Source organism: Zingiber officinale, chromosome 2A (assembly GCF_018446385.1).
Source record: "Zingiber officinale cultivar Zhangliang chromosome 2A, Zo_v1.1, whole genome shotgun sequence".
NCBI lineage: Eukaryota > Viridiplantae > Streptophyta > Magnoliopsida > Zingiberales > Zingiberaceae > Zingiber > Zingiber officinale.
This window is the reverse complement of record NC_055988.1, coordinates 153,517,209-153,589,297: the sequence shown is the minus strand read 5'-3', so window position 1 is coordinate 153,589,297 and position 72,089 is coordinate 153,517,209. Positions and strand designations below refer to the sequence as shown.

Sequence of the window (72,089 nt, the reverse complement as noted above, 5' to 3'; positions counted from 1 at the left end):
AATGCTGTCTTGACATCCACTTGCTAAATAGATAAAAGAATCCGGATAGACTTAAGCATGACTAACAGTGAAAAAAGTTTCCTTTTTTATCAAGCATTGCTTTGAAAGTTTCCACATTCCTGTCTATCCATCTTTTCCTATTGTAGACATATTTTCACCCAATGGCTTTTACACCATCTGGTGGTTTTACAAGCTTCCAGATTTGATACATATATTCTAATTCTGTATTCATTGCTCTTTGCCAAGATGCTGCATCTTTATTTTAGAGTGCTTCATTATATTTCCGGGATCAGACTCATGTTTATTTGGGATCAAGTCCAAAAACTTTCCCAAAACATGAATCCTTTTGGTTGTTTGACAACCCTCCTACTACGATGATGTACTGTCTATAATTATGTATCAATTGTGATACGTGTTGCAGTTTCTTGTGATATTTTATCTTGTACAGTTGGTACTAGATTAGACATGTCCTTTATAATTTCTTTAAGAACAAATTTACTTATGGGCTTGTGGTTTATTACATAGTCCTTTTCTAAAAATCGATCATTGATGCTAACAATGACCTTCTGATTTTTAAGACTATAAACCTACTTTCATTTCTCTAGGATAACTTACAAACAAGTGAATTCCTATCCAGCTTATCATTGTCTCTCTTCAGCATATGTGCTGGACTACCCGAATCCGAATATGCTTCAAAATAGGTTTATGCCTATTTAGCAATTCTATATGAGTAGAGAGTTCTGACTTTTGAAGGTACTATGTTCACTTCCGTTTCCAGAGTATATCCTTAAAATGAATTTGGTAATAACTCATCATCAATCTTCTTATTTCCATAAGAGTCCTATACCTTCCTTTTTCTACTACACCATTCTGTTGGGGTGTACTAGGTGCAGTTAGTTGGGATTGAGTCCCGACTTCTGATAAGTGACTCCTAAATTGTCCCAAGAGGTACTTGCCACTACAATCTTACCATAGTGACTTGATACTTTTACTTTAACATTTCTCCGCATCAGCCTTGTACTCTTTGAACTAATCAAAGCACTTAGTCTTGCGGCACATCAAGTAAATGTATTTGTATCTTGAATAGTTGTCTATAAAATAGATGAAATATTCGATACTACCTCTTGTCTGGATAGTCATAGGATCACACAAATCAGAATCAGAATGAAATATATCTTTGGCTCCATACCCCTTAGACTTAAAAGCTTCTTGGTTATTTTTCCTTCCAAGTAAGACTCGCAGGTTGGAAAAATTTCCTCTACTAATGAACCCAAAAGTTCATCAGCTACCAATGAATCCTACTCAAGTTAATATAACCTAGCCTTAGATGCCAAAGATATAAATGGTTCATTTCCGAAGGTTGCTTTCTCTTAAAATTAGAAGATATGTTACTAATTTCCATTTGTTGCATCGTGGGATTTATAAATTGCCAACCAACGTACCAGAATAGATATTTTTCCTATTTTCTCGATAACAACTTTGTTATCAAAATAGACACAATATTTATTCTTTAGAAACTGAAATAAATTTCTTTCTAAACTTGGTACTTAAAAGCAATTTCTTAAAATCCATGTTTTATTCCTATCAAAGGATAAACATCTCCCACTGCAACAGCTGCTACTTTATAGCAATACCCATGTGAACGGTGATTTATTTTCATTTAGTTGTCAGGTTTCCTGGAACCCTGCAATGAATTGCAGACATGATTAATGACATCTGTATCTACACTCCAGGTTCTGGTAGATAACACCACTAAACATGTTTCAACTAATGAATTAAATACACCTATATTGTTCTTAGTTCTAAGAAGACAGACTACCTTAATGTCCAAGTCCTATTTCCAATCATTACAATTGAGACTACTAAGTCTTTTCTATGGTATAACAACTAGGGGATTGACAAACATTCTAAATCCTAAGAATCACAAAAATATTTGGTCAAGATCAATTCCTTAAATCCCCATGAATTTTGTATGCCATGATAGTGTGGACGTATACAAAAAGAAAGAGGAGATTTTATCCATTAATTTTATTATCTCGTCAACTTTACTTTATGACGAATAAAATTAACAGTTGATCTGTCTTTGATCAAATATTTGGTCAAAACTTTTGAATTTAAAATAACATTGATTCCTCAAACAATATTATTTAAATTCACCAACACCTCAAACACCGTGAATTTTGCATGCCACGATAGTGTGGACGTATACAAAATTTAAACATTTGTAAGAGGAGGGTTTTACCCATTAATTATCTTGTCAATAAGTCTTTATGACAAAATAAAATTACCTCAAACACCGTGAATTTTGTATGCCACGATAGTGTGGACGTATACAAAATCAAACATTTGTAAGAGGAGTTTTTATTATCTTGTCAACTTATTTATTTGACAAATTAATAGTTGGTTTTCTTCGGTCACACAAATAATAGCAGTGACTCCGATGGGGTGGATACTATTAGACGTGCCTAAGTGTATACCATTACTTAACACTAAGTCCATTAATAAGATTGTGCCCCTTCCGATGGGGAAGATCACACGCTCTTAATTAACTTCCTATAGTCATCCAAAATGGAAGTTTAAGCTAGTGATCCGCAAACAAGCTCATCCGATATGGAGGAAGGCACTCAGAGACAACGCACAAGCTTGTTGCATCACTTATAAACCAGTAATGGAGACCGTGGAATTTATTTAAAAATAAATCTCCCTCCCACTTAGTTATTTAAAGTGAGAAATTTGACTATGCTAGCCTACTTAGCATGCATACTAACAAGCACACACAACACAGCATAAAAAGCAATAAATATAAAAACTAATTTTCAACTATTATGGCTTTTATCTATTGCTGTCCTCCGTGTGTCGCCAACCCTAGCTGCTGCCATCTTTGGCCACCGCCACCGGGTCTAGTTGTCGCATCCATCTTGCTCCTTATTCCGCTGCGCCTCTGGTCCTCAAAAGGTTAATCCACGCCTTGCAAGATTCGATCCGCGACATAAATAGAATTTTACATTTTTCGATCCTATATTCCTTGAAGGAATGTACATGTAAACTAGATCGAACATAAAATAAAATTTACATCCATCGATCCTATATTCCATAAAAGGAATGTACATGTAACTAGATCAAAAAATAAAATCCTAATAAAACTAAATACAGCTCCTGCTATATTTTATAATACAACTCCTGCTGTATTTTATAAAATACAATCATACACACATAATAAAATGCCCTTGACATGTCCAAGGGTCCAATCACACACATAATAACTATAAGCCATAATAGTTGGATCCTGCATCCACAAAGTTAGCACATCCTACTATTATCCTACCTAAATTATGTATGACATGTGCATAATTAAACTAATACCAAATACACAGAGGCAAAACCCTAGCTCTGATACCATTATTGGTTGCTACTCGGAAAACCTAATGGTTCCATTGTACAAAATTTTTGTACAAAGGTCTGAACCTTTTCCTAGCTACCATGTGTTCTTTTAAATTAAACTTGGATCGCCTGCGGAACTTAACACGTTTGATCCAAAGTTTAATTTATTTGTTCTTTTAGGTTTAGACTCGGATCTCCTGCGGAACTTAACACGTTCGATCCAAATCACCTAGGTTATTAATTTCATTAAATATTAGTTTCCAAAATTTGCTCCCAGTACTGACGTGGCGAGGCACATGGCCTTCTTGGATATGGGAACAACCATCACCGACTAGACAAAGCCTTTTAAGGAAAGTTAATATTTAATTTCCTTAAATAACTTTAGGTCAACCGAAAAGAACAATCAAATCACAAGGAAAAGAAAAAATAAAAGAACACAACATCGAAAACAAATTTGAAATACTAGAATCGTATGCCTCTTGTATTTGATATTATTTCCAAAAATAACTAGTATGATGCAGAAAGGAAAAATACTAGTTATACCTTTTAGAAAAACCTCTTGATCTTCTACCGTATTCCTCTTCTAACCTCGGACATTGTGTGGGCAACGATCTTCCGAGATGAGAAACCACCAAAGCACCTTCTTCTCCTTTCTTCAAGTTTCGGCCAAGCACAAAGCTTCCAAAAGATGAAGATCTTTTTCCACCAACCAAGCTCCAAGGGATGCAAGAAACAAGACTCCTTTCTCTCCTTTTCTCCAAGCTAGATCCGGCCACTTCTATGCCTCCAAGAGATGATGAAGTCTCGGCCACAAGAAGGAGAAGAGAGAAGGAGAAGGGGAACCTCTAGGGGCCGGCCACACCAAGGAAGAAAAGAGAGGAAGAAAAAGAATAGAGTTGTTCACCATGAAACCTCCTCTACCCCCTCTTTTATAATCCTTGGTCTTGGCAAATAAGGGAATTTAAATAAAAACTTCCTTAATTCTTTTTCCATGAAAAGGAAAATTTATTTAATTAAAAAATAATTTTCTCTTCTCCAATTTATTTGGCCGGCCACCTTTTTCCCTAAAACAAGGAGAATTTTAATTAAAACAAAAATTAAAACTTCCTAATTTGTTTCTAGAAATTTATAAAAATTTCTCCAATAATTTTAATCCCTTCATGATTGGTTAATAAAAAGAAATTTTATAAATTAAAATCTTTCTTTTAAACATGTGGATAATTTCTAAAAGGGAAAGTTATCTCTAAAAATTAAAATCTCCTTTCAATCTACAAATAAGGAAAGATATTAAATCTTTTCTTAATCTTTTGTAGAAACTAATAAAAGAGAATTTTTAATTTTTAAACTTTCTTTTAAATCATGAACATAATTAAAAGGAAAGTTTTTACCAAAATTAAAATCAACCTTTTAATCTACAAATAAGGAAAGAGATTTTAACTCTTCTTTTAATCTTTTGTAGAATCTTATAAAAGGAAAGATTCAAATTTTTAAACTCTCTTTTAAATCATGTTATCCACATAAGAAAAATTTTAAAATTAAAATTCCTTTTTATTTTAATAGGGTCGGCCACCTAAGCTTGAGTTCAAGCTAGGGCCGGCCACATTAATTCACCCATGAACCAAACCATAACCGGCCCTAGCTTGGTCTCCAAGCTAGCTTGGTCGGCCCCTATAGGATGGGTAAGAAGGTGGGTATAGGTGGGTATAGTACTCTATAATTAAGAGGCTACGATAGGGACCGAGAGGAGGAATTGGTTTTGGTCTTCTGATAAAATTAAGCATCCCGTGTTCGCCCCGAATACACAACTTAATTTTATCAATAATAATTCATTCCACTAGAAAACTATTATTGAACTACCGCACCAATCCCAAATTATATTTTGGGATCCTTCTTATTATGAGTGTGTTAGTCTCCCTGTGTTTAAGATAACAAATGTCCACTAATTAAGTAAGTTACTGACAACTCACTTAATTAATATCTAGCTCCAAGAGTAGTACTACTCAACTTCATCGTCATGTCGGACTAAGTCCACCTGCAGGGTTTAACATGACAATCCTTATGAGCTCCTCTTGGGGACATTCTTAACCTAGATCACTAGGACACAGTTTCCTTCTATAATCAACAACACACACTATAAGTGATATCATTTCCCAACTTATTAGGCTTATTGATTTATCGAAATAAATCTCACCCATTGATAAATTAAAGAAATAAATATCAAATATATGTGCTTGTTATTATATTAGGATTAAGAGCACACACTTCCATAATAACTGAGGTCTTTGTTCCTTCATAAAGTCAGTATAAAAGGAACGACCTCAAATGGTCCTACTCAATACACTCTAAGTGTACTAGTGTAATTATATAGTTAAGATAAACTAATACCTAATTACATTACGACCTTCCAATGGTTTGTTCCTTTCCATCTTGGTCGTGAGCTATTGTTTATAATTTATAAGGAACCGATAACATGATCTTCTGTGTGTGACACCTCACACCATGTTATCTACAATATAAATTAATTGAGCAACTACATTTATCGTAAATGTAGACATTTGACCAATGTGATTCTTATTTCTAGATAAATGTTTATACCAAAAGATAAGCTTTTAGTATACATCCTAACACACATCGGCTTGCCCGTAAAGGTTATGCACGTTTTGCTGATGAAATAGTAAGTATTTCTGCTTAATTCGGTAAATATGATCTAGAATCTGCCTATATTTTATTCTTACTAAATCTATTAATGTGATTTATAAAGTTGTATATATTATACATTTTGATTGTAGGGAGATGAATTATGTGATGATGAAGAGATTAATCGAGTGATTATTTGGAAGAAAGGACGGATGAATAAGAAGGGGCAATTTGAAGGCGATGATTTGAAAATGGCAATAGAAAAGATTGTAAGCAAGCTCATTATGCGTCTTTCCTACTAAATCTATTATGCCTTTATGGTTTTTATTATGCCTCTGTCCTTTATTGTCGCAACAATAATATATTGTTACATTTATGTACACTACAACATTGCAGAAAAAAATCAAAATCTGCATCAAAATCAAAATCGTTTCATCAAAATCTGCATCTGCTTCTGCATCTGCATCAAAATCATTTCATCAAAATCTGCATCTGTGCTACAGAATAAGGTGTGGCAGTAGTGTTCTCATGCTGATCATCTGTGCTTTCCCCTTTTCTTTTTCAGAAAACTCTACACAATCAGTAAAATTGTATTTGTATGCATACACAACTAGTTAAATAATTAGCAAATCACCATTGGCAATTTTAAAACAAATGTATATCCATATTAGTGTTAGTACTTAATAGGGAGTTATTTACCAGTAATTAATTTTGTACCAGTAATTATTTTGTTTTCTTTTGCATGACAGGATGATTATGTGCAACAAAAACGGGAGGGTAAGTTGCACTTAGAAGAGGCAAACACGGATATCCTTTCAAAAGCACTTTCATCTGAGGAGCATTCTGGGCGTGTGAGGGGTGTTGGAGGCCATGTCACTCCAACATTCTATTTTAATGTTGGCAGTATAGTGCAGAAACACCTTGTTGATGAGCAGTTTATCCTTCAACAAAAGGAGTTGATGGAGGCAAAGATATTAATCTCACAACAAAATGCATGCATATCAAATCAAGATGAACGCATACAGAAACTTGAAGCAATGTTCAGAAAGTGTGCATGCGACTTAGATACGGATGAAAAAGGTAGTTGCTCAGTAAAGTTGCATCCCATGAGTGACGAAAATATCAAAATTGAAAAGTGTGTCCCAAATATTGAAACTTTGGATGATGATGACATACAAATTTTGAACAATGATGATTTCTTCCAGGTATATATTTAGTTGTCATTATATTACTTAGTATTATTGAAACTATGAGTTGCATCAATTTATAACATGATTACTTATCCTCTAGGGTAAACCGGTTGCATTGACATTGGGTTCTAAGAGCAATATTGTTGCCTATGGTACAATTGTTCATGTCAATGTGGTTGGTAAATTACTTCATGGTGTTCCATTACCCATTAATTGTATGCGTGTCTCCATTGATAAGGCTGTGGATGAATTAGCACAATTGCCATGTCCAATTCCAAATCAATGTGATACAATTGGTGATGCTATTGGAACACATGTGGGATGGCCGGCTAACTTGGTAGTTATGCAAGATGAGGTAAATGTCATATTATATTTATAGTTAAATTGTCCAACAAAGATTAGTGTTGCACCTAACATGTGTACATTTGTAATTTTTAGAATCCTCAAAGGAAAAGAAGTGTTGTCCAAAGAAATAACCCAATTATTTCATCAAGTGTGCCAAGGTCATTGCATCTACTGTATTGTTATTGTAAACATGCTCTAAATGATGAAACAAATATATCAATGATTTGTGAGGAGGGTTTCTTTGACGATCAATATGAAATCCTTGTGCACCTTGAAGATATCATTCCTTTTTATCATTTGGATCCCATAACTGCAAATTGTATAGTAATTTACATGTGGTAAGTCTTCTTATTCTATTTGTTTACCATATAAATTGTATAAACTTTATTAATTTAGCATTGTAACATTCTTCATTTTGAAATGGTAGGCATCTTTATAAAAAGCTGAAAACATATAACAATGTCCACAAAATCAGATTTGTGAATCCACACATTATCCCATATGTGCCATGTGTGACTCGACTGGACAAAAACAACAAAATCGAGCACTTGAATGAAAGAGCTAGTGTTTTGGCAGATAAGCTGAGTCAAGCATCAAGAAATCAACTTATTTTGGTGCCACATAATGTTGGGTAAGTAAGACTTATAATATCAGTTTTAATTTATTGTTTCGAGAAATATGCATGCAATAATTATGTGATTTGTGCATAGTTATCATTGGATTCTCACTGTCATTGATCCATATAAGGAGACAGTTTATTTGTTGGATTCTCTTAGTCATCGCATTCGTGATGAGGATTGGAAATACGTAGTAGATATGTGAGTACATTTTTTAATTTTATTAAGCATTTTTTTAATCAATAAAACTCTCATATGTCCATTCTTATTGATGTATAAAGGAGCATAAGATTGTTTAATTCAAACAAGGCAAAAAAAGGGAAAAAACATGTTACATGGGAAGTAGTAAAGGTATGCATGTCTACTTATGATTAAATTATAAACAATTAAACATGTATATTAGACATTTACAATTTGTTTTTAACATAGGGTCCTCGCCAACCAGATGCGAAACAGTGTGGTTTTTATGTGATGAGATATATGAGAGATATTATTGAAGAATTGGAAACTATCGAGAGAGATTCACTTCGATCAATAGTAATATTTGACATTCAATTCTCAACCTTCTCAAATATTTGTGTGTTTATCATTTTGCACTTATCATCTTTTGATTGTTTTTTACTAATCCAATCTATGTCTTTGTTCACAGTTCATCAAACCCCTGTAACGTCCGAAAATTCTCAAAGCTAAATTAGAAATATTCTATGATTATTCTGGAATTTTTAGATATTTTTCCGGAATTTTTAGAGTAACGGAAGTAGCAAAAATAATTAGAAAACGGAAACGGCCTAAGCGGGGATTGAACCCGAGACCTATGGGTTGGGGATAATACTAGTAACCAGTTGAACCCAGCAGGGCCGTGCTGAAAGGAAAGGGAACCAATAAAATTTATATTGGTATTGGGCGAATTAACTCCTTAATATAAATAGGAAACTTAAGTTGGTTTGGGTTATTTCTTTTATTTGGTTCGGCAACTTCTCCCTCTCCAAACCCTCACCGACGCCAACTCCTTCTTCCTCTCTTTCTCTCGGCGCCAACACCCAAGCAAGCCTAGGGTTTCATCCCTAGGGCCATAGGGGCACTTTCCAGCGACGATTTCAGCACCAGGACGTTCCCCTCCGCGAGTAGAACACGTGGACGCGAGCGAATCGTCGAGAGGTCGTCTCCACCGGAATTTCTAGTGATTAGATTTGTAAGAAATCTAGCACACAAGGTAAGAAACCCCTCACCTGCAGTATAAGTAGTTTCCGTTTGGTTTTCTATGCATTAGTTTAGTTATATACAGATTTTTCGACATATAGGGTGTATTTAACCCTCCTCGCAGGTTTAGGGATTTAGTGAGTACCTTTAGATGGGCTGGACACGTCTTTCCCCCTTCAGTTGGAGGTTTAGATGCGGTTGGGTGCCTAAAGGTAGTCTCCCTAATAGAGAGGGGAGTTAAAGCACACTAGGTGTTCGATAAAATAGCTAGTTAAGTAAAAATACAAATTAGGCATTTTAACAGCTCAGTTGAATGCATTAGAAGCATCTAAATCAGTAAATCAGTTTATTCTAGCTTATATGGGACTACTGTCCAATGGGTGGGCTCCTACAGTCGCCTCTGGGTTCAGACAACCTAGCTCTAGGTTTAGATAACCTAGAAACAGCAATTTAGAACAGTTTAGCTATACTCAGTATTTTACTTTTCAGTTGGCACTGTACCAGATTAGATATCCATTGGGTTGGACTCCCACAGTCGTCCCTAGGTTCAGATAACCTAGTAAACCCTACTAAATTCGGGACTTGCAAACCCGAGTTTAGTTAGGGATGCGCGCACAGTAAGTACAGTTGCCGGGCCCAAACAGCAGCATGATTATGTATTTTCACATATTATGTATATAGTTTTCAAAAGTTCATAAAATAGTCATATGAATTCAGTACAATTTTAGTATCAGATCAGTAATAGTTTAGCTCAGTATCATGCTCCAGCTTAGTTTTTCCCTGTGAATATGCATGATAACTCTATGTTTAGTTCGATATACATGTTTGGATGATTGTATGCCATGCCATCTTTTACATGTTCAGCATATGTTTTAAATAGCATGTTTTAAAAGCATGAATGCATCGTATGCATGTTTTTGTGAGGTAGATGGTTTCTTACTAAGCTTTAAGCTTACAGATTCTATTTTTCCTTATACTGCAGATAAAGGTAAAGGAAAGATGGACTAGCGGAGGCTGGAGGTCAATGCACTGATGAGGATGTGTGTGGATGGAACATGGAATAAAGATCCTAGGGATCTAGCAATTTCAATTAAGCATATGAACTTTAGTATTTCTATTACTCTTTGTTTTAGTATGTTAAACGCCATGAGCTAACGAACCATACTTTAGATTGTGCTTAGAATGTTAGATACATGATGTTAGAATGTTAGTTGTCATCGTTAGAGTGTTTCCTAGCCATCTTAGAACTGGAAATGTGGTTGAGGCACGAAACAGTGTTGAAATCAGACATTTGGCACGAAATCAGTAACTCGAATCGATCAGCTGATCGATTCGAGGGTTCCCAATCGATCAGCTGATCGATTGGGCAATCTGTTCCGCGAACAGTAGGCCTCTGGATCGATCAGCCGATCGATCCAGCCATTTCCGTCGCGAACAGAGAGCTCTGGGATCGATCACTGGATCGATTGACCAGCCTGGATCGATCAGCCGATCGATCCAAATTATTGCCCCGAGCACAGTAGCGTGCTGGATCGATCACTGGATCGATCCAACTTATGTCCCGCATACAGTAGCCGTCTGGATCGATTCCTGAATCGATCCGACTATTCCAATCGATCCGTGGATCGATTGGGAGGTCTGATAACAGCTGGGAAACATATATTTCAGTTCCTTGATCATAGGGGATGTAGTATATGTTAGGTATACTTAGATTACACTCCTTAGTACATGTAGCACCAAGAAATGTTAACAGCTTAGCAAAATTTTAATTAGTACAACTTCCGCATCTAGTTTTAGTGAAGGTCAGGGAATAGTTTAGCACAGCATAATGTGACGATCAGCCTTACAGCTTAGTTAGTAGAAGGCGGGTCGTTACACCCCAGTACTCTAGAGAAGAAATTGATGAAGTGCGTTCCGAGTGGGCAGAATGCATACAAGACTATATTTATGATTAGGTATTTAAAATCATACAATGACTTGATCTATTCGGAAAATATTTGCATATAATGCAAATTACATAATCTGATCCTAACATATATGCCCCTGGAAACATCATGATTATTAAAACTTTAGTGTGTAGGACATCCAGGTAAAACATCTCTATTTTATTATTAATCTTATACTGTAATGCATGAAATGTTTTTCAACATCTTAAGATTTTGAGATGTTCAAACATATATATCATTTGCTGGTAAACACATTTCTGTAGGACTAACACACTTGTCAGATTATGATGAACTGATTAACTTTGAGCATCATGAATTGTTTCCTTTCTTAATGGACAGTTTTCTGCAGACTAGGATTTACACGTAAAGGAGGTGAGCTAGATAAATATTTTGAGCAGTTACCTGATTTATGAACATGATAATACATGGGGAAAATGCAGGAGCAAGACCAATTTAATTAATAGTATTGAGATTCTTGTTTTCTTTGGGAATGAAAATGGTTTCTCAATCAAATAAAATTGAAAATATTTGAAATTTGCAATTTGTTGGACATGATGAATGGTCGAAATGGGTTAAAGTTGGATGGAAATAACTTACACTTTGTTGAGAATCACAATGACCAAGTTCATTCACATAGTTGTTTGGACTTACTTATGGCAAACCAAACCAAACCAATTTAGCAATCACTATATGCAAGATACACCAACTATCTAGACTTACCTAGAGTTGCTCTGATCTGACTGCTTTTTGCTTCCCAATGTATTCTACCCTCCTTTATTTGCTGTTACTAGCTACAGGGATTGTTGGTTTATTCCGTGTAAGGCTTCACCTTGACTTAAGCAGGGTGGTGTTATCATATTAGATTATGTATAGCTCATGCGTACTTGGTATGTGTTGGATTCAACTTCATCTGCTTGCTAAAACGTTTTTGCCAATCCTGGTTTCAGTCCTTGTCCACTGCACACTTTTGCTCTATTTCATGCACAGGACGATTTAATTCAATTACCTTATTTCTTTAACTTATCTGCTGTACTATTTGTCCAACTTTGTACAATTAGCCTTGAACTGACAAAAGAAATGAATTTGAAGGGTTGGAACAGCCATATGAACCAGTTTCATAAACTTTTTTCGTGCTCACTTGCTTGACTACTCATGAAATTGTGAAGCGGCAATGTTTCTCGTGCTTATTTAGCCATTCTTTTTTTCTATGGCTTTAACTATATTTTATTTTCATAACAGGGAGAAATTGCTGGGTTTGCAAGCTGGGTATGCAGAAAAAGAACCAGTACGTGAAGATTGTTGCACATCCGATCCTGACTTGATTTATTCAGAAAAAGGACAAATTAATTTGCATGGTTTTGGACTTATAAACTTAATTTTGTGGTTTCATCTTTTGTGGTTGTCATGATTGAATACTACTTGTGGTCATGTTTGGATAGCTTGTAGTAATTGTATAGAATTGTTTATAAACTTAAGTGAATGTACACATGTACCGGTTTTTGGTTGAGACAAGATGTATATATAAATTAAAGACAGCTGATCGAATGTATATATGTTGAAAACTATTTTTGTGAATGTATAAATGTTGTACCAGTTTGTGTGCAATGGCCATGGTTTTAACCGTTGTGAAAAGTACATATATATAGACATGCAACTGAATGTACAAAGACAACGATTTTTTAACCGTTGTAAAAAGTATTCTAAGAAAATGGTTTTAAACTAAATTTTGAAGAAAGACAACAGTGTATATGTTGTTAAAAGTATATATGCGATCAAATTTTTGCAAAACTGGCAATTACAACGGTTTTATACTGTTGCAGAACTGTTGTCTTTGGTATTAAAAGACAACACTTTAAATCCGTTGCATGACTGTTGATCTTGTCCGAACAGCTGACTCAACGGACGCTGGGCACGTGATGCTCTCCGGTTGCTGATGTGGGTCTTCGACTGGTCGTACGAAGCTCCGGCGACCCTGCACAGAAGTCGGGCCGGGAAGGGGTTCCCGGCGGCGACCCTCCGACGCTCAAGTCAGGCAATAGCTAAGAGCCGAGCGGAAGGCCTCAGAGAAGATAACATACTACTAACAGTCCTTACGTAGTACTCGTCCGGAAGTCTCCCCAGCAGGAGGAAGGCCATGACGGGCGTGCCGCCCGACCGGCGCAGGAGAGGAAGGCCGTCCGGACGACGCTATTCGAGCCAGCCGGTCGGACAGACGTCCCGGCCGGGCGGTGGGTGAAGGACAGGAACATCTTCTGACAGCTGTCAAGTCCTATGGCTAGGCCATACTCCAAGTCTGACAACGAAGTGTTCTGTTGTCCCATCGAAGACGTGATTGGACTGTAGCAGTATGACGTCAGGTAAGCTCTCTGACAGGCATGTGCCGAGGTATGGGCTGCGGACATGTACGTGCCTCGGTGGACGTGTAGTAGCTCTTTCACCGCTCTATATAAAGAGCCGCAGACTTCGCCGGAGGTACGCATTCTACAAGCTTTGGAGCCACTTTCTTTACCACTTGCTTGCCTGACTTGAGCGTCGGAGGGTCGCCGCCGAGAACCCCTTCCCGGCCCGACTTCTGTGCAGGGTCGCCGGAGCTTCGTACGACCAGTCGAAGACCCACATCAGCAACCGGAGAGCGTCACGTGCCCAGCGTCCGTTGAGTCAGCTGTTCGGACAGGATCAATTTGGCGCCGTCTGTGGGAACGCTCCTGCATCCGAACGGAAACAATGGACGAGGCTGGACGACAACACGTGGTGACACTTTCGACGGAGGAACTCAACGCTCTGATCGAGATAAGGGCCGCCAAGCTTGTGGAGCAAAAACAGAAGGTAGCAGCCGAGCGGCCAGAGCAGCAAGCAACGTCAGCGTCTGGCGGCCGAGCGGAAGCACCACCACCTGCCACCGTCGCGGATGAAATGCCTAGACGAGATGACAGGAAGGGGAAAGCCCCCCCGAGCGGACGCATCGCCCGAGCGGATCAATCGCCAATTTTCAGAGGCTATTCTACGAGACCCTCTGCCCAAGCATTACGTGCCTTCGACGATCGGCGAGTATAATGGGACAACCGACCCAGATGATCATCTGGGTAAGTTTGATAACACGGCAACCCTCCATCAATACACAGATGGAGTAAATTGCCGAGTTTTTCTTACCACTCTCTCGGGATCGGCTCAACGGTGGTTCCGGAGGCTGCCAGACGGATCCATCACAAGCTTTAAGGACTTCCGAACGGCTTTCCTCCATCATTTTGCAAGCAGTCGGCGCTATCAAAAAACGAGCGTGAGCTTGTTCGCCATCAAGCAAGAAGCCCGGGAATCGCTTCGAGCTTACATCCAGCGGTTCAACCAAGTGGCGATGGACATTCCAACGGCCACCTCGGAGACCATGATGAATGCCTTCACACAAGGCCTAGTGGATGGGGATTTCTTCCGATCGCTCATCCGAAAGCCACCCCGAGACTATGATCACATGCTACACCGGGCGAATGAATACATCAACGTGGAAGAAGCGCAAGCGGCCCGGAAAAAAGAAACTCCAACCGAGCGGGCTCCTCCTGCCGAGCGGAAACAGCATGCCGCTCATCAGCCGCCTAGAGGACCAAGGGCCGAAGCAATCCGATCCCCCCACGCCAGGTGCTGCCGCCCGGGCCAAGCCAAAGAAGAGATGGACCCGATGTTCGCTCCTTCCACCGGACGGACACGCACAACACAAGGGATTGTCAAGTCTTCCTTCGTGGCTCATCCTGTGCCACGACGGTCTCCCTCGGTCGACAGGCGGAGAGAACTCATGAAGCCGATCGGACGCGAGCTGATAGCAGCAACAGACTCCGATCGGCATCGTTCTCCAAGGAAGGAGAATCGCCGAGCGTCCAGAGAGCCCTCGGGAAGAGGAAAATAGAAGCAATACTTCCGAGGCGAGATCAACGTTATTCTTGGCGGGCCGACCGGAGGAGACTCCAACCGAGCTAGAAAGGCGAGTGTCCGGCAGCAGTTGTCAGCTGTAGCCGAGAACGAGCAGAAGGACCCGAAATTAGTTTTGGGCCCGGGGACTTAGAAGGAGTTGAAATACCCCACGACGATGCTCTACTCATCAAAGCGGTAATAGCCAATTACACTATTCACCGCGTATTTGTTGACACAGGGAGCTCAGTCAACATCATATTCAAGAAGACGTTTGATCAGCTACAAATTGATCGAGCCGAGCTATTGCCCATGACAACTCCGCTCTACGGGTTTACGGGTAACGAAGTTCAGCCGGTCGGACAGATCCGGCTGGCTACATCGCTGGGAGAAGAGCCACTCAGGAGGACAAGGACAACAAACTTCATGGTGGTCGACTCTCCCTCTTCCTACAACGTCATTTTGGGACGATCGGCTCTCAGCGAATTCCGAGCGGTCGTCTCAACCTTCCATCAGAAGATCAAGTTCCCCGTGGAGGACAAAGTGGGAGAAGTACGGGGAGATCAACTAGCAGCTCGGCGATGCTACATCGAGATGGTCCGAGCAGAGGCCAATTCCGCTTGGAAGGCGCCCCGGATCGAGGTAAACGCCATCACCGAAAAGCCACCCTCTTTAATTTATGAAGAAAAAGAGGAAGTGCAGATTCACCCAACCCGATCGGAGGCCACAACCTTTATTGCATCCGATCTGGAGGAGAAGCAGAAAGAAGAATTGATCCACTGCCTCCAAAGAAATCATGATGTCTTCGTATGGTCGACACATGAGCTGCCCGGAATTTTGCCGAGCATAGCGCAGCACGAGCTACATGTCCGACTGGACGCACGGCCGTAAAAAGAGATTTCAGCGCCGAGCGTAATTCCATCATCCGAGCGGAGGTGGAAAAACTGGAGGCCATACGCGAGGTGCGCTCCCGAGCTGGTTGGCTAACGAGTATTAGTCTCAAGCCGCAACAAGTGGAGAGTGTGCATAGATTTTGGGATCTCAACAAAGCTTGCCCAAAGATTTTATCCTCCCCCGGATAGATCAACCGGTGGACTCTACGGCGGAATTTAGCTCGACGCCTACTGGGCTATCACCAAGTGTCGCCTCCGTGAAGATCAAGAAAAGTCACGTGATGGCCGACACTTATTGCTATAATGTGATGCTGCTTCGGATCAAGAATGCGAGCCACATATCAGCGCTTGATGAATAAAGTATTCAGAGAGCAGATCGGGCGGAATCTAGAAGTTTATGTGGACGACATTCTCATCAAATCCGTCCGAGCGGCCCATCTCTTCAAAGACATGGAGGAAACCTTCCGAACGCTGTGCAAGTATGGAGTCAAGCTAAATCCCCAGAAGTGCCTGTTCAGAGCAAAAGGAGGGCGTTTTCTGGGGTACATAGTGACCGAGCGGGGAATCGAAGCAAATCCCAGCAAGGTGAAAGCTCTACAAGATATGCCGCCTCTAAGAAATACAAGGGAAGTGCAGCGTTTTACCGGTCGGATAACCGCTCTGTCCAGGTTCATCTCCAAAACCGCCGACCGGAGCCTTCCTTTTTTCAAGATCTTACGCAAAGCTACAAAATTTCATTGGGACGAAGAATGCGACCGGGCGTTCGAAGATTTGAAGGCATATCTGAACTCTCTCCCGGTATTAGCCAAGACGACTGCGGGTGAGCCACTTCATATGTACTTGTCTTCAACCGAGCATGCGATCGGCTCAGCTTTAGTGTGGTCGAGCGGAGAAGAGCCTGTGTATTTCCTTAGTCACATTTTAAAGGATGCTGAATCTCGCTACACTGGGCTCGAGAAGCTGGCTTTCTCTCTGGTCCTCGCCGCTCGGCGCCTTCGTCCATACTTCCTGGCGCATACGATCATCGTCAAAACCAATAGCCCGCTCGGACGTGTTCTACTAAATCCCGAGGCATCCGGACGGCTCATCAAATGGACGACGGAGTTAAGTGAATTTGACATCCAATACCAACCCCACTCGGCGATCAAAGCGCAATCCTTGGCCGATTTTGTGACTGAGGTTCAAAGGCCGGAGCCGGAAGCTATGTGGAAAATATATGTGGATGGGTCGTCCACTCGGCTCGGAAGCGGGATTGGAATATTGCTGCTCTCCCCTCAAGAAGAAAAGATGCACCTATCCGTCCGGCTGGATTATAAAGCAACCAACAATGAGGCGGAGTATGAGGCCCTCATAGCCGGCTTGCAGGCAGCACGACATGTAGGAGCCGGTCGGGTAACGCTTCACTCGGATTCGCAGTTGGCCGCTCAGCAGCTTTCTGGTACCTTCGAAATCAATAGTGCTCGGCTCAAGCTCTACGCTGAAGCCTTCGAGAAGCTCAAAGCTGATTTTAGAAAAGTTATTGTCCAGAAGATACCCAGAGCAGAAAATCAAGCAGCCGATGAGTTAGCCAAACTCGCGAGCTCAATAACGCCGGTCGCCATTCAGCAGCCGATTGAAAAAGTACTGTTGGTGGCACACGTCGACCGGATGGAAGGCCTCACATTTCCAAGCGACTGTCGGACACCCATCATAGAATTCCTCCGCTCGGGCGCCACACCATCCAATGAGTATGAAGCCCAGCTGCTGAGGAGGAGAGCCGGTCGGTTCACACTCATCGGCGATCAGCTTTACAAAAAGGCTTTCTCACGCCCGTTGTTGAAATGCGTGAGCTCGGAGGACTCGACGTACATCCTCCAAGAAGTACATCAAGGATCGTGCGGAGGGCATCCGGGCGGATGATCGTTGGCCAAGAAGATCCTCCTGGCCGGGTACTTTTGGCCGACTTTACAAGCAGACGCCGCTCGGACCATGTCGACGTGCCTCTCATGTCAGAAGTACCATAACTTCAACCACCGACCGGCAGAGGAAATGAAGACATCAACAGTTTCATGTCCGTTCGATCAATGGGGAATGGATATTGTCGGTCCATTTCCGATGGCGACCGGGCAGCGAAAATTTTTGCTAGTGGCGGTCGATTATTTTTCCAAGTGGGTGGAGGCCGAGCCGCTAGCCAAGATCACCGAACAGATGGTCAAAAATTCATCTGGCAACACATCATCTGTCGGTTCGGCATCCCTCGCCGATTGGCCTCCGACAATGGGCGGCAATTCACAGGGAAGGTGCTAGAGGATTGGTGTAAAAGCTATGGCATCGAGCAACACTTCACGTCCGTGGCTTATCCCCAGAGCAACGGCCAAGCCGAAGTAGCTAATCGGGAGATTCTTCGTATTCTGCGCGCTCGGCTCGACCATTTGGGAGGAATTTGGCCGGATGAAGTGCCGGGCGTCTTGTGGGCCATCCGAACGGCGCCGAAGGAAGGGACGGGCGCCACGCCGTTCCATTTGGTGTATGGCGGCGAGGCGGTCATTCCGGTCGAAGTCGGCATTGAGTCCGTCCGGATCCAGAGTTATGATGATGGCAACGCCGAACGGAGGAACATGGAGCTGGATTTGGTCGAAGAGGAGCGAGCCAAGGCGTCCGTTCGGCTGATGGCATACCGCGTAATCCCCAGATCATTCCAGGTCGGCGATCTCTCTGGAAGAAAGTCAAGCCAGTCGGCGACGTCGGCAAGCTTGAAGCTCCTTGGGCGGGTCCCTTCAAGATTATTGAAAAACTCCGCTCAGGCGCTTACTACTTGGAGGATGAAGACGGGCGGCAGCTGGATCGACCGTGGAGCGCAAATCATCTCCAGCCTTATCGAGCGGGGTGAAAGGTGCACGAATGTAAATAATTTTTTGTATATATCAGTCGCCCATGTCCTTGTAATGCAGGAAGTAAAATTAATTCAAAGGATGGCCAATGGATCCGCCGATCGGCAGTGTCAAAATTAGCCTGGAAGGCCGTCAAGCTCAGGCGTTAAATATCGAGAGAGAGCGTGGCGTCTATAAACGTCCGAGCGGAAGACCATCAAGCTCCGACATTAAATATCGAGAGACGAGCCGGCCTATAAACGCTCGGCGGAAGACCGCCGAGCTCCGACGCGTTAAATATCGAGACGAGCGCGTCTATAAACGTCCGAAGCGGAAGACCGCCGAGCTCGCGTTAAATATCGAGAGAAGCCGGCGTCTATAAGCGTCGAGCGGAAGACCGCCGAACTGTTGCATTTCATCGAGCCGGCGTCTATAAACATCCGAGGGGAAGACCGCCGAGCTCCGGCGTTAAATATCGAGACGAGCCGGCGTTATAAACGTCCGGGCGGAAGATCGTCGAGCTCCGACGCGTTAAATATCGAGACGAGCCGGCGTCTATAAACGTCCGGCGGAAGACCGTCGAGCTCGGCGTTAAATATCAAGAGACGAGCCGGCGTCTATCCGGCGAAGACCGCCGAGCTCCGGCATTAAATATCGAGAGATGAGCCTATAAACGTCCGAACGGAAGGCTGCCGAGCTCGACGCGTTAAATATCGAGACGAGGCGTCATAAACGTCGGCGGAAGACCGCCGAGCTCGGCGTTAAATATCGAGACGAGCGCGTCATAAACATCAAGTGGAAGACCGTCGAGCTCGGCGTTAAATATCGAGAGACGGCCGGCGTCTATAAACGTCGGCGGAAGACCGTCGAGCTCGACGTTAAATATCGAGACAGCCGGCGTCTATAAACGTCCGGCGGAAGACCGCCGAGCTCGGCGTTAAATATCGAGACGAGCCGGCGTCTATAAGCGTCCGAGGGAAGACCGTCGAGCTCCGGCGTTAAATATTGAGAGACGAGCCGGCGTCTATAATCCGAGCGGAAGACCGCCGATCTCCGGCGTTAAATATCGAGAGCAGGCGGCGTCTATAAACGCGTCCGGCGGAAGACCGTTGAGCTCGGACGTTAAATATCGAGGGAGGAGCTCGTCAGCCGAAGCGGAAGACCGTCGAGCTCCGGCGTTAAATATCGAGGAGCCGGCGTCTATAAACGCTCTCAGCGGAAGACCGTTGAGCTCCGACGTTAAATATCGAGAGACGAGCCGGCGTCTATAAACGTCCGAGTGGAAGACCGTCGAGCTCCGACGTTAAATATCGAGAGACGAGCCGGCGTCTATAAACGTCCGAGCGGCTCGCATGCGAAAATCTAGCGAAAACCCCTTTGAGGTGAGGCGCGAAGCAAAAGATGGTTAATCGGAATTAAAAATGCAAGCAAGTGAACGAGCGACGTTCGCGCGCCGAGCGGCTGCTCAGTCGCATGATAAAAGACATTAAAGACAATCGACTTGTCTGGCATAGCGTGGTGCCGAGTGGAAGAGTTTTAAAGAACACTTAGTTGTGACGAGAGAAAAATTTCTTGCCAGAACAGGAGTTGAAGGAACAGAAAAGATTATCTATTATGCACTGGGTGAACCAAAAAAGTTACTACAAAGATAAGTTGGGCCGAACGGCCTGAATACAAAAAAAAAGTTCATAAAAGGAAAAAACGCTTATCAAGCGTCAAAGTCAAAAAGAGTGTCAGGGATGGCGCCCATCACGGTCGCGAGGTCCTCGGAGGGGATGGCTAGCTCAGCGGGCAGGTGGCCCTTGGTCTTCAGATAATCCACCGCCGCCTTGATCGCTTATTCGAAAGTGAGGGATATCTTGTCGGTGAACTTCTCTCCGAAATCCTCTGAGCGGAGATACGCCTTCCTCACTTCGTCAGAACGGGCCGACTCCCCCTCTTGATATTCTTTGAGCGCGGCGTGGGCAGCGTCGCTGGCGGCTTGGAGATCCTTCAAGTCTCCATCAAATCTTTGGAGATCGGCCGAGCGGCTCTCCTTCTCGGTGGCCAGCAGAGCATCCAGATCCTTGATGCGTTGCTCCAGCCCTCTGATCTCCACCTTCATCCGGTCCATATCATCGATGGCCTGGCACTTCCGGGTGGTCACCGTCTTGATCTCTTTATCTCGTTGCTTGATCATCGCCTCAAGCCGAACGACCTTGCTCGCCAGATCGGAAGCCCTTGTCCGTTCGGCTTCCAATGATTTTTTGGCCTTCTCCAGAGCGGCCGTCGATTGTTGGTTGTCCCGGGCGGCTTTAAGTTTTTTCAGTTCATCCTCCAGCTCGGCCAACCGATTGCTAATGGCGATCTGCTCCACCCAGTTCTGCAAGCAAAGGTGAATAGGTTGAAAACTTAGTTCAAATATATGAACAAAGAAAAAGAGCATACCTCGGTAGCCTGTTGGAGGTTGCTGTCGCCGAGCTGCCCGGGAGTCATCGCTTTTATGCGACGCCGAGCGTCCTCCCAAGCCTTTGCAAGAGGGCCCGTCAAGGTAATCTACTGCTCGGGGACCACTGGCCGATCAGCAGCAGCCATGTACTCCTCTGAGGGGAGGCGCAGAACGGTCTTAATCAAATTCAAGCCGCTCGGCTCGCTCTGAGAGGCATCGGCCTTACCGGTGGACGAGGAGGGAAGCTCGCCCAAATGCCTGATACGGCGCAGACTTCTAGAAGGGCTGGACGGAGGCACCTTAGAGCTGGCCCTCAGAGAGCCATGTGGGGTCGGGGTACTCTCGAGGGAAATCGTCCCGGACAACACCGGAGCATCCGCGCCCCGCTCGGGCTGTGCCTCATCGAGTGGAGTGGAGGTAGACGCAGATTCCGGTCGTCGGCGCTTCCGAGTGAGTAGCGGAATATCATCGGCCGAACGGCCCTCCACTTCGGCTTGGGTAGAGGGTTCCGTGCCGCCCGCTGCCTCGTCGTGAGAGGTAGTAGCTGCTACGGTTTCAGGGACATCCTGAGTCCCCTCACTTGCTTCGCCGGTCGGATCAGCGGATCCAAGGCCCCGCTCGGCGACCTCCCTGTTCTTCACCGCCTCAATCTGAGCGGCTTTCAGCTTGAGCTTTTCGGTTGCCTTGGCGCGCCACATGACTTCAGCTGCAGAAGCAAAAAATAAATCAGTTAGAACAAAACAAACGGGAAGATAAGGGAACTTACTCATGCTGCAGGGCAGATCGACTGTGGTAGAAGACAAGCCGAATATGTGCATTACTCCCGGAAGGAGCAGCTTGTCAATATGATAACGCTGACCAACCAGCCGTTCGGCTGCATGAAGGTAGGCCGAGTCATGCTGGCATCGCCGTCTGCCACTTGGTACGGAAAGGCGGCGGCTCGGGAAAACGTACATAGAAGAAATGCTCCTTCCAATGTTTGTTGGAGCTCGGCATGCTATCGAAGAGGACGAAACCTATCCTAGATTGAAAAACAAAAGTTCCCCACTCGGCCTGCTTGGGATAGTAGAAGTAGTGGAAAATTTTTGGGTCTAGGGGGATGTCGTTCAGTTTGAATAAAATTATCACTCCGCTCAGCAGCCTAATAGAGTTGGGAACTACCAGGCCGAGCGGAATGCGAAAATAATTGCAAACTTGTAAGAAAAATTTGTGAGGTGGAAAACGCAGTCCGACCAGAAATTGGTCTCGGAAGAAAAGAACGGTGCCGGGCGGCGGTTCATGAGGTCGATCGACCGGTGTGGCTAACACTATTTGGTGGTCGGTCGGCAGGTCATAGGTTCGAGTGAGGCGCAAGGCGTCCTCCTCGTCGAACCGGCTTTCCATGGTCGAATACCAAAGACCCGGAGCACCGCCGGTCGACTGCGAGGTACTGGCCATGATCGAAAGACAAGAATGCGGGATAAAAGGGGAAGGTTCAAGCAAGGAATGGATGGAAACCGACTGAAGGAGATGATTAACAGAAAGAAGAAAACGTTGGGAGCAAGAAAAAGGGTCTTACGAGCAAGGAAGATGGTCGGAAGAAGCTGCAAGGTCGCCGGAAAGCCGGAACGCAGGGTCGCCGGCGAAAGGAGGAGCAGCGGGATGTCTGGAAACGAAGAGGTCGAAATGCGGCGAAGAGCAGGGGTCGGGAGCTTTATATGGGCGGCCGCCATCAATTTCCACCGTCCGATCCAGGTCACCAATATCAAGGTCGTCATCCAGCCGTTCATTTCAAACGGCGGCTGTCCCATCGGAAGTGACGCCACCGCCATACGCTGACAAACGCACGATCGCCACGTGTCAGCGGGATACTGGCCGCATTTAATGAGCTCCTCTTACCGTGCGCAGCGCACGTGATGAATAGTACGGGAGATCATCGGTCATGGATTCCCAGAGATCACAAGGCACGGACCAGATATCGCCGAACGGACGAGCATCCTTAGGCCTGGCCGGGCGGCCCAATGCAGTGATCGTTGCTCAGGCAGATCGGCAGTCCAGTCAGTCGGACTTCGCCTCCTTCGACTAGACTTGAGGGGGAGGCAAGTGATCCGATGGTCAAGGCAGAGGACCCCATTGCGAGGGGTCAACGCCACGTGGAGATCAAAGGGCCGGGGGGCCCATCGGCGAAGGGTGAGCCGATCGGACTTGGGAGAAAAGACCGATCGGACCACCGATGAGCATCCAACAGTAAGAGGTGCCCGAACAGGGGCCGAGGTTCCGACGCTCAGTTGAAACAATAGCTAAGAGCCGAGCGGAAGGCCTCAGAGAAGATAACATACTACTAACAGTCCTTACGTAGTACTCGTCCGGAAGTCTCCCCAGCAGGAGGAGGGCCATGACGGGCGTGCCGCCCGGCCGGCGCAGGAGAGGAAGGCCGTCCGGACGACGCTCTTCGAGCCGGCCGGTCGGACAGACGTCCCGGCCGGGCGGTGGGTGAAGGACAGGAACATCTTCTGACAGCCGTCAAGTCCTATGGCTAGGCCATACTCCAAGTCTGACAACGAAGTGTTCTGTTGTCCCATCGAAGACGTGATTGGACTATAGCAGTATGGCGTCAGGTAAGCTCTCTGACAGGCACGTGCCGAGGTATGGGCTGCGGACATGTACACGCCTCGGTGGACGTGTAGTAGCTCTTTCACCGCTCTATATAAAGAGCCGCAGATTTCGCCGGAGGTACGCATTCTACAAGCTTTGGAGCCACTTTCTTTACCACTTGCTTGCCTGACTTGAGAGTCGGAGGGTCGCTGCCGGGAACCCCTTCCCGGCCCGACTTCTGTGCAGGGTCGCCGGAGCTTCGTACGACCAGTCGAAGACCCACATCAGTAACCGGAGAGCGTCACGTGCCCAGCGTCCGTTGAGTCAGCTGTTCGGACAGGATCAACTGTTGTCTAATGTGGTCAAAGACAATGGTTTTAAACCGTTGTCTTTTACCGAATATTTAACAACAGTGTCAATTACAACGGGTTTAAAGGGCCTATGACAACGGTTTTTAATCATTGTCTTTTAATGTTTTTGTTGTAGTGTAGACTAGCAAACTTGTGAATGCGACCGAGCGATAGTAAATCGCGACCGGGGCATTGAATAAGGCCGACCTGGATCAAAGAATACTGAGCGGATCAAAAGACGAGAGGCGAGTGGTGTCGAGTGCGCGATTGAGTGACAATAAATCATGACCGGGCGATAGAAAGATTGTTGATCCGGAAATAGAGAGAATGCCTACCGAGCCGGATAAGAACGGGTGGGTGATGTCTAGTGCATAACCGAGAAAGCCCTTAAGCGATAAGCCGATCGTCGTAAGGCGAATAGCTGAGTGGTACCAGTGAGTGGTCGAGCAAACAGGCAAGCAACAGCGATGCGCGAAACGTGAATGTCGAGTGTCGGGCAGAGCAGTGACTGAGTGGTGAGTGTCGATTGAGTTACAGCGGTGAGCGAAATGCGAACGATGAGTTCCAAGTAGAACGAGGACTGAGCCGTGAGTGCCAACCGAGCTACAGCGATGAGCGAAACGCGAACGATGAGTGTCGAGCAGAGCGGCGACTGAGCGGTGAGTGCCGACCGAGTTACAGCGGTGAGTGAAATGCAAACGATGAGTGCCGAGCAGAGCGACGATTGAGCGGTGAGTGCCAACCGAGCTACAACGGTGAGCGAAATACGAACAATGAATGCGAGCAGAGCGACGACTGAGTGGTGAGTGCCGACCGAGCTACAGCGGTGAGCGAAATGCGAACGATGAGTGCCGAGCAGAGCGGCAACTGAGCGATGAGTGCCGACCGAGCTACAGTGGTGACCGAAACGCGGATGATGAGTGCCGGGCTGCGCAGCGCGTGAAGCGAGTGTGATGAGTGTTGGGCAGAGCAGCAAGTGGGGCGAGTGTGATAAGTGATGGATAGAGCAACAAGTGAGTGATGAGTGCCGACCGAGAGGTCGTTGGGCGTGAGAGCATGCTTACTTATAACTCGCACTGGGGCGAGAGTCTGGAATCTCGACCGGGAGGTCGTTGGTCGTAAGAGCAGTGCTCACTTATAACTCGCACTGGGGCGAGAGTCTGGGACCCGACCGGGAAGGTCGTTGGGCGTGAGAGTCGTGCTCACTTATAACTCGTACTGGGGCGAGAGTCTGGGACCCGACCAAGAAGGTCTTTGGGTGTGAGAGCAGTGCTCACTTATAACTCGCATTGGGGCGAGAGTCTGGGACCCAACCGAGAAGGTCGTTGGGCGTGAGAGCAGTGCTCACTTATAACTCGCACTAGGGCGAGAGTCTGGAGGCGTGAGAGCAGTGCTCACTTATAACTCGCACTGGGACGAGAGTGTTAGAGTGTATACTAAAAGCCTAGCTTTTGGTATAAACATTTATCTAGAAATAAGAATCACATTGGTCAAATGTCTACATTTATGATAAATGTAGTTGTTCAATTAATTTATATTGTAGATAACATGGTGTGTGGTGTCACACACAGATGATCATGTTATCAGTACCTTATAAATTATAAACAGTAGCTCACGACCATAATGGAAAGGAACAAACCATTGGAAGGTCGTAGTGTAATTAGGTATCAGTTTATCTTGACTGTATAATTACACTAGTACACTCAGAGTGTATTGAGTAGGACCATTTGAGGTCGTTTCTTTTATACTGACTTTATAAAGAAACAAAGACCTCGGTTATTATGGAAGTGTGTGCTCTTAATCCTAATATAATAACAAGCACATATATTTGATATTTATTTCTTTAATTTATCAATGGGTGAGATTTAGTTCGATAAATCAATAAGCTCGATAAGTTGGGAAATGGTATCACTTATAGTGTGTGTTGTTGATTATAGAAGGAAACTGTGTCCTAGAGATACTAGGTTGATAATGTCCTCAAGAGGAGCTCATAAGGATTGTCATGTTAAACCCTGCGGTGGACTTAGTCCGACATGATAATAAGGTTGAGTGGTACTACTCTTGGACTAAGATATTAATTAAATGAGTTGTCAGTAACTCACTTAATTAATGGACATTCGATATCTTAAACACAGGGAGACTAACACACTCATAATAAGAAGGAGCCCAAAAATATAATTTGGGAATGGTGCGGTAGTTCAATAATAGTTCTCTAGTGGAATGAATTATTATTGATAAAATTAAGTTGGGGCGAACACGGGATGCTTAATTTTATCGGAGACCAAACCAATTCCTCCTCTCGGTCCCTATCGTAGCCTCTTAATTATAGAGTACTATACCCACCTATACCCACCTTCTTACCCATCCTATAGGGGCCGACCAAGCTAGCATGGGTATGTTCATGGGTGAATTCATGTGGCCGTCCCTATTAAAATAAAAGGAATTTTAATTTTAAAATTTTTCTTATGTGGATAATATAATTTAAAGAGAGTTTAAAAATTTAAATCCTTCCTTTTATAAGATTCTACAAAATATTAAGAGAATAGTTAAAATCTCTTTCCTTATTTGTAGATTAAAGGTTGATTTTAATTTTGGTAAAACTTTCCTTTTAATTATATTCATGATTTAAAAGAAAGTTTAAAAATTAAAATTCTCTTTTATTAGTTTCTACAAAAGATTAAGAAAAGATTTAATATCTTTCCTTATTTGTAGATTGAAAGGAGATTTTAATTTTAGAGATAACTTTCCTTTTGGAAATTATCCACATGTTTAAAAGAAAGATTTTAATTTATAAAATTTCTTTTATTAACCAATCATGAAGGATTAAAATTATTGGAGAAATTTTTATAAATTTCTAGAAACAAATTAGGAAGTTTTAATTTTGTTTTAATTAAAACTCTCCTTGTTTTGGGGAGAAGAGTGGCCGCCATTATAATTTGAAGAGAAAATTATTTTAATTAAATAAATTTTCCTTTTCAATGGCAAAAGAATTAAGGAAGTTTTTATTAAATTTTCCTTATTTGCCAAGATCAAGGATTATAAAAGAGGGGGTAGAGGAGGCTTCAATGCTAATGACTCTATTCTATTTTTCCTCTCTTTTCTCCTTGGGTGTGGCCGGCCCTTTCTTTCCTCTCCTCTCCTTTGTGTGGCCGAAACCTTCTCATGGTGGAGATAGCTTTGGTGGCCGGATCTAAGAAGGAGAAGAAGGAGAGAAAAGAAGCCTCTTTTCTAGCATCCCTTGGGGCATGGTGGTGGTGGCCGAACCTCTTCATCCTAGAAGAAGTTTTGATGGCCAAAACTTGTAAGGAAGAAGAAGGTGCTTGGTGGTTCTCATCTTGGAAGATCGTTGCCCACACAACATCCGAGGTTAGAAGAGGAATACGGTAGAAGATCAAGAGGTCTTTCTAAAAGGTATAACTAGTCATTTTTATTTCCGCATCATACTAGTTATTTTTGGAAATAATACCAAATACAAGAGGCTTACGATTCTAGTATTTCGAATATATTTTTCGATGATGTGTTCTTTTGTTTTATTTTTCCTTGTGATTTGATTGTTCTTTTCGGTTAACCTAAAGTTATTTTAGGAAATTAAATATTAGCTTTCCATAAAAGGTTTTGTCTAGTCGGTGGTGGTTGCTCCCATATCCAAGAAGGCCATGTGCCTTGCCACGTCAGTACTAGGAACCAATTATGGAAATTAATATTTAATGGAATTAATAATTTAAGGTGATTTGGATCGAACGTGTTAAGTTCCGCAGGAGATCCAAGTCAAAACCTAAAAGAACAAATAGCTTAAGTTTTGGATCAAACGTGTTAAGTTCCGCAGGCGATCCAAAATTTAATTTGAAATAACACATGGTAGCTAGGAAAAGGTTCAGACCTTTGTACAAAATTTTTGTACAGTGGAACCTCTAGGTTTTCCGAGTAGCAACCAACAATTGGTATCAGAGCTAGGGTTTTGCCTCTGTGTATTTGGTATTAGTTTAATTATGCACATGTCATACATAATTTAGGCAGGATAATAGTAGGATGTGCTAACTTTGTGGATGCAAGATCCAACTATTATGACTTTTAGTTATTATGTGTGTGATTGGACCCTTGGACATGTCAAGGGCATTTATATGTGTGTGCATGATTGTATTATAAAATACAGCAGGAGCTGTATTTAGTTTTATTAGGATTTTATTTTTGATCTAGATACATGTACATTCCTTTTATGGAATATAGGATCAAAAATGTAAAATTCTATTTATGTCGCGGATCGAATCTTGCAAAGCGTGGAACCTTCTAAGGACCAGAGGCGCAGCGGAACTAGAAGCAAGATGGATGCGACAGCTAGACCCGGTGGCGGTGGCCAAATATGGCAGCGGCTTGGGATGACAACACACGGAGGACAACTAGAGATAAAAGCCATAATAGTTAAAAATTAGATTTTCTATTTATTGCTTTTATATTGTGCTATGTGTGCATGTTGGTTTACATATTTAGTAGGCTAGCATAGTTAAAATTCCTCATTTATAAATAACTAAGTGGGAGAGGGATTTTTAAGTAAATCCCATGGTCTCCATTACTGGTTTGTAAGTGATGCAAACAAGCTTGCGCGTTGGCTCTGAATGCCTTCCTCCATAACGGATGAGCTTGTTTGTGGATCACTAGAACAGACTTCCATTTTTGGATGACTATAGGAAGTTAATTAAGAGCGTGTGATCTTCCCCAACGGAAGGGGCATAATCTTATTAATGGACTTAGTGTCAAGTAATGGTATACACTTAGACACATTTAATAGTATCCTCCCAACGGTCACTACTATCACTTGTGTGACCAAAGGAAACCAACTATTGATTTGTCATAAAACTAGATTGGCAATATAATAAAATTAATAAACCCCTCTTACAAATGTTTGAATTTGTATACGTCCACACTAACGTGGCATACAAGATTCATGGTGTTTGAGGTAATTTTATTTGTCAAAAGGTTATATTGACAAGATAGTCAATGGATAAAACCCTCCTCTTACAAATGATGAATTTGTATACGTCCACACTAACGTGGCATGCAAAATTCACGGTGTTTGAGGTGTTGGTGAATTTAAATAATATTGTTTGAGGAATCAATGTTATTTTAAATTCAAAGAGTTTTGACCAAATATTTGATCAAAGACAGATCAACTATTAATTTTATTCGTCATAAAGTAAAGTTAACGAGATAATAAAATTAATGAATAAAATCTCCTCTTCGATTTTGTATACACAAAATTCATGGAGATTTTAAGGAGTTGATCTTGACCAAATATTTTTGTGATTCTAAGGATGTTTGTCAATCCCTAGTAGTCATACTATAGAAAAAGACTTAGTAGTCCCAATTGTAATGATTGGAAATAGGACTTGGACATTAAGGTAGACTGTCTTCTTAGAACTAAGAACAATTTAGGTGTATTTAATTCATTAGTTGAAACATGTCCAGTGGTGTTATATACCAGAACCTGGAGTGTAGATACAAGATGCCATTAATTATGTCTGCAATTCATTGCAGGGTTCCAGGAAACCCGACAACTAAATGAAAGGTAAATCACCGTCCACATGGGCACTACTGTAAAAGTGGTAGCTGTTGCAGTGGGAGATGTTTATCCTTTGATAAGAATAAAATATGGATTTTAAGTAATTGTCTTTACGTACCAAATTTAGAAAGAACCTTATTTCAGTTTCTAAACTATTATAGATATTGTGTCTATTTTGATAACAAAGTTGTTATCAAGAAAAATAGGGAAGTTATCTATTCTGGTATGATGGTTGATAATTTATAATCCAATAACTCCCACGATGCAACAAATGGAAATTAGTAACACATCTTCTAATTTTAAGAGAAAGCAACCTTCAGAAATGAACCAATTATATCTTTGGCATCTAAAGCTAGGTTATACTTGAGTAGGATTCATTGGTAGCTGATGAACTTTTGGGTTCATTGGTAGTGGAAATCTTTCCAACCTGCGAGTCTTACTTGGAAGGAAAATAACCAAGAAGCTTTTAAGTCCAAGGGGTATGGAGTAAAAGATATATTGAAATCGGTTCATTCTGATTTGTGTGATCCTATGACTATTCAGACAAGAGGTAGTATTGAATATTTTGTCTATTTTATAGACAACTATTCAAGATACAAATAAATTTACTTAATGTACCGCAAGACTAAGTACTTTGATTAGTTCAAAGAATATAAGGTTGATGCGGAGAAATGTTAAAGTAAAAAGTCACTATGGAAGATCGTAGTGGCAAGTACCTCTTGAGAGATTTTAGGAGTCACTTATCAGAAGTTGGATTTCAATCCCAACTAACTGCATCTGGTACACCCCAACAGAATGGTGTAGTAGAAAGAAGGTAAAGGACTCTTATGGAATAATTAGATAGATGATGAGTTATTCAGAAAATTACCAAATTTGTTTTAAGGATAAACTCTGGAAACGAAAGTGAACATAGTACCTTCTAAGTTAGAACTCTCTACTCATATAGAATTGCTGAATAGGTGAAAATCTATTTTGAAGCATATTCGGATTCGGGTAATCCAACACATATGTTAAAGAGAGACAATGATAAGTTGGATAGGAGTTCACTTGTTTGTAAGTTATCCTAGATAAACAAAAGTAGATTTATAGTCTTAAAAATCAGAAGGTCATTGTTGGCATCAATGACTGATTTTTAGAAAAGGACTATATAATGAACCACGTGCTCATAAGTAAATTTGTTCTTAAGGAAATAATAAAGGACATGTCTAACCTAGTACCAACTGTACAAGATGAGATACCACAAGAAAACTGCAACACGTATCACAAATGATACACAATTGCAGAAAGTGTCTTGTCATAGTGGGAGGGTTGTTAGGCAACCTAAATAGGTTCATGTTTTGGGAGAGTTTTTGGATTCGATCCCTGGAGGACATGAACCTGATCTCCGGTCATATGATGAAGTACTCCAAGATAAAGATGCAAGCATCTTGGCAAAGAGTAATGAATAACAGAATTAGAATATATGTATTCTAATAAAATCTGGAAGCTTGTAGAATCACCAAATGGTGTAAAAGTCGTTGGGTGTAAAAAGGTCTATAATAGGAAAAGAGGGATAGACAGGAAGGTAGTAACTTTCAAAGCAAGGCTTGATGAAAAAGGAAACTTTTTCACTGGTAGCCATGCTTAAGTCTATCCGGATTCTTTTATCTATTTGGCAAGTGGATGTCAAGACAGCATTCCTTAATGGAAGTCTTGAAGAAAGCATCCATATAAAGTAACCAGAAGGGTTCATTGCAAAGGGCTAAGAGCATCTTGTGTAAAGCTCAATTAGTCTATGACTGAGGCAAAGATTCAAGGTCTTGGAACATCCGGTTTATCAAAGTAATTCAGACCTATGGATTTATTTAGTAACCGGATAAGTCTTGTGTATACAAAAGGTGTGATGGAAGCGTGGTGGTATTTCTTGTACTATATGTAGATAACATTTTTGGTAATTGGAAACAATATCAAAATGTTATCAGAAGTAAGGGTATGGTTGTCCAAACAATTCGATATAAAGGACTTGGGAGAATGAATATATTCTTGAGATCAAAGTAATAAGGGATAGCAAGAAAAGAATATTTTACTTATCTCAAGCTTCATACATCGGAAAAATCCTTGCTCGTTTTAAAGCATGGAAAACTCCAAGAAAGGTTTCTTACCTTTTCAGAATGGAGTAACTTTATCTAAAGATATGTCTCTGTAGACATCAAAGGAGATAAAGGAAATAAAGGCAGTTCTTTATGCTTCGGCTGTCGGAAGCCTAATGAATGCTATGCACGAGATAAGAAATATGTTTTGCCAAGGGCATAGTTGGCAGATATCAAAATAACTCTGGACAAGGACAGTGGACTGCAGTAAAACATATATTGAAGTACCTTAGAGGCACTAGAGATTATATGCTAGCTTACAAGGCAGTTAATTTGGTCCTTGTGGGTTGCATGGATTTTGACTTCCAATCGGATAGGGACAATAATAAGTCAACCTCGGGGTTTTGTGTTTACTTTAGGAGGTAAAGTCATAACTATGGAAGAGTGATAAGCATAGGTGTTTTTCTGGACTCCACCATAGAAGCTTAGTATATGGCAAGCCTCTGAGGTAGCTATAAAAGCTGAATGACTCAATAATCTCAAAATAGACTTAGATATGATTTCTGGTTTATCTAAAGATTATTACAATTTATTGTAATAATATTGGTGCAGTAGCAAACTCGAAGAAACCATAAGTCTATAAAGGCAAGTAAACACAATAGAGCGCAAGTACCACCCAATACGAGAAATCGTATAAACGAGGAGAAGTTGTTGCTGCCTAGATTGCATCAGGTGATGACCTATAGATCCTTCCACCGAGGTCCTTAAGGCAAGAGCTTTTGATGGACATGTTGAAGGGTTAGGAATCAGATGTATGGCAGCAGATATAGCAGCTTAGTCTTTTAGTATAAGTGGGAGATTGTTAGAGTGTATACTAAAAGCCTAGCTTTTGGTATAAACATTTATCTAGAAATAAGAATCACATTGGTCAAATGTCTACATTTATGATAAATGTAGTTGTTCAATTAATTTATATTGTAGATAACATGGTGTGTGGTGTCACACACAGATGATCATGTTATCAGTACCTTATAAATTATAAACAGTAGCTCACGACCATAATGGAAAGGAACAAACCATTGGAAGGTCGTAGTGTAATTAAGTATCAGTTTATCTTGACTGTATAATTACACTAGTACACTCAGAGTATATTGAGTAGGACCATTTGAGGTCGTTTCTTTTATACTGACTTTATAAAGAAACAAAGACCTCGATTATTATGGAAGTGTGTGCTCTTAATCCTAATATAATAACAAGCACATATATTTGATATTTATTTCTTTAATTTATCAATGGGTGAGATTTAGTTCGATAAATCAATAAGCCCGATAAGTTGGGAAATGGTATCACTTATAGTGTGTGTTGTTGATTATAAAAGGAAACTGTGTCCTAGAGATACTAGGTTGATAATGTCCTCAAGAGGAGCTCATAAGGATTGTCATGTTAAACCCTGCAGGTGGACTTAGTCCGACATGATAATAAGGTTGAGTGGTACTACTCTTGGACTAAGATATTAATTAAATGAGTTGTCAGTAACTCACTTAATTAGTGGACATTCGATATCTTAAACACAGGGAGACTAACACACTCATAATAAGGAGCCCAAAAATATAATTTGGGATTGGTGCGGTAGTTCAATAATAGTTCTCTAGTGGAATGAATTATTATTGATAAAATTAAGTTGTGTGTTCAGGGCGAACACGGGATGCTTAATTTTATCGGGAGACCAAAACCAATTCCTCCTCTCGGTCCCTATCGTAGCCTCTTAATTATAGAGTACTATACCCACCTATACCCACCTTCTTACCCATCCTATAGGGGCCGACCAAGCTAGGGCCGGCCATGGGTATGTTCATGGGTGAATTCATGTGGCCGGCCCTATTAAAATAAAAAGGAATTTTAATTTTAAAATTTTTCTTATGTGGATAATATAATTTAAAAGAGAGTTTAAAAATTTAAATCCTTCCTTTTATAAGATTCTACAAAATATTAAGAGAATAGTTAAAATCTCTTTCCTTATTTGTAGATTAAAAGGTTGATTTTAATTTTGGTAAAAACTTTCCTTTTAATTATATTCATGATTTAAAAGAAAGTTTAAAAATTAAAAATTCTCTTTTATTAGTTTCTACAAAAGATTAAGAAAAGATTTAATATCTTTCCTTATTTGTAGATTGAAAGGAGATTTTAATTTTTAGAGATAACTTTCCTTTTTGGAAATTATCCACATGTTTAAAAGAAAGATTTTAATTTATAAAATTTCTTTTTATTAACCAATCATGAAGGGATTAAAATTATTGGAGAAATTTTTATAAATTTCTAGAAACAAATTAGAAAGTTTTAATTTTTGTTTTAATTAAAACTCTCCTTGTTTTGGGGAGAAGAGTGGCCGGCCATTATAATTTGAAAAGAGAAAATTATTTTAATTAAATAAAATTTCCTTTTCAATGGCAAAAGAATTAAGGAAGTTTTTATTAAATTTTCCTTATTTGCCAAGATCAAGGATTATAAAAGAGGGGGTAGAGGAGGCTTCAATGCTAACGACTCTATTCTATTTTCCCTCTCTTTTCTCCTTGGGTGTGGCCGGCCCTTTCTTTCCTCTCCTCTCCTTTGTGTGGCCGAAACCTTCTCATGGTGGAAATAGCTTTGGTGGCCGGATCTAAGAAGGAGAAGAAGGAGAGAAAAGAAGCCTCTTTTCTAGCATCCCTTGGAGCATGGTGGTGGTGGCCGAACCTCTTCATCCTAGGAGAAGTTTTGATGGCCGAAACTTGTAAGGAAGAAGAAGGTGCTTGGTGGTTCTCATCTCGGAAGATCGTTGCCCACACAACGTCCGAGGTTAGAAGAGGAATACGGTAGAAGATCAAGAGGTCTTTCTAAAAGGTATAACTAGTCATTTTTATTTCCGCATCATACTAGTTATTTTTGGAAATAATACCAAATACAAGAGGCTTACGATTCTTGTATTTCGAATATGTTTTTCGATGATATGCTCTTTTGTTTTATTTTTCCTTGTGATTTGATTGTTCTTTTCGGTTAACCTAAAGTTATTTTAGGAAATTAAATATTAGCTTTCCATAAAAGGTTTTGTCTAGTCGGTGGTGGTTGCTCCCATATCCAAGAAGGCCATGTGCCTCGCCACGTCAGTACTGGGAACCAATTATGGAAATTAATATTTAATGGAATTAATAACTTAAGGTGATTTGGGTCGAACGTGTTAAGTTCCGCAGGAGATCCAAGTCAAAACCTAAAAGAACAAATAGCTTAAGTTTTGGATCAAACGTGTTAAGTTCCGCAGGCGATCCAAAATTTAATTTAAAAGAACACATGTTAGCTAGGAAAAGGTTCAGACCTTTGTACAAAATTTTTGTACAGTGGAACCTCTAGGTTTTCTGAGAAGCAACCAACAGAGAGTCTGGGACCTGACCAAGAAGGTCGTTGGGCGTGAGAGCGGTGCTCACTTATAACTCGCACTGGGGTGAGAGTCTGGGACCCGACCAGGAAGGTTGTTGGGCGTGAGAGCAGTGCTCACTTATAACTTGCACTGGGGCGAGAGTCTGGGACACCGACCGGGAAGGTCGTTGGGCGTGAGAGCAGTGCTCACTTATAACTTGCACTGGGGCGAGAGTCTGGGACCCAACCGGGAAGGTCGTTGGGTGTGAGAGCACGCTCACTTATAACTCGCACTGAGGCGAGAGTCTGGAACTTGACCGAGAGGTCGTTGGCGATACTCTGGTCCGAGAACAGTGGCGATACTCCAGTCCGAGATTGGTGGCGATACTCCGGTCCGAGACCGGTGGCGATACTCTGGTCCGAGACCGGTGGCAATACTCCGGTCCGAGACCGGTGGCGATACTCCGGTCCGAGACTGGTGGCGATACTCCGGTCCGAGACTGGTGGCGATACTCCGGTCTGAGACTGGTGGCGATATTCCGGTCCGAGACTGGTGGCGATACTTCGGTCCGAGACCGGTGACGATACTCTGGTCCGAGACCAGTGGCGATACTCTAGTCCGAGACTGGTGGCGATACTCTGGTCCGAGACCAGTGGCGATACTCTAGTCCGAGACTGGTGGCGATACTCCAGTCCGAAACCGATGGCGATACTCTGGTCTAAGACCACTGACGATTATCTCGACCCCGAACGGGGGAGGTAAGAGATGATATACTTTGGTCTGAGACCGGTGGCGACTATCTCAACCCCGAATGGGGGAGGTAAGAGATGATATACTCCGGTTGTTAGACCGGTGGCGACTATCTCAACCCCAAACGGAGGACGTAAGAGATGATATACTTCGGTCTGAGACCGGTGGCGACTATCTCAACCCCGAACGAGGGAGGTAAGAAATCTGATAAGCTGGCCCAAGACCAGTGAAGACCGCTCGACCCCGAACGGGGGAGATAAGCCCTAAAGCCCGTAGAAGTAAAGCCCGTAGCAATATGAGGGAGCAAAGTCCGCAGTAATAGAAAGAAACAGAGCACCACAAGTGAAGGGAGTAGCACCTGTGGATGTAAGAGGACGCAAAACAAGTGGAGGATACAGAACATATAGTAGCAATAGAGTAAAGCGCCTATTGTAATAAGAGGATGCAGAGCCCATGGTGAAGGATGCAGAGCCCATGCTGAGCCCTTAATCCCTGATCGGAGAGTAAGACCCCTAGCCTGGAATCAAAGAGCGAGGCCCTTAGATCCTGATTGGGGAGTTTACTGCAAGTCGTTGATTGGGGAGTTGTGTCCCTAATGTATGAGCGGGGAGCTGTGTCCCAAGTGTATGAGCGGGGAGTTGGACCCTTAGTGTCCGATCAAAAATCAAAGGTCCAGTCTTTGATCAAGGAACTAGGATCTTACTCTCTTATCAGGGAGCTATAGCAGCTCCTATAACCGTAAAAAAGGGAGTAGAGCCTATAACATACCTGATCGAGGAGCCGTGCCAACTAGCTAAGGGTTTGTCTCGGTCCCTTGACTCTCGAATACCCGTGGAGTCAGGGAAAAAACATAATGGAAAAACTAACCTGTCGGTCAGCTGAAGCTCCACTTGATCCCTCGACTCTCGAATACCAGTGGAGTGAGGATAGAAGATAATATGTTCGTCGGGATCCTCCGGAACTGTGATAATGGCATAGAACCTCACGACGTTGTCCATCTTCACGTTCCAAAACAGGTGGAGAAGATTCCCACAGACGGCGCCAAATTGATCCTGTTCGAAATCTGAGTTGGATGGACTGCTGGGTGAGGTGGTGAGAATGTTGACCGAGTAGCGATGTCCCGGGGGGGGGGGGGGTGCTGAGATGACTTATGTGTTGACCAAGTCTTTAGAAGTCCTCTGGTCAACGCTACTCTGCAGCCAGCGACCGGATCCTCTCGGTCCCTGGTACCCCGAGGCTCGAGGCAGATCCAACGAATATATGAGTAACATGCTACTAATATAACAATGAAGTAAATGAGGGGTGAGTACGGAGAACGTACCCTGACCCAGGGGGCTCCCTCGGATGGGACGCTGGTCGAGTTTGTTGGTGCAATATTCCCTAGGTCAAGGTTGACCTGGTTGACTAAGCTTGAGTTGGCTCAAGCTTGAGCCTTGATGTTTGGGTTTCGATGTTTGACAATACATTGAGACAATACATGGAGATTGACAGGTCGTGGAGATTGCATGTGCAATCGTCCGTGTGAGAAGTCCTGGTGAGTGAAGCCAGGCAGATGAAAATCCTAATGAGTGAAGCTAGGTGAAAGTCCCGGTGAGTGAAGCGGGGCAGTTGAGAAGCCCTAGTGAGTGAAGCTAGGTGAAAGTTCCGATGAGTAAAGTCGGGCAGTTGGGAAAGTCCTGGTGAGTGAAGCCAGGCAGGTAGAAGTCCTGGTAAGTGAAGCCAGGCAAGTGAAAGTCCTGGTGAGTGAAGCCAGGCAGGGGAAAGTCCCGGTGAGTGAAATTGGGCAATGGAAAGACCTGGTGAGTGAAGCCAGGCACGAGGAAATCCAGATGGGTCAAGGGTGATCGAACATCTGGTAGAAGGAAGTCCAAGTGGGTCATGGAGGACTGGACACTTGGCACGAGATGATAAGTCCAAGTGGGTCGAGGTTGACCGAACACTTGACACAAGGAGAAAGTCTAGATGGGTCAAAAGTTGACCGAACTCTTAGCGGTCGTAAGTCCAATAGGGAGTTGACATGGAACTAAGAAGTTCGAACGTAGTGAGCTTCCGAAGGCCATAACTTTTGACTCGGATATCGGAATGAGGTGATCTCGGATGCGAAACGAAGCTAATTTCAAGCTCTATCTAGTTGTCTGATTTCCAATCAATTGGCCAATCGATTGAGGGGTTCAATCGATTGGTCAATCGATTGGGCGACACGATTTTATGCAGAAATGGGCTGAATCGATTGGGCAATTGATTGAAACTTTTCCAATCGACCGGTCAATTGATTGGGAGTGTTTTTGAGTGAACAGTGAGCTTCTGAATCGATCAGTTGATCGATTGAAACCTCCAATTGATCGACCGATCAATTGGAGCGCTGGAAATCACTCGAGAAGCCTTGAATCGATCGGGTAATCGATTCAGGGCGATTCCAAGATCACAGAGGTGCTCTGGATCGATCAAACTATTGATCCAAAGTCTCCCCAATCGATTGGGAGCAATCCAATCGATTAGGATTCGACAGTTGGCGCAGATAAAGCCGTTGGCGAGCATTTTTCTGTGCACTTCTTCATCTTTTCTCCACAGGCGATCACAGAACTTCTCAACAGTGATCTTTTCTTCCTCACCGCCAGTTCTTTGAGGTTTTTGGAGGCTCATCTAAGTCAAGAGGTGAGTTGCAACAAGAAGAAGAAGAAGCTAGGGTTTTCATTGTAATCTTGTAAGATTCATTTGTATTTTGCTTTTTTCTTTCTCATTGTTGTATTGTGAGGTTGTAAGGCTTCTCCGCCTTCGGTAGTTACCGAGAAGAAGTGTTTTTATAGTGGAGGGTGCGTGAGTGTGTGGATCCTTAGACTAGTCATCTCTTCTTGAGATGGATACCAAATAAATCCTAGAGTTACCATTGTGTGTTTGTTTCTTTGTATTTTCCGCTGCATATCTTTGAAGAAACAAGAAACGACGAGCACGAGATCACGCCGAGCTATTCACCACCCCTCTAGCTCCATTTTTGGTCCCCACAAGTGGTATCAGAGCAAGGTTGCTCTTCACCGAAGTCATCGCCGGAAGGGGCAAAAAGCTAGAGGGTGAAGAAGTTGGAGCAATTCTACAAGTCGAAGACTTCATCAAAAGGCTCAACTTTAAGATGGAATTCCGAGATGGACTCGGATTCGATACAAGGGTGCCTCCACCATATGTATCTACGAGTTTCGATTCTTGGAAATCAAGAATTGAAAAGTTTCTTATGATGGAGATAGAGCAATGGTTTGCTCTAATGGAATGCTTTAAAGCTCCAACAAGTTCAAAGGGCAAGATCCTCAAGAAGAGCAAATGGAGTCAAGAGCAATTCAAAGGAGCGAGACAAATGATAAAGTGACCAAGCTTTTGGTCAATTTGTTGCCAAGCAATATATTGGCTCAAATTGGAGAATTTGAGGATTGCAAAGAGCTATGGAGCAAGTTGGCCAAACTTTATGAAGAGCCCTTCACTGTACCAAATCAAGATAAATCCAAAGAGAGCAACTCATTGGAGCAAGACCAAGAGCAAGAGAACTCCGAAGTTGAGAGATGCTCAACTTCCGAAGAAGAAGAAGTCCAAGAAGCCTCTTCGTCAAAGGAGTACAATGAAAAGGGCGAAGAGGGAGCATACTCTTTGTTCCATGTACAAGATGAAGATGATGAAGCCTCCACCTTTAGGATTGAGGGGGAGCGATCTTCTTTGACACTAGATCAAGAAGAAGGAGAAGCTTCCACATCCGGGTCAAGAGAAGAAGAGGATGAAGAAGCTTCCACCTCCACAAGTCAAGTCAAATTGATTAGAGGAGCACCATTATCGGAACAAGAGGAAGCTTCTACCTCCGGATCAAAAGGAGAAGATGCCATCCCTACACAGGAAGGTATAAATGTTTCAATTAAAAATAAAAATCATATTATATGTTTTGAGTGTAGGGAACATGGGCACCACAAGAGCAAGTGCCCTAAATTGGCCAAGAAGAAGGGCCAAGTGGCACCAAAGGATAAGGAGAAGCCCAAAGAGACCGCTCCCGGAACAAAAAAGAGCAAGGAGCACATTGTGTGCTTCTCTTGCAATCAAAGGGGACACTATCGGAGTCAATGTCCCAAGGGGAAGAAAGCGGTTAAGGCTCAAGGAGGAAGCATGTGTCAAGGGGGAGCCTCCAAGGTAAAATGAAAGTTATCATTTATTGAGCCTATCCCTTTAAATAATAGTAAAAAGCATGCTAGTTCTAATTTATATCATTTTAATGCTATTTACCATAAAAATAGGAAGCATGATAGCATTAAGGAAAAACATGTAGCTCTTCATGCTAAAACTAGCACACCTAGGATTAGGAAGGTAGGTAAAAATTTATGCAAGAACTCTAAGGACTCTAGGTATTTGCCTAAGAAAAAGGAGAATCAAGATTTTAGTGAAAAATCTAAGGTTGAGGAATTATGGAAGGAAAATAAAGTCTTGAGGTCAAGACTTGACAAAATGGAAAGGACCCTTAGAAAGATCACAAATGATACACAAGGGTTCAAGAGTCAAAACCTAGGTTTAGAGAAACAAGGGTCATCCTATGGTCGTAAAGGTTTGGGATACAAACCTAAGGCTAAGAAAGATGTAATTTCTTACCATAGGGTTCCATATAGCTATGGAACTAACCCTAGGCCTAGTGGTCAAGTCAAAAATACAAGGGAAGTTATCCCTAGAAGTATTTTTACAACAACAAACGTGACTAAGACTTCTAAGAAGTCTAAGAAAGTCACTAGGAAGGTCACAAGGGAAGCAATCCCTAGGGTTGACCTAGAAAATGTGACCAAGGCCCCTAAGAAGCCTAACAAGGTCACTAGAAAAGTATCTAGGGAGGCTATTCCTAGTGAATACCTAGAGCATCCAAGGAGCACCAATAGATGTTGGGTTCTTAGGAGCATTTTCTCTACCCCTTAGATGGGTTAGAGAGTGTCAACTCAAATTGGGAGGGTAGTTAACCCAACTTTGATGAAGTTGACACTCGGAGAGCATTTTCAAGGTTATTATCAACCTTTGAAAATGAAGTGGAGTTTGATTTACTCTTGGAATGAGTAAAATGTACCATGATTTGAGAAAATTGATGTTAAATTAAATTGACATAAGTGAGAGAATCGTAAAGAATTGTCAAGTTGGGATTTTGGCATTTTATTGGGAAGTTAAAGGCAAATCTAAGTCTTATTTTAATTTGTTACTCTTTAAAAGAGTAATTTGTGCCAAAATTTGAGGAATATGTTTAATTTATATTGGCACAATGTAGGAAAAGCAAAGGAAATGTCAAAATTGGGTGTTGACATTTTCTTGGGAAATATTGGGCAATCTAGGTTTAAACTTTAAGTTAGCTAAGAATTTAGGATACTTAGAAAGGTAACTTAGGTATATTTTATTTATGCTAAAATTTGTCATGCTTTGTTTGCTCATCATATATCATGACATCATATTTATTCTTGCACTCATGCCTTATTATGAAAAACACAAAAATACCATGTCATGTCATACATACATCATGTAGTCATAGGAAATTTTCTTTTGAAAATTATTTATCTTTGATGTATGCCATAACTGTTGGTGCAGCGGAGACCGGCAAGAGGGGGGTGAATTGCTGAAAAACAAAAACAAACTATACCCTCCTCGTACTTTCAACTCAGTTAGTACAATAGTTAACAAAATAATAAAACAGTAAAAGAAAGACACAGAAGAATTAACCTGGTTACAACCAAGGAGATTGTAAATCCAGGGCAGTAGAAGCGCACTAAAAGAAACTCTCCTTTATTGAAGGCGGAGAAGCCATTTACACTTTCAAAAGCTCAGAACTATTGCTAGGAAACACTACAGATTGAATGCTTGAGTTGTTGTTGAATTCCTAGCTCCAGGGGCCTTTTTATAGCTCCTGGAAAGTCTATCCCGAGGGTCCAAGGCGCCTCCAACAAGGTTTAAGGCGCCTCCAGCTCGGTCAGCGGATAAAGTTTTATCCACAGCGCAAACGGTCAAAACAGACTGTTGAAGGCGCCTTCAAGCTGACGCCCGTTGGGCGACGGCCAACCAGTGGGCTCACCCGAACCCAATTCCTGGCCTTCCGACGCTCCGATCTTTTGGGTGATTGCGGCCAACCGGAATAGGGCTCACCCGAACCCAATTCCCGGCCTTCTCCTCGAGCAGCCTTCCATCCCGGCTTAACGTCCCTCGAACGTAGCGCACGCTCTTCACGCCCACCGGAGTACTCTTCCGCAGCTCTCTCGTCCTTTGGACGCACCGAGCCCGTCGGCTCCCTTCCCGTGCCGTCCTTCTCGCTAGCTGCATCTTCCGCTCGACTTCCTGTGCTCCTAAGCTCCTGCACACAGGGATCAAACACAGCAGGACCTAACCAACTTGGTTGATCACATCAAAACTACCACGGGGTCCAACAATCTCCCCCTTTTTGATGTGCATCAACCCAAGTTCAAGTTAGGGTTAAAAATAGACATAAACCGTAATTTTTAAAAAAATTACTAAACTAACAAGTTAAGTATAATTTTTGCAATTAGTAAAATTGCAACAAAAAAATAGAAAAAGAATTTTAAATTATAAATTTTTTCTAACTCCCCCTAAACTTGTACTTTTCTCTCCCCCTTTGATTACAGCAAAAATGGGGTCTTTAAGAATTTTCAAGTAAGATTGAAAATTTTCTAAGTTAAAAAAAATGAATTTTTTTGAATAAAAATTGCTAAGAAAAAAAAATCCTAAGTAAATGTTCAAATGTTCCAAAAAAAAATTTCTAAGTCAAGTGAATGATTTTCTAGAATTTTCCAGAAGAAAATTTCTAACAAAAAAAAATTAAGTTAGAATTAAAAAAAATCTAAGGAATTTTTGTTTATTTTAACAAATATTTGATAAACTTTCAAAGCATTATTTAATTCTTGTTTAATGCTTTTTCAGAAAGTTAATTAAACATTTTCTTTCAATATTTTAGCTTCGTGGCGAGGCACTAGGCCTTCTTGGTTATTGGAGCAACAACCACTTCCTTAGACAAAGCTTCCATAAAGAATTTCAATGTTTAATTTTCTCACTGTAAGCTTTTAATTTTTGAAAAATTAATTAAGCACAGATTTAGGAACCCAATAGAGGTTCCTACCTACAGGGTTATTCAGATACTTAGGGGGTACATAATTTTTGGGTATTCTTCTAAGTTGACCTTGATGCTTCCTTATATACCAATTTAATTTACCATAAATTCTTAATCTTGAATTTGGAAATTGATTTAAGCATGCATCAGATTTCAGTTTTTCAATTTCTAATTTCAAATTTTCATTTTCTGATTTTAGATGATCATACATTTCTAACGGGCATGCTCTTACTAGGTTCAACTTTAGTTCAGCATTCTCTTTTTCTAATTGACATAACTCTTTAGAAAGAGACTTGATAAATTTAAAAGATTGAGTTGGGGTTAGATTGCGTACCTTACTTACCTGGTCTGGTGACGCTCCCCCTTCACTGCTGCTTTCTTCTTCTGATGTTCCTCCCCCTTCATCGATGCTCATCTCTGAGCTTGAGTCTTCTTCCGGTTGATGATTCGCCAATAGCGCTAACCCTGAGAATTCTTCGATGTCCGACTCAGAGGTTGACGAATCTGACCAAGTAGCCTTCAGATTCTTGTACTTGGAGGGTTCTGGTTTCTTGTATTTTGGCTTTTCCTTTTCTTTCTCCTTTCTCTTCAACTTTGGGCAGTCATCTTTGATGTGCCCCTCTTCGTTGCAGTTGTAGCAACGAACCGTCCTCTTCTTTCGATGATGCCTCTGCGATTTAAATTTGTTAGTACTAAAAAACTTATTGAAGCGTCTTACCAGTAGTGCCGCTTCGGATTCGTCGACTGAGGCTTCGGAGTCAGAACTGTTCATTTTTGCCTTTAAGGCAATGTTCTGACTTGTCTTCTCTGCTCCGTTGGGTTCTGAAACTCGAGATTCGTGAAGTTCAAAAGTCGAAAATAATTGTTCTAAAGTACTTACCTCGAGGTCCTTAGAGATGTAATACGCATCTACTAAGGAGACCCACTCTGGAGTTCTCGGGAATGCATTGAGCGCGTATCGGATAGAATCCCAGTTGGTTACCTCTTCTCCAAGGTTCGTTAGTTGCGTTATCAGCTCCTTGATTCTCGCTTGGAGTTGCGCTACCTTCTCGCCTTGGTTCATCCGGAGGTTCGTTAACTGGTTCCGGAGGATGTCGCGCTTCGCTTCGGAAGTACCTTCGTGAAGCTCCAGGAATTTCTCCCAGAGATCTTTCGCTGAGTCGTAGCTTCCGATCCGATTTACCTCCTACGGCGGCAGCACACTGAGCAGGTGGAACTCTGCCTTTCCGTTGGCGACGAAATCGGCTTGCTCCTTCTTGCTCTATGTGTTTTCTTCTTTGTCTTTCAGCGCTGCAAAACCATATTTCATTGTAATAAGAATATCAAAATTGATTTTAAAAAATACCCCCATTTTGCGCTTCCAGGTGGCGAAGTCTCCGTCAAACTTCGGGGGATGGATGTTCGCTCCGGCCATCGTCTTGATCGTAGTGCTTTAGTTGGCGGTTAGTCCTTCTGAGGCGATCAAGCTCTGATACCACTTGTTGGTGCAGCGGAGACCGGCAAGAGGGGGGTGAATTGCTAAAAAACAAAAACAAACTATACCCTCCTCATACTTTCAACTCAGTTAGTGCAATAGTTAACAAAATAATAAAATAGTAAAAGAAAGACACAGAAGAATTAACCTGGTTACAACCAAGGAGATTGTTAATCCAGGACAGTAGAAGCGCACTAAAAGAAACTCTCCTTTACTGAAGGCGGAGAAGCCTTTTACACTTTCAAAAGCTCAGAACTATTGCTAGGAAACACTACAGATTGAATGCTTGAGTTGTTGTTGAATTCCTAACTCCAGGGGCCTTTTTATAGCTCCTGGAAAGTCTATCCCGAGGGTCCAAGGCGCCTCCAACAAGGTTTAAGGCGCCTCCAGCTCGGTCAGCGGATAAAACGGTCAAAACAGACTGTTGAAGGCGCCTTCATCAAGCCTGAAGGCGCCCTTGGAGGCGCCTTCAGCAAGGCTGGAGGCGCCTCCAAGCCTGATGGAGGCGCCTCCAAGCTGGCAGCTCAACATTCCAGCTTGTTTCTTTGCTCCACTTTGACTTCCGACGCTCCGATCTTTTGGGTGATTGCGGCCAACCGGAATAGGGCTCACCCGAACCCAATTCCCGGCCTTCTCCTCGAGCAGCCTTCCGTCCCGGCTTAACGTCCCTCGAACGCCGCGCACGCTCTTCACGCCCACCGGAGTACTCTTCCGCAGCTCTCTCGTCCTTCGGACGCACCGAGCCCGTCGGCTCCCTTCCCGTGCCGTCCTTCTCGCTAGCTGCGTCTTCCGCTCGACTTCCTGTGCTCCTAAGCTCCTGCACACTCAGACACAGGGATCAAACACAGCAGGACCTAACCAACTTGGTTGATCACATCAAAACTACCACGGGGTCCAACAATAACATATCATGCATTATGTTTAATTCCTCACAATTAAGGATAAATGACATTTATTAACAAATAACATCCTTGGTGGTTGTTCCTATCCTCAAAATGCCTAGATAGATATGCATGATCCCTAGATTAGGGCAAAACCAAACTTTACATCTCACAAAAGAACTATAAGGTGACTTTGTATGTGTTTTAGTGCACATTAGATATAAGTGAGATGTTAGGATGATGAACAAAACTCAATATGTTGATTTAGTGCATTCTTTTGAGTTTTAAGTTCATCAAAATACATAGGTATGTGTTTTCCAATTATTGGAAAAGCTAATGTACAAGTCATGTGCATTGAGCCCAAAGAACACGGCTGGATATTGGTTTTGAAAATCATTTTAAAATACTTTTGGAAAACATTGATGAAGACTATCTTTTGATAGTAATCATCATTGAAATGTTAGACACAAACTAGAAGAAAATACTAAAGTTTTTACAAGTTTTCAAGTTTGTGTCAATCTTGGAAAATAGAAAGTAGTTTCATATAAAACTATTTTTTCTTTATAGTATATCCCCTAAGTAGTGTCTACATGAATTTTCACGATTTTAAAAATTTTGTAGAATTTTTGGGGAGTTTCTGAAGTTGACTGAAATGGAATTTCAGTAATTTCAGAGCTTCAATCGATCACCCGATCGATTGAAGTGCCTCAATCGATCGGGCGATCGATTGAGAAGGCATTTCTCACGAGCAAAAGCTCGCTGGATCGATCCACCGATCGATCCACACTAGCTGAATCGATCAGTGGATCGATTCAGGCAGATTCAATCGATTGGGACCCAACTCCAATCGATTCGGGATGCTGATTTTGAATGGGAAAGCTTGCTTTCAGCATTCTAAACTATTTTTAGTCTATAATGTAAGATATCGGAAAATTTAAATAAATAGGGTTATTTGGGAAATAGCCTTATAGAATTTTTCCGAAATTTTTAGAAATTTTCTGGGAATTTTTCGGAGCTCGTAAGACGGGTTTTGAGGGGATCAATTTCGGGTTCGGATTAAACCTGTTTGGGATACCCGTTTAATGAAGGAAATGTTTTATTTGTAAAACCTTTTCCTTTTCTTTTTTACTTTCCCCCAAACGCAGATCCCGACCCTTCTTCCTCTCTTCCCCAACGCGACCTCCCTTCTTCCTCTCTCTATTCTCTCGCGGATGACTCGCCGGCACCGATCCACACTGTCGCGTCTTCGCCGCCGACCAGGGGTACGGTTGCCGGGTTGTCCTCCTCAGCCAGTGGTGTTTCCGTGACCTCGAGGTCGTGGGATCGACTCGCGGTGCTGCCCAAATTGCTGGATCTTTTCTTCATCTTCTTCTCTTCTCCCAAGCGCCGGCGACGCTTGCGCCAGCCGTGCCCTAGATCCACCGCCAGCCGCAACTCACAGAGCCGACCGTCGTCCCTCTCTGCCCTAACGTCGGAAGACGACCGTCTCCCCTGCGCCGATGCCGTCTCTTGACCCGAGCAGTGCTATCCTCTGTGCCGAACCCTAGTGCCCAACGCCGTCTTGCCGGCCGAGGTTCATCTGTGCCCTAGTCTTTCTTCTCCAACTCAGCGCCGGCACCTTCCTCTCATCCTCTGTGTGCCGAAACTGACCCAACGCCGGCCACCGTCTCTAGCTAGGCACCGTCGACCCCACAGTAGACCACCTATTCCTGGGTTTCACTGCGGGATGGTGCCCTAGTCATCGCCACCTGTACTGCCGGTGAGTGGTTGTATTGAGCATATCTTCTTCCTTACTGGGACTAGTTTCTATTGTGTGTTCTGGTCAGGATGAGCTCCAACAGCGGCTTCACGGTCACATACTCGTCATCCATTTACCTTTGTTTTGGTTGTGAGCTTGATCTTGCTTCTACTGCCCAATTGATTTTCAGATTTATAAGGAACAGTTCCATTAGATCACTGATGAGGTAAATGCATCAAATCATTGCTCCTTTGTTGGTTTGGTTTCGTTTCAAGGTTGCCTCTTTGATTCTTATGTTAGACTATTCTGTTTGGATTAGGAATTCAATTGGGCATATGGAATGTGAAGATTTTAGATCGGTATTGGGGATATTGATATAAGGTAAGCTATGTGTGGAGTTTTGGTTGTATTTCTATGAGTATTTGTAGGATATGCATTTATATCGGATTATGTTGAAGATATTGTAACCTGCAGTTGCTTGGTTAGTTGTGGATTTAGGTAAGTTACGATGGATTCATGTTTAACCTAACCTAATGTGATTATGGAAGGCTTAATCTATTGTAGTTGTGATGAATTAAGTACAGTTGATTTATGTTGGATTAGATTTAATCCTTAGATTTATTAGAGATGATCGTATTGCTAATCGTAAGTTGATCAGCGAAAGGAATTGATTGTGTTGATTGAGGATTATTGATTAAGGAGATTAATTCAAGTTAATTATTAATTAGGATTAATTAATGATGGATCGATTAGGGTTTTTCCTAATTAAGTTGGGTTGGATTTAGCTAGTTGTTGTTTATAAAATTAGCTAAATTGTATATCACGTTATCTGCAGGACTTTGATTCGAGACGGTGTCTCGACGATGGATCTATTTCGGATTGGATCCTTTCTATTGGAGGCGGGTACTTTTGACTTATTGTCTTTGATATGCATAGTAGTGAAATTAACAAGTTGCATTAATTATGTTCCTCATTTGTTTCGGTTAATCACTACCCGATTTCTTGTTACCTGCTTGATTGATTGTTTGTTTTGCATTTCGTGTTGTTATGTACCTGATTACACATGCTCATAGGGGTAGTGATATAACCATGTTTCACCATGTTCAGGACCTAGGTTTGATACCTTATTTGATCAGTGTACTTTGATATGATTTGTTCACTATGGTGCACATCATTATATGTCCATAGATTGGTTTAGTATATTACCATGCTTAGTGACATGCACCATTGCATGCCGTGTGATAGATTGCTCCATTATTGTCGAGCATTTTGCCAGTTTTCTGGTTAGTGGTATATTAGGCAGGGTGTGTTGTAGTAGGTTGCTCTGCTTTGCTCCGTTGGTCCGCTCGGGGTAGTGTGTGACGTGTAGACATTGAGATCCCTCCGATCATAGTTTAGGAGATGAGCACCGAGCTCCCATTTATGATTTGGGGTAGGAGTATGTGTGTACATCGACAGATCCCGTCCACTCGGTCGTGAGATTACCGTACATGCGGAGCGTCACACCTACCCACTCGGTCCCACTTTTGTTGTGAGTTGGCTGGCTGGCGTGCAATTTATCTTGACAATGAACGTGATGCATTTATTGTCTGTGTTTGTGTTTGCTCCATTTATATGCTTGATATTGTTTGGATACCTATGTTTCGATACAGATTTCTATACCACTCGTTTGTCCGATACCGATCTGGTTAGATGCTTTTTCTCTGTTTTACTTGGTTTGTATTTATCTTTATTTTATCGAGATTTGATTAGTGCTAGATGTTATTTCCTTACTTTGCATATCAATTGTACCTGCTGAGTGTTAGACTCACCCCGCCTCCATTGTTGTTATATTTCAGGATGATGCTGTCAGGAGAGAGTTCTAGTTACTGGTCCCCTGAAGACCCCGAAGACTTATGGATCTTTTGGTTTTGTTTTGCTTCTTATTTGACCATATTTACACTTGGTTTTGTTTGATACCTGGATATTGTATGGATTGTCCTTGTTGATGGATTTTTATTCGATATATTTTACTACATGCCTGCCTGGACGGCAGAAGAGGTGAGTTTGTTGGATTTGTGTTTTATGAGTATAGTGGAGTAGGAAAAATCGGATTTGAGCTTTACGAGTGTGGTTGAGTAGGGTTGATTTCGAGTCAGAGTATTATTGTTCTGTTTACTTGTTATATAAACTGCGTGGAATGTCTGTGATTGTATTTTATTTCTGCTATATTTCCAGCCGCATGTGGCTGAGGTATGTGGATATGTAGAAAGTTTCAGATTGTCCGCCGTATAGGGGAGATGCTGTCGAAATTTCTTCGGACAGGGACTCCTCCGAGGCGTGACATATAAAACCACTCCTAACCCCTCAAAACATATTTGTATACATTTAGAGGGAGTTTTCATGATGAAAACAAGAATGGATTGGTTAAGGAAGACTAAGTAGAAGTTTAGGTTGAGGTTTAGTTTCAATATTGAATTTTTGAACCTCAGAACTTCTAAAATTTGATTTCCTATATGTTTAGGGATTCCAAGTCATTGTTGTTGGTTGCTACTCAGAAAACCTAATGGTTCCACTGTACAAAAATTTTGTACAAAGGTCTGAACCTTTTCCTAGCTACCATGTGTTCTTTTAAATTAAACTTGGATCGCCTGCGGAACTTAACATGTTTGATCCAAAGTTTAATCTATTTGTTCTTTTAGGTTTTGACTTGGATTTCCTGCGGAACTTAACACGTTCGATCCAAATCACCTAAGTTATTAATTCCATTAAATATTAATTTCCATAATTGGTTCCCAGTACTGACGTGGCGAGGCACATGACCTTCTTGGATATGGGAGCAACCACCACCGACTAGACAAAACCTTTTAAGGAAAGCTAATATTTAATTTCCTAAAATAACTTTAGGTTAACCGAAAGGAACAATCAAATCACAAGGAAAAGAAAAAAAAAACAAAGAACACAACATCGAAAACAAATTCGAAATACTAGAATCGCATGCCTCTTGTATTTGGTATTATTTCCAAAAATAACTAGTATGATGCGGAAAGGAAAAATACTAATTATACCTTTTAGAAAGACCTCTTGATCTTCTACCGTATTCCTCTTCTAATCTCGGACATTGTGTGGGCAACGATCTTCCGAGATGAGAACCACCAAGCACCTTCTTCTTCCTTACAAGTTTTGGCCATCAAAACTTCTCCTAGGATGAAGAGCTTCGGCCACCACCACCATGCTCCAAGGGATGCTAGAAAAGAGGCTTCTTTTCTCTCCTTCTTCTCCTTCTTAGTTCCGGCCACCAAAGCTATCTCAACCATGAGAAGGTTTCGGCCACACAAAGGAGAGGAGAGGAAAGAAAGGGTCGGCCACACCCAAGGAAGAAAAGAGGGAGAAAAATAATAGAGTTATTCATCATGAAACCTCCTCTACCCCCTCTTTTATAATCCTTGGTCTTTGGCAAATAAGGAAAATTTAATAAAAACTTCCTTAATTCTTTTGCCATTGAAAAAGAAAATTTATTTAATTAAAAATAATTTTCTTTTCATTATGATAATGACCGGCCATCTTTAATTCCTTAATCAAGGAAATTTTAATTCACACAAGAATTAAAACTTCCTAATTTGTTTCCGGAAATTTATAAAAATTTCTCAAATAATTTTTCCCTTCATGGTGGTTAATAAAAAGAAATTTTATAAATTAAAATCTTTATTTTAAACATGTGGATAAAAAGAAAGTTATCTCTAAAAATTAAAATCTCTTTCAATCTACAAATAAGGAAAGATATCAAATCTTTTCTTAATCTTTTGTAGAAACTTATAAAAGAGAATATTTAATTTTTAAACTCTCTTTTAAATAATGAACATGAAAGTTTTCTTAAAATTTAAAATCCACCTTTTAATCAACAAATAAGGAAAGATTTCAAATTTTTAAACTCTCTTTTAAACATATGGATGATTTACAAATAAGAAAAGTTTTTAATAAAAATTAAAACCATCCTTTTAATCTACAAATAAGAAAAGAGATTAATCTCTTCTCTTAATCTTTTGTAGAAAGCTATAAAAGGAAATTTAAATTTTTAAACTCTCTTTTAATCATGATATCCACATAAGAAATAACTTTAATAAAAACCCTTTTAATATTCTAGTGGCTGGCCACCTAAGCCTGGGACCCAAGCTTTGGTCGGCCACCAACTTGGCTCAACCATTTGGTCTTGGCCGGCCCTAGCTTGGGTTCCAAGCTAACTTGGCCGGCCCCATTGGATGGATAAGAAGGTGGGTATGTGGTGGGTATAAATCTCTATATACAAGAGGTTACGATAGGGACCGAGATGAGGAATTGGTTTTGGTCTCCCGATGAAATTAAGCATCCCGTGTTCACCCCGAACACACAACTTAATTTTATCAATAATAATTCATTCCACTAGAGAACTATTATTGAACTACCGCACGAATCCCAAATTACATTTTGGGATTCTTCTTATTATGAGTGTGTTAGTCTCCCTGTGTTTAAGATAACAAATGTCCACTAATTAAGTAAGTTACTGACAACTCACTTAATTAATATCTAGCTCCAAGAGTAGTACCACTCAACTTCATCGTCATGTCGGACTAAGTCCACCTGCAGGGTTTAACATGACAATCCTTATGAGCTCCTCTTGGGGACATTCTCAACCTAGATCACTAGGACACAGTTTCCTTCTATAATCAACAACACACACTATAAGTGATATCATTTCCCAACTTATCGGGCTTATTGATTTATCGAACTAAATCTCACTCATTGATAAATTAAAGAAATAAATATCAAATATATGTGCTTGTTATTATATTAGGATTAAGAGCACACACTTCCATAATAACTGAGGTCTTTGTTCCTTTATAAAGTCAGTATAAAAGAAACGACCTCAAATGGTCCTACTCAATACACTCTAAGTGTACTAGTGTAATTATATAGTTAAGATAAACTAATACCTAATTACACTACGACCTTCCTATGGTTTGTTCCTTTCCATCTTGGCCGTGAGCTACTGTTTATAATTTATAAGGTACTGATAACATGATCCTCTGTGTGTGACACCACACACCATGTTATCTACAATATAAATTAATTGAACAACTACATTTATCATAAATGTAGACATTTGACCAATGTGATTCTTATTTCTAGATAAATGTTTATACCAAAAGCTAGGCTTTTAGTATATATCCTAACAATTGTTGGTGCAATGATAGAAGTTACGTGTATGTCTTTAAGGGGAGTTACTCTTTAAGGGCATGAAAATTTATTTTTCATACACCTTGGAAGGTGGTTAACCTTCTTTCGTGAAAATGCTCAAGGTTGGGCATTTGAATACAATGGAGAATGAATATCTTCATTGTTTAAGTGGTAATGCTCAAGGGATGAGCATTAAGAATAATGAAGGGTATGAGACCTTCGTTATTGAGTTGTGAACAACGTTGGGTAACTTTTCAGGGGGAGAGTTTTTGATGTATGCTAATAGGGGGAGAATGTGTGGTTAAGTTAGGCCTTCATTACCTAAAGAGGAAGTTTGTGCCCTCTAGGGAAGGGGAAGAATGAAGGGAATCCTCATTCATACATTGGCATGGGATTAGCCTAACTTAAAGGTATTGTCAAACATCAAAAAGGGGGAGATTGTTGGTGCAATATTTCCTAGGTCAAGGTTGACCTGGTTGACTAAGCTTGAGTTGGCTCAAGCTTGAGTCTTGATGTTTGGGTTTCAATGTTTGACAATACATTGAGACAATACATGGAGATTGACAGGTCGTGGAGATTGCAGGTGCAATCGTCCGTGTGGGAAGTCCTGGTGAGTGAAGCCAGACAGATGAAAATCCTAGTGAGTGAAGCTAGGTGAAAGTTCCGATGAGTAAAGCCGGGCAGTTGGGAAAGTCCTGGTGAGTGAAGCCAGGCAGGTAGAAGTCCTAGTGAGTGAAGCCAGGCAAGTGAAAGTCCTGGTGAGTAAAGCCAGGCAGGGGAAAGTCCCGGTGAGTGAAGCCGGGCAATGGAAAGACCTGGTGAGTGAAGCCAGGCACGAGGAAATCCAGATGGGTCAAGGGTGATTGGACATCTGGTAGAAGGAAGTCCAAGTGGGTCATGGATGACCGGACACTTGGCACGAGATGATAAGTCCAAGTGGGTTAAGGTTGACCGAATACTTGGCACAAGGAGAAAGTCTAGATGGGTCAAAAGTTGACCGAACTCTTAGCGGTCGTAAGTCCAATAGGGAGTTGGCATGGAACTAGGAAGTTCGGACGTAGTGAGCTTCCGAAGGTCATAACTTTTGACTCGGATATCGGAATGAGGTGATCTCGGATGCGAAACGAAGCTAATTTCAAGCTCTATCTAGTTTTCATCTTTCCAATCGATTGGCCAATTGATTGGGGGGGTTCAATCGATTAGTCAATTGATTGGGCGACGCGATTTTGTGCAGAAATGGGCTGAATCGATTGGGTAATCGATTGAAACTTTTCCAATCGATCGGTCAATCGATTGGGAGAGTTTTTAAGCGAACAGTGAGCTTCTGAATCTATCAGTTGATCGATTGAAACCTCCAATCGATCGACCGATCGATTGGAGCGCTGGATATCGCTCGAGAAGCCTTGAATCGATCGGGTAATCGATTCAGGGCAATTCCAAGATCACAGAGGTGCTCTGGATCGATCAACCGATCGATCCAAAGTCTCCCCAATTGATTGGGAGCAATCCAATCGATTGGGATTCGACCGTTGGCGCGGATAAAGCCGTTGGCGAGCGTTTTTCTGCGCACTTCTTCATCTCTTCTCCCCAGGCGATCACAGAACTTCTCAACAGCGATCTTTTCTTCCTCACCGCCATTTCTTGAAGGTTCTTGGAGGCTCATCTAAGTCAAGAGGCGAGTTGCAACAAGAAGAAGAAGAAGCTAGGGTTTTCATTGTAATCTTGTAAGATTCATTTGTATTTTACTTCTTTCTTTCTCATTGTTGTATTGTGAGGTTGTAAGGCTTCTCCGCCTTCGGTAGTTACCGAGAAGGAGTGTTTTTATAGTGGAGGGTGCGTAAGTGTGTGGATCCTTGGGCTAGTCACCTCTTCTTGAGGTGGATACCAAGTAAATCCTAGAGTTAGCATTGTGTGTTTGTTTCTTTGTATTTTCCGCTGCATATCTTTGAAGAAACAAGCAACGACGAGCACGAGATCGCGCCGAGCTATTCACTCCCCCTCTAGCTCCATTTTCGATCCCAACAGAGTTGTCGTGACCCGGAAGAGCAGATGACTCTGATCAGGCTGGAGAGCTAGATCTGACGACGCAGAGCCGGATGCGGCCCAAAACCGGAAGACGAGCTGTAGGTCAGGATAAAACACCGGCATGCAGGCCGGGAGGTACTAATAGCACGTAGGCCGGGACACAAAATCAACACAGACGGAGAAACAAGATCGGTACGCAGGCCGAGATACAAAACGACACGCAGGCCGGGACCCGAGATCGGAACGCAGGCCGGGAAACGAGATCGGCATGCAGGCCGGGATACAAAACGGCACGAAGGCCAGAACATAAAACATCACGCAGGTCAAATAGTAGTAACGACACGCGGTCTGGACACGACACATCAGAACAACACACACTAACAATGAGGGCTTGAAGACCCGATCCGCAGTAAGGACTCGAAGCACTAAGGTAGCGCACAACCATTGAAGTTAAAAGGCCCGACCGGCGCTGAAAGTGTATGACTTTGATGGGTCTGTACCGGTAGCAAAGGTTCCGCACTCGATCATTGATAGAGGTCGATAGCAAGGTCGGCTCAATTGGGAAAAGGCCTGCCGATGTCTGCAGGAAGCGGCTACGAATATCGGCGCGATAAAGGAGCAAGAGATGACGTGCGTGGCAATGACCTGATCGACAGTGAGGACTGCGAGCGGCTCATGGCAGTGGCCAGAATGCTGCCTGTGGCTGGCCGGCGAAAGCAACGACGCTGGAGATAGCAGCACCTCACGGGGAAGAGAGGAGGAGAGGTGGCGTCGATGTTGCCGGCATGGAGAGGGAGAGGGAACTGCCGGCGCATGAGCTGCTCGCTGGGGCTACCCATGAGAAGACGTGAAGGCGGTAGCGCCGCCGTCGGGAGAAGAGAGAAGAAGAAGATGCGGCGGCGTCGCGTGAGTTCATGTAGCGACAGCGTCGCGAGGAGGACGAGGGGAAAGTAGATGGCGGCGAACTGCTCGGTGGCCGCGTCGCGAGGCGAAGGAGGAGAGGAGCGCCGGTGACGAGAAAAGGAGGGGAGTTGGCGGCGTTGGCTCCGGCGAAGGGCGTGAGGAGGAAGAAGAGGAGGTGCGGCCGGAGGCAAGGGAGAGTAGAGGAGGAGAGGAGGGGAGCGGCCGACGGCTCCCGTCGGCGCTGGTCGAGGAGTGTCCACTCCCTGGCGGCGCCATCCCCCAAACCACGAATCACTCCTTTAGCCTGATGAACAGTGCCATTAAACTCTCAAAACTCTCCACAAATGAAAAGATCAAATTGCCGCTCCTTCTCCCTTTAATTCTTTCACTGCCCTGTATCTATATCCGTATCAGCAACAATCCGATCTATAGTTGGAAATGGAGTAGCAAAATTGTAGTTTTATTGGATTTCTAAAAGAGGACACCCAATTTGGTGGGTTGGGAAAAACGAAGAAAAACTAGGGCTCCAATTATGGTGGTTAAAAGTATAGAGAAGTCATTGGGGCTCACTGAAGAATCTGAAGAGAGGTGGAATGTATTGTTGATACTGAGACGAGAAGATTTCTGGATTAATATCGAGGAGGGAGCGAGCTTGAAAGAAAAATGGATAGAAGATGTAGAAACAAAATAAAAATAAAAATTATTGGATAGACTTTCATACCATGCAAGAACATGTCTGAAGGATCAATTCTCGACGGTTTGCACCAGTCGTCATGGATCAAAGGTTTTGTTGACTTCGCTCCAATTGGAGACGCGACAGTTCGGACATCAACTGGTCGACTTCGCTGTAGGATGAACCGCCGACGGCCACGGCTTCCCTCGCCTTCCGCCCCATCTCCGCCGCCCTCCTCTTCCTCTCCTCGCTGCCCCTCTCCTCCTCCATCAACTGCGCCACCGCCGCGGCGATATTTGCTCTCGCTACCACCGGCTTCTCCTCTTCCGCCATCCCCCACACCTCCGCGCCTACGCGCACACCGACGCGCAGTACATCCACCACCAGCGCCTCGTTGTAGAATTGCTCCGCGAAAAGCGGCCACGTGGCCATCGGCACGCCGGCGCTCACCGCCTCCATCACCGAGTTCCATCCGCAGTGCGTCACGAAGCCCCCTACCGCGCGATGGCCAAGGATCGCCGCCTGAGGCGCCCACCCGCGCACCACCAGCCCGAGGCCGCTCCTCTGTTCCTCAACGACGCTCCTCTGTTCCTCAACGATGCTCCTCTGTTCTCCCTCGCCGCCAGTAACCCAGATGTACGGGTGGCCTGCGGCCGCTAGTCCCGCCGTAATTTCCCCCATCTGTGCCTCGCTCATTCGCCCCATGCTCCCGAAGCACACATACACAACCGTTTCAGTAGGCTTCGAGTCCAACCACGTTAGAATCGCTGCCGCTTCTTTAGCTCCGGCGATGCCAGCGGTGTCGTGTACAAGCGAGACTGGTCCGATGTGCCACGCCCGCCTCCCCATCACTCTCCGGTAATGCTCCGCGTACTCCGCTTCCAACTCGTAGAAGCTGTTCACCACTTCGCCGTGACTCGCCCTCCCGGACTCAGCCACCCGGTCAAAGAACTCGCTGAACTCGGTGCGCAACCCCGCCGAATCGTGGAGCTGCGACCGCTTCATCTCAATTCGATGTGGCAGGCCGGGCACCGCCAGGCGTTCTCCGATCCACGTTCCCAACTCGCGTTGCTCCGCCGCGTGGCGCTCCACGGCGTCGATGACGCAGTGAGGGAAGAAACCCATCGACTGGAACACGAGGCGTGGCACCGCGAGCCGCCGCGCGGAGTCGGCGGTCCAGGGGAGGAACATGTCGGACACGAGGCAGCTCGGTCGGTGCCGCAGGAGCGCGATCTCCAACGGCTCTGCGAACCGCTTCTCGAGGTCGCGGAAGAGGTCAAAGGAGTATGCAGGGGAGGCGAGGAACGGGGGCTGGCGGCGACCAGAGACGTCTCCATCAGCGGCTTGACGAAGGAGGAGAAGGTCGATTTGGTGACCGGAGTGGCGGGCTTTTCGGAGGCGGTCGGCGAGGAGCTGCGGGGCGGGGTCAGGTGAAAGGATGGTTGCGGTGGCGCCGCGGGACGCGAAGACGGAGGCAGCGTCGACCATGGGGATGACATGGCCGGCGGCAGGGAGAGGGAAGAAGAAAATGCTGTGGACTGGGTGATCCGCCATCCGATTGGATTGATTCAGCTGCTTCAAAGGTTAGACTTTGTTATACTAGAATTTTGACCACAGGAGTCGTCGTTATCCCATACACTTACCGCCGCCCTGGAAAAAAAATACTGGGCAACCGTCGTAAGCGGAACGTTGTTTAAGCATTAGATTTAAATTATAGATTTTTAATAATTTAAGAGAACGATTTGGAATTGAATTAGAGCCGTAAATGAAAACTGATTCAAATATGTTTCCTCTAATTATTTTTTTTGAAAAAAAACAGAGCGGTTGCCTTCACGTCATGAAACATAATCGAAGTACTTGTCAATTGATAATTGCTGATTGTCAATCATTTATCATTAATTGAATGACAACCTACGATCTCTGGACATCACCTGTCGCCAATCCTCGGTGATCTGGGGCCTAGGGGAAGAGCTGTCGCATGGCATGTCAGGAATAAGCCTTTTCCAGCTGGGTCAAATCGAATCCACTATCATATACACACTATTCCCGGTTAGCTCATGTCTACTCTGCTAAGAAATAATTGACCTGATCTTCATGTCTACTCTGCTAAGAAATAATTAACCTAATCTATCAAATCAACCTCCAAAATGCAAATTTAAACACAGCAGTAGTAGAGAAACGAAAAAACACAGCAGAGGTCCAGTTTACGCACACAGGCAGTTTGCCCTCGTGTATTTCACTCCCAGACATGAGACAACCCAAGGCCCCAGCTCTGAACTATGCTGCTTCAGCAAACCCGACTTGGAGATTGCCGAAATCAAACACCGAGTGGTACACTCCCATGAACACATCCCCCAATATCCTGCACCACTTTCATTCATTAGTTACAAAGATTTTAAACAAACCCCCAGAAAGAAAATATGGGGAGACGAGAATAGACACCAAAGAGGGCCTCGAGGTGGTGGAATGTCGAAGGCAGTAAAACCACTTATGCATTGTGCTGCTGTTCCTTCCCCAATCTTGAGAACGTACTGAAAGGTCATAAGCAGATTGAGATCATTGGTGTTAACCAGATAAAACAAAGACAAATTATATGCAACTTTACGAAGGATAGTACCTGGTCTGGTTCGAGCTCAAATACTCTATCCCCGATAGTAAACCCGATACTTGGCATGGATGCAAGGGCTCCGCAAGCTACAGCTGATTCTCCCATAAGACTAGGTAGCCTCTCACACAGCTAAAATTTCAACTCAATACATGAATAAACGAATACAAGAATTCTTATCGATGATGTCATATGATTCAAAGGGGACTGACCTCATTGATGTAGTTTAATATGTGTTCTTGTGTCCCCTCCAGTTGCAGTTGATTCTGCATCCAAACAACTGCCATCTCACACGCAGTGCACATTGCATCACCCTGAAGTCTATTCGATGAATCTCTATTTCTATACACAACATTCTCGATGGCAATACTGCACATAAGGAAAGTATAAGCTTTTTTAGAAGAACCTAAGCAATTCAATTTCTTCAAACATTTATAACACAGGCCTAATGCCATGGGTTCCATCGAAGCTACACAGACCAATCTGAGCACAAATTTTGCCAGGTTGTGCCTGTAGAATAAGCCAGAGTTATTTGTAATACTATAAAGTAATTACAAGTTTGTTTTTTTTTAAATAATCATATAATTTCTGCAAACCTGTGCCAACAACAGGTCGAGAATTAGCTGTCCGTACTCGACGACAACTGCTTTGCACGCTTGATTAACGATACCAGCAGCTCCAATTCTCTGATTAATCTCAACAATAATGGTCTGTAAAAAGACGCAGGGATATTGATCATCATAACCAGTGCCCTATTAGATCATTTGCCTTTCAACAGAGGGGAAAACTTAATACCAAATGACAGGGCACCTTTGATCTTCCTTGAATAAGCAAAACTATACAAGGATATGTCTCTTCCACAAAAAATAAAAAGAACAATGCTTGAAAAACTAAAATGGTCATAAAAGAGAAACTGTTATCATGTTAAAGAATTGCAAAACACTTTTGAGCTTCTGGTTACCACATGCAGAGAACTTTGTTGTCTCCATAGATGCCACAAAATGTATGAAAAGTATAAAGAGCTCGAGTGAATATCTAATTTGAATAGTTGAATGAGAAAAACGAGTCTCATTATGACAAGAGTAGCTGAAACGTTATACATACAGTTGGACCAGCTAACAAAGAACTTCCTGAATCTGCAATTGCTGCACAACCACCCGCACAGAATCCTGATTAAAATATCTTGAATTAGAAAGTGGTAAATCATGAAAGGAGGACTCAAATGAGATCACCATTCACAAAGAAAAAAACCTGTAGATTGGCCATCAATAAGGACATCACCCATATCAAACTACCATTTTGTTGAAATAAGTAAGATTAGTTAGTATGCTACTGAACATGGCAATATTTGGCCAGATCCGATTGATAAATATGTCAACAAAAAAAAAAAAAAAGATGCAGATACTACCTGCCAATAGCCTTTCTGAGTCACAGGAACAAATGTATGTTCACCCTTGTAATGATTTGGATCAACTCCTCCAAATACAATTTCACCTCCCTCTCCTTCCTCAGAATTCCGATTAAACCAGAAAGAGAAAGCAGGTTCTTTGACAAGGCCTTGCTCAATCATATTGTACCTGCAACAGAAAAATTGTGGGTTCATCATTCAGTTAAATTATTGCGTCTAACGTCGTGATAACTTTAAGATACTAAAAGTTTGCTGAGACATTTCCGTGTATTGAAGAAAAATTAAAAGAATGACTCGAGAAAAAGTGAATATTAAATAGAAATGATTACACTACCACACAGGAGTAACATTCCCAACTGATATTTCCTGGAACCCAAGTCCAAGAATGCCATCAAATTTCCCCAATAGAAATGTGATACTGGGCTCTTTGGTCGCCTCGACGAAAACCTGAACAAAACTAACTTCTGAGTGCTACTGTATCAAGGGGTATCAAAGGACTTAACTGAAAGCATAATTGACCACTTCAGTGGAGATATTGCCCACCTGATCATTGCCAACTAGATCACCAACTGCAACATGATCCTGACTTAAGAATCCAGAGATTTCTCCGGTGCCATAACGAATAGCTACTGTCTTCCCTGCTTGCATGAAGATATTTTATTTAATTAGTCTTTGCTTCTCATCCTTTCAGACCGACCATAAAAGAATATACCAAAGCAAGAGACCACAACAAACTATGGAGAAAATGAAAATTAGTCAATGAAGAACAACTGAAAGTTTATGTAAATTTATTAAGGTTTTCTATTGCAGTTAACTCAGAGATCTTCAAACATTCTTGGACAACAATGCAATTTTTTTTAAAATCAAATTAATAATGAATTACAAACTCTGTAAATATCTCAGCATCAAAGCTGTAGTGTCTTCCCTTAATCAATGATGCTCTATAATGATTCATGCATGTAATCCCTATATTAACATACATAATGATAGGAGCCTTCGACAATATGCATGCTCTTATCTGAGCTACTGAATGGATTCTGCATGACCACAAACATCCAAACCCATGAGGCCATGAACGAAAAAAAACTCACAGACACAAGTTTGGTAAGCACAAACCAGGAAGTTCACGAGAAGGAAACCACAAATAACTAAAACTGATAAAGAATAAGAACCACAAACCGTTCTGTTTGTAGGTGCTCGATCTGCTTGATTTGTACTTTGAATGGAAATAGCAAGCCAACTGCAAAGGTAAACAAATAGATTAAAGCGTTGCAGCAGAACAAGATTTGCGTGCACTCATTTCAACAGGACATATCACAAAAATATTAACAAATTCATCTAAAATGATCAGATTTCCAGCACTAGCACTGTAGAAGAAACATTCACAGGAGGTGAGAAATCTCACCGAGAAGTAGCACTTTGAAGATGGAACCCACAAATTCGAGCTTCCAGTATCAAATATTACAGTGAACTTCTGCGCTGGCGTCCCAATACCAATCTCCCCAAAGTACTGTGCGTTCATGTAATTCTTAAGCGAAACAACATCAATATCTTGCTCGTCATGGAGAGCACCCTTAAGTCTATACTTCCGGTACATCAAGCACTTTCCCGCTCCAAAAGCCGAGTATCCAGCCTTCCGTCTTCATCCAAAGGTCTCTTCTTCAAGCCAATCCTTAGCAGCCCACCGGCCGAGGTCGGAACACCGAAGGGAAGCAAAAGGCACGAGAGAAGAAGCGGAAGCACAGAAACCCCCTTACTTACCCCCATGATTAACAAAACAAAATCAGCTCAAATCCCTGAAATTTCTCGGGCCTATCAAACAGCTACGACAAATTGAGGTAGCAACGAAAAATTGAATCAAAATCCAAGAGGAAGAATAAAACACGGCCTCTCGAATCGAGAAACAACGAATCAACAGCGAACGTGATATTCAAAAAATGAGAATGTCTGAGCAACTCACCGACGAGAAGGAGGACTGGAGATCGAATCGAGGCGAGAAGAACGATCGAAATCGATATCAACCTCCGGTCATACACACATCATTTGTTCATGGAGTTGGGACTGAGACTGGAAAAGAGAACATGGCAGATGCTTCGCTTTTGTCCGTCCAATAATTTTCTTGGTCCAACGGATACCGTTCGATAAGGAATCTTTCTCACCGCTTAAGGCGGTGACGAGGTCTTGATTTTTTCTGCGCCACGTTCTCGTTTCTGCATGCATCTATCGCGGAGTTCGATGACGTGGCGGCCGAGAAGTCGAGAAGCGGGCGGCAAGAAAGATGGGACCTCTGGTCTGCATGAGGATCCCGCCTGGCCATGAAAGGGTTTGTTTTATATATCGTAAAAGGCCTTTGTATTCTTGTTTAAGTAATGTATAATCAGCCCAATTTAATTGGGGCGCATACTTTTTTAATATTTTAATATTATTTTTATTTAATTTTATATAATAGGTTCACTTTTTAATATATATATATATATATATATATATATATATATATATGTATGTATGCATTAGAGGTAGACCTTTAAGCATCGTTTCTGTTGAATTGTCTTAAAAGTGTGTGATAATTTAAAAAAAAAATAGTTTGTGTTTTTCTTTGTAAGACCATCAGGGATAGGTTGGATCTTTAAAAATTTATAGATAGTTAGTGGTTGTCTAATAATGATTTTTTCCTAAAGAGAGTTTACCTAGATTTTTGTTTAAATTTTCTAGAGTTTCTTTTAAATCTTTTGTTTGGTTATTTTTATAGATATGGTTTTCAAGAATGAGGAGTTGAGTTTCTAATACAATAAGTCTATAATGTAAAATGTCAATAGATCTAATATGATGTTATTTTGTTATATCAGAATTTGATCTTCTTGGCTTACTAAGGTAGAATTACTATAGCCAATATCTTTATTTTTAGTAAATTGTTGAGAAAAATCTAAATTTTTTTCATAATGCGTATTTGTGAATTGTATTTTGTTCATTCAATATTGGGTCTTCAAAGGATCTTGAGGCCATGATACTAAACTTTTTTTTTAACAGATACTAGGTCTAGGTCTAGTTGCTTCCTTACTTTTTTCTAATGGCTTCTAGTGAACCTCACCTGTAAAATATCTACAAGAAGGCTAATGCCCTAGCTATGTAGGAATACGGTTGTCCCTTTGTCGTCCTTTCTAAGCCCGTATAAGTCTTACCTTAGCCTACTCATCAATTATAGTTACTGTTCACCATCATGCTACTTGGAAAAGGACTGAAGAAGACTTTAGAGGTAATTCAGAGAGAAGAAAAGTTTTTGCAAGAGAAGGAAAGCATCTTGAAAAGAGAGGATCTGCTAGAATGACAAACGGGTGAGGAGGTAATAAAGGCCTTCGTTTTGGAATGGAAGATAGGTGACAGAAAAGGAGGAGGTAAAGGGGGACTGGTGGTAGGAAAAAGAGTAGGTCCTGCTTTTACTTTTAGGAAAGGAAGATGGGTGGCAGATAAGGAGGATGGCTTAGGATAGGAGGGACTGTTAGTTGAGTGGAGTTACTATAGAGTGAGTCGAATTTTTAGGAATCAATCATGTTATCTATATTTTGTTCTCCTGTGGAATCCAAAGATGAAGCTTGTGACCTTAACGCTTGGGTTAGTGCTCTGTGCCTGGCTAGGGCAGTCCGATAGGCTCTAGATGAAAATGTTGAACTTGCTAGTAGTTTGTTACTCATTCTTTCTGTCTTCTTTTGATAATGATGAAAGAGAGTAATATGCTGGATAGTAAAGTTGAACGGAAAGAATCTAGTACTCATTTCCTTTGCCCAGTAAATTTTCTTGGTGAAAGATTCTCCTACAAGAAAATAAGTATCTGGGTCTTCAATTTTGTCCTAGTCCCAATGTGTTCACAGAGGCACGCCAATATTTGAATTGATCAGCAAAAGAGGGAGGAGCTTTCCAATCAAAGTTTGGGTCGGACGAGTAGTCTTCTAGTTCTTCTTGGTAACCACCAATCTCATTAATGTCAATTTAGGTGGAGTACTATCAAATTTTTAATCTTAGATCTAGGTAAGCTCTCTTTAGGAAAATTTAAACAAAGATCTAGGTAAGCTCTCTTTAGGAAAAACCATTATTAGACAACCACCCATTACCTAAAAATTTTTAAAAATTCAAGATATCCCTTCTGATGTCCTTACAAACAAAAACACAATTTGAAAGTTTTTCTAAATTAGCACACACTTTAAGACAACCCAACAAAAACCTAGCTATGATACTTAGAAGGTCTACATTCAATATTGCTACTTATCAAATAAAAGAACTCATAGATATCGAACAAAATTTGGACACATTTTCAAATGAATAATTAAATGCGCTAAACCCAAAAATAAGATATATCCAAAGTTTATTATCCTTTTCTATAGCACTTTATAGACATCACAAAACACAACCACTCCACCTACCAAATGGCAGAGAGGAAAGATTTGCACTTACGAATGAAGAATCAGCTAGAACACTCTTACAATGGAAACATAATTACATCCACTTAGGATTAATTGTGTTCAGATTAAGAGGAATTACTAGAAAAGGCATAGGAGCTAAAGTATTTTTAGTACTTTATGACTCAAAAATTTTTGATAAGGAGAAAGTTGTTATTGGACTCATTGAAGTCGATATGAATAGCAACTTAGGAATTACGTATTTCTATCTAAATTTTAATATGACTATTCCAGACTTTAATAAATATATTAAAATCTCAGTTCAAGCCAGGGGATATGGCGATTTTCAAAAACACGATATTCAGATAGATATAATTTTTCTATGCAAAACTATGACCAATATCAACAATAGTTTCAAAGCCCAAATAAATAACATTATTGAGACTCTTACCACAAAGGGAATTTATTTCATGAAACCTAAAGATTTCTCCTCAAACCTACTTGTTAGATTAGATTGGAATCTTAATTTAGAATTAAGCATGAAACCATAAACTTTACAACCAACCAAATCTATCATATATAAAGACAGGCATAGTAAATCCTTAGTAAGATTCCATAATTACAAACTTTCAACATCACAAGACGAAGATCAAGAGGAAGGCCAACTTAGATAAATTTAACGAATAAAGAATGTAGTAATCATTCCACGAACTTATGTCTGGAACCTAACTATTTATTTTATGATGACTTAAATGAGTACGTGTACCTATCATTTTGAACAACTTTTTATTTTACTAATGAAGATCTTAAAGAATTAGAAACCTTTAATCTTTTACACCATAAGTTAGAAGCAAACTGGATATTATACCTCCAATGTCAACTTAATAAATCCTGCTGAATCCAGTGCCACTAGTACATCTAGACCACAACCTTTACAGGTAAGGTACCCAGAAAGTTCTATGCGAACTATAGATTATGGAGAAGGACATCCTCCAAGAACACAAATACATCCTTACACTAATAATAATCCCTTATTAAGAATCATAGGGAAAAGAATACTACCAGAAATAACATATTTTGGAAAAAAAAACTCTGTTTTACTTAATATTAGGGAATGTGATGATCCCTAAATATATGATATTTATTTAGAACAATGGATAGTCTTTGTCAAAAAAGATTATCAAGCTAAACACGAACTAGATATAGAATCAGAAGATGTTATGATAAGGGTAGGAGAAAATTACTTAGGAAATGTTGCTAGAGCAGCATGAGAATCCCATAAAACTACCCATCTTGAAGAAGTAGCCAGAATTGCTTCCCAAGGATATAACATACTTAATTTTTGTTATACTATTCATAAAATATTTATAGCCCAGGATTCAAATACTGGTTTAGATATTAGGTAAAAAGAAGTCATGAGAGATTTAGAACAATTACAACTCTTTAATTGAAACTGGATTAAACCCTTTTGTAATAATTTTTTAGCCCTAACAATAGTTTCAAGAAATTATTGTAATCCCGAATTAAGGAAAATATTATTTAGTAAACTTCCAAGAGACTTAGGAAAAGAGATATATAAGACCAGGACAAAGATGAAAATAGCACCACAATATGATAATATTGGAGTTGGGATACAACACAAAGTTTGTAAAGTTGATTTTTCAGCCAAACTTCGTACGTATGTGGTAATGTATTTAGGAATAGTGTTTGAAAAACTTGCTAAACGAGTTTCAGAGGCCCTTTGTAAGGCTGTAGCCTTATTTTATTCTTTGAGTTGGGCTAAAGCCAAACAGTCAGGCCTGTGGATTTTTGTAACACTTTCTGACATGTGAGCAGAACTGTCTTCAAGCTCACTTCCTAATATTTAAGCATAAGTTGGTAGAGTGTGAGTGTTTGAGCCAGTAGCTTGTAATGGAATTACTTTAAGTAAGGAACTGATAAAGAAGTGTGGACCAAGTTGAGCCCTGACAGCTGTAAAAGCTTCTTGTAGAGAGTAAAAAGCCTTAAGTAGGGATGCTCCAAGTCTTGTATAGCCAAGTTTGTTTTTTCCCAAATAGAATAGACCCCTGCATGGGGACCTGAGAAAACCATGTAACAAGAGAACTTCTTTCTTCCTAGTTTTTGTATAGTAGTAAGGAAATAGTTGGAAAGTGCATTAATGACAATAATTTTATATTCGGAGCTTTTAGGTAAAGTGGAAATATGTCAAATGTTATCAGGGAGACAGTTTTAAATGTGATCCAGTTTATCTCTTGCAGAGAAATGAAATTGATCCTCAGGTTGTGTAAATAGTTGTAAGTCTTAGTTACCAAACTGCATGGCTTTGGTAGAGAAAGTACAAACCTTTCTTGGTATGCCCATAATCTTATAAGGAGTCACCAAAGTTAATCATAAATAGTTAATTCAATAGTCTACATAATGTATCAGCTCAACTAATGAGTTATTAACTCCTTTTATGTGTTTCCATTGTATTCTTAAGCCTTTGTTAATTATAGTATCTGTAAATTTTAGCTAACGCTTAGTACCGAGGCCTTCCCTAATGTGTTTTGTCTGCTAACTATATTTTATAATGGCTTCACAATCTATTCTGATAGTGATTTCTTGTTTGTTACAGATAAATAACCTAAAAGTCTCTAAACAATAGATTACTGTTAAGATTTCGTAATCGAGTGAATGCCCTTTTTCTTGGTATTTTCTAGAGGCATACCTACATAAGTTTTCAACTGTTTTAGGTTCGTATTTAGATATTTTTCAATAGAGAATGCCTCCCCAACTGGTTTCATATATGTCTGTTTTAATAACTAAATAGTCAGAATCCAGAGGTAAGGTTAGTTTTGGACGAGTTTTAACCAAATGTTTAATCTGTTGTACTAAGGTTATATCTTGCTGATTAAAATATTTTTGTCCTGTCAAAGATGTTTATTGTATAAAGGTTCACTAATTTTTTCTATATCTTTAAGGTAAGGTCTTACATAGTTTAGGAGGCCTAAAAATGCTCATAAAATCTTAATATCTTCCATTTTATCATAAAAAGCAAGAATTTTTATAGAAATATGAGGTTGTAACGTTATTTATCCTTGCCCTATTTCAACTCCTAAGAATTCTATATGTGTTTCTGTTAATTTTATCTTCTTTCTAGAAATGATAAGACCATGCTGTTCAAATAAATTACAAATAATATGTAAATGAGCATAATGTTATTGTTTAGTTTTCAAGAAGACTGAAATATTATCAATATAAACATAGGTAAACATAGAAACATGCCTAAAGATATCATCAATATGTAAATGGGCATAATGCTCTTGTTTATTTTTTGAGAAGACTAAAATATCATCAATATAAACACAGAAAACATATAAATAGGCTAAAAGATGTCATCCATTTTCCGTTGAAAAATTTGAGGAGCTATTTTAAGGCAAAAGGCATAATAAGTCATTATGGTCGTCCGTGCAGAAAAAGATTGTTCATTCAATAAAGTTGACATGTATTTTTACTTACCAAAAGTCTTATTTATCAAATTTTGAGTAGTATTTAGAAATTCTTTCTCATATCCTTCCCCTCTTTTTGTTCGTGTTCTCATGCCTTCCCATCGCCGGAGATCCCATACTTTTCTCCTAATCTCTTTCTTTTTTTTCTTCAATAATAATAGGAAGTAAGGATTCGTTATCCATTCAAAGCTAAGTAGAATTCTAATTTTTCTGAAACATCAAATTGATTTTTTTAATTACATAAAAAAAATGACAATTCTTTATATTTTTTTAAATGCAAATTTTAGATTTTGCATATGCATAGATTTTTATTAATCATAATATTTAACTTAACATACTTTTTTTAAAAAAAAAAATTGATTCTTTATATTTTCATTATTAGTAACAAAATTTGATATATAGAGATTATTCTAAAAAATAATATTTATTTATTCTTTTATTATATTTGTATATGTAATCATCAAATTGAAAGTTAGATTTTATTATTCCTTTAATTTTAAACAATTTTATTTTGATAAAATATTAGAGTTCTATATTTTTTTATTGTTATTTGATATTGGTGGTTTGGATTTATTTTTACAATTAAATATTTTAAAAGAAATAATAAATCTAAATTAAAATTAGATAAATTTTATTAAAAAATAAAATTCTTTTACCAATACCTATTAATATAATTTAGAGAAATTTTTCACAATTAAAATTAATAAAGTTTTATGTGCTTTCTCAAGAAAAATTTAATAATTTAATAATTTTATCCATTATAAAATAAATTATTATCTTGAATATAAAATTTTAATTAGTAATTTTGCATCTTAACAACTTAAAATTTTAATTTTATGTAAAAAATCTATTTTTTAAAATTAATATTTATTTAAAAAAAATTCGCCCTCAGACTTAATTGAGATGGCCTGGTGTATATTTCACTGACGAGGGGCCTTAAAAGATAAGAAAAGGGTCAAATATTAGAGGAAAGACATATATACAAATTATACTGAAATCTCACTGTTGTAGCTATTTAGTTGTGTATCATTGTGTCACAGTGCAAGAATCCAACATTTTTTAATTGAGTATTTCATTTAGAATAAAATTTTTTACAAATTCATCATAGTTGAGGTTTGAATTATGAACATTTAAATGATAACTTAGATGCCCTATCGCTATACCATAATCTTAGAGGCGTTGTGCATCATGTCATGTTTTTATATATGCTCGTTATACATATATTTTTACTTTAATTAGGAGCATAAGTGAATATAATAATCCGGACTAAAGTTAGATTATCAATAAGAATTTATTTAGAAGTCTCAAGAATGTTAGCCTACAAAATCCCCTGTGGATTTTAATATTAGCCTGCATCTTATCATGGGCGGCGATATTGAAAGTGAGTGATATTAATTTTTTTTAGTTCCAAGAATATTAGCATGCACATCTCATGGTCCACAACATCAAGTGTATTTGATTATTATTATTATTATTTAGAACTTACAATTTAGAGTTTAGAATTTACATTATAATATTTAAGGTAAAGAAATTCAATAAAAATATTTTAAAAAAATTATAACCATGAGGTGGCTAGCAAACTCTTTGAAGTCTTATGCAAAGGGCATCTTATAAAAATTTTTATGCCCACTACACCTTTATCTGAATTTATATTATTTATTTATTATTTAAAAGAAATGTTAAAATAATTACCATATATACATTTAGTATTTTAACTTCTAAATTATCTCTAATAGGTTGAGATAAAAATAATACAAATTTTATTTACTAAGTCCACATCTTTATTCAATTATAGAAGCAATGGAGTATTAACGTTTAACACCATAAAAACTGACGCCTAACCTCTTAAGATTTAAAATAAACAAACAAGCTTTAGGACAATCTAACTTATCTCAATTACTTTAATGCCCTATTGATTAAAAATTTAATTAAAATATCTTTAGAAAAAGAATTACCAAATTTTGTTTTAAATATAAAGAAACAAACGAAAGTTCAGAAGCAGCACTTAGAAAAAAACCTAAAATCCAATTGTCAACATGCATCCGAATCCTAGATCTTGACGAGACAATCAATAAGCAGCAAACTGGTGGAGCTGTAATCTGCAAAGCATTTGGCATTCATCCATGTTGATTATAGGATGAATTCTGAGATAGCAAACAAGCAACCAAGCCACAGTTTTAGATCATCTGCCTCCAAAGTACACAACCAACACACAAAACAAAAACCTAGCCCCGGCACAAACCACTACTAGTCACGGTGCCGTTCTCGACCATACCCACGGCCTCTTTCATAGCTGTAATCTCTGTCGGAAACTCTCCCTCTGTCCTTCTCACGCTCCCTCTCTCTTTCCCTGCTTCTGCTCCTGCGTCTCTCTCTTTCAGAGCCTTCTCTTTCCCGGTTTCTATTGCTCTCTCGCTCTCTGTGCCGGTCTTTGGTTCTTTCAGCACCATGTCGATCTGCTAGACATTGCAGATATAGTTTATAAGAGAATAAAATGTACAAAGATCAGAAACAACACATAATTCTGTAAATTATCCCATACTAGTTTTAGACCTAGATAGATGTAGAAGAATATTAACAACAGAAAAGGAATCAAAGAAAAATCTAAATTCCGAATTATTAGGCGCAACAGGGTCTTACAAAGAGCTTGATGCCATGGTTGGATAAGTTGGGACACAAATATGAAGTAACAAGAAACAAGTTACTGCAATAGACAGCAGGCATATAAAAGTAGTTGCTTATTAAAACGAGTTCTAACAAATCAAGTCAATTTGACACTGAGCCTTGGAACCAGATCATTACAAGGCCCATAAAAGGGACCTCCTTGCATTATTTCAGGTATATAAAAGTAACTGTTATCTGCAAGATCATTGACCGAGGAATGCAAATCCACGACTGAGTCAAACAAAGTCCCTTCTCGTACAGGGTCACAAATCCCCATGTTTCTTTGTCGTAACTATGACAACTGCTTACTACATCATATACACACTACCCACATCAGAGATGAGTTAACTTGAATCTATCTGAATTATGTGGAAAAGTCACCCCATCATATAAGGGATCACAATAATCTAGATCTACATCCTTCTCAAATAACCCTACTTAGGTCTAGATTTCAAGCTGAAAATGAAGCATATAGATTCTCCAGAAGTATGTGATGAAAAATCTATCGAGAAAAATGTTTGTGATCTTCAATGCTCTGCACACATGAAGCTAGACTTTATTTGGCAGTTTGCCATCTTCCTCGTTATGCAAACATGAGTAAACACTTACTCTTATAGATATGACATGAATTACACAAACTATGCAGCCACAAAACGTATTTTGCTCAGAAGCTGCTTTTGTTTTAGCATAGCTCTTCACTAAATAATTTGCACAGAGCAGTGGAATTCCAACTAATTAAATCTGTTTATTTATTGAAAAAATCTTGGAAGAAGAAAGCCAGAACAGAAAATGGACTTTTGATAGAACACTATCTGGTATTTTTTGCAAGCAAAAATTAAAAGTACCTATTTCCTCAACCTCCCAACCAGCACGACCAGATCCAGGAGCCGGTTGTCCAGCTTCAGCTTGCTGGGTTTTAGCACGAAATTTCTTCTTAAGATTGCCAAATTCATCATACATTTCTCCATCATCCTGCAAGCCAAGAATGTATTATTTTAGAATAAAATAGTTGAAGGATCATCCGTGTATGATTAGCAACACTTGCAGGAACAGCTACCTCCTCAGCTTCTCTTCGCCGTCGCTTTGTTTCCTCTATTTCTTCTTCATCAAGTTCTTTGTAACCTCCAGCACGCCCTCCTCTACAAAATATGAAATAAAAGCAAAGAATGATTACATAACCAACACATCGGCATCTGTTAAATTGACCATACACAAGACTAAAAGCAAAGCAAAACCATGTGCATGCTTGTGTCAGCATTTAACTACAAGAGAAACAAACAATGGTTGCTTGCTGATGATTGCCTACCTAATTGCATGAAACAACAAGCAAAACATGTGATAACTAAATAACAGAGCAAAGAGCACAGAGAAAAACTAAATTATTTACCAATTGAGACCATAAATCAACCACAAACACGACTTCAAGAAATCTGCATTAGTCACTATTATTTTAGAATACTACGC

The 72,089-nt window shown here is 41.1% G+C and overlaps 2 protein-coding genes, 1 long non-coding RNA gene and 1 pseudogene across 5 annotated transcripts in view; 1 reads left to right on the top strand and 3 right to left on the bottom strand.

Annotated features, from left to right (window-relative positions):
- Positions 1 to 46,674: 46,674 nt before the first annotated feature.
- On the top strand, positions 46,675 to 48,170 carry LOC122040174. Its single transcript, XR_006128532.1, has 4 exons — positions 46,675 to 47,296; positions 47,364 to 47,501; positions 47,595 to 47,656; positions 48,111 to 48,170. It is a non-coding gene; the product is annotated as an uncharacterized LOC122040174 (long non-coding RNA).
- A 7,065-nt stretch (positions 48,171 to 55,235) lies between these two features.
- Positions 55,236 to 57,623, bottom strand: LOC122044147 (scopoletin glucosyltransferase-like). Its single transcript, XM_042604683.1, has 2 exons — positions 56,238 to 57,623; positions 55,236 to 55,700 (listed from the first exon to the last, which is right to left on the bottom strand). Exons 1-2 carry the CDS (start codon positions 57,621 to 57,623, stop codon positions 55,236 to 55,238), a joined length of 1,851 nt encoding a protein of 616 aa, XP_042460617.1.
- Positions 57,624 to 57,904: 281 nt separating this feature from the next.
- Positions 57,905 to 62,203, bottom strand: LOC122042807 (annotated as a pseudogene).
- Positions 62,204 to 70,061: 7,858 nt separating this feature from the next.
- Positions 70,062 to 72,089, bottom strand: part of LOC122042805 (transcription initiation factor TFIID subunit 15-like) — a 5,240-nt gene continuing 3,212 nt past the window's right edge. For 2 of the 3 annotated variants that reach the window (XM_042603118.1, XM_042603120.1), the window contains 3 exons: positions 71,683 to 71,764; positions 71,471 to 71,597; positions 70,062 to 70,420 (listed from right to left, as the gene is read on the bottom strand). In XM_042603118.1, coding sequence (XP_042459052.1) covers positions 70,209 to 70,420; positions 71,471 to 71,597; positions 71,683 to 71,764 — 421 coding nt within the window. In that variant the 3' untranslated portion in view covers positions 70,062 to 70,208. The remainder of the gene's footprint in view (positions 70,421 to 71,470; positions 71,598 to 71,682; positions 71,765 to 72,089) is intronic. The other variant, XM_042603119.1, reaches the window with a different exon arrangement.

Bases quoted from the DNA above. Each gene is read 5' to 3' on its own strand.
- LOC122044147 (XM_042604683.1), bottom strand. From the start codon at position 57,623: ATGGCGGATCACCCAGTCCACAGCATTTTCTTCTTCCCTCTCCCTGCC. The intron at 55,701-56,237 runs GTCGACCAGTTG...ACTGTTCATCAG, and splicing joins GCGGTTCATCCTACAGCGAA to GCTAAAGGAGTGATTCGTGG.